A 72,089-nucleotide genomic window follows, 5' to 3' on the forward strand; every position below is an offset into this window, starting at 1 on the left:
TTCACCACATCGCCAGTACTGTCAAAGCCCAGAATGTCATTGCCGACGCTGCTTGTCCGCCCAGATTCCACCTCGTGCTTGTGCCGGAAAAGCTTCTGCCGTGCAAATCCCCGCCCGTTGTCGAGCTCGCCGTGCGTCAGGACGCCCAACAGTGTGCTCTTCCCAGCGTCCACATTCCCAACCACTGCTACCCTGGGGGGAGGAGGAGGAGGAGGAGAAATGAACTCTGATGACTGCAGGCCACAAGATTTAGCTTAGTTCATTATCACCACATGTACCAAGGTACAGTGAAAACCTTTTTTGTAGCGTGCTATTCAGTCAGTGAAAAGACTATTCAATGCGCAGGAAGGAACTGCAGATGTTGGTTTAAACCGAAGGTAGACACAAAAAGCTGGAGCAACTCAGCGGGACAGGCAGCATTTCTGGAGAGAAGCAATGGGTCTCGACCTGAAAAGTCGCCCATTCCTTCTCTCCAGAGATGCTGCCTGTCCAGCCGAGTTAACAAGACCCTTCTTCAGGCCGAGACCCTTCTACAGCCTGAAGAAGGGTCTCGACCCGAAACGTCACCCATTCCTTCTCTCCAGAGATGCTGCCTGTCCAGCCGAGTTACTCCAGCTTTTTGTGTGCATCTTCGGATAAAAACTATACAGGCCCACCATCGTTTTCCAGCACCCTTGGTTCCAGAGCCGTTCTGGATTATCCGTTTAGCTGGAGCAGATGTCATAGGTTCTGAGAGTCGTCGAACGGTACTGGACTGGTCCGCCCAGGCACCTAGACACCAGCCCGCAAAGTCGGCCTCGGATGTCGGCTATGGGAACGGATGTGCCGGCCAATATTTAACCTTCACCCAAAGCACCACAAGTACGGGATTGATCATTTTCCTAGAGATTGCTACATTTCCTACAAAGTTTCTAAACTACCTCACTGGCTATAAAATGCTTTGGGATGCACAAAATGCAATAGAAATGCGCAAGTATCTTTTTCTTATCGCATTCCAGTAGGAATCTCAGTTTTTTATCCCTCTAAAATCTGTTAATTCATTTTAACTTTCTGCAAATACTTGATTTTCACTTGCTGCATTGGGAGGCTTAACCTTGGTCAGGATTAGATTCTGGCAGCACAGTGGCACAGCGGTAGAGTTGCTGCTTCACAGCAACGGAGACCCAGGTTCGAGCCCGATGTCAGGTGCTGTCTATACGGAGTCTGTACGTTCACCCTATGACTGCATGAGTTTTCTCCGGGTGCTCAGTGGCCTCCCACATCCCAAAGACGTGCAGATTCTCCCGAGTGCGTAGGACAGAACTAATGTACGGGTGATTGTGGGTCAGCACGGACTCAGTGGGCCAAAGGTCCTTTTCCCCCCCACGCTGTTTCTCTAACCTAAACTATTCCGAGCCAATATCGAGCCAATTATAACAAGCCTGCAGAAGGCAGCAGTAAAAATGAACTGTTCCACACAAGTTTTCCAACATTTCCAGGAAAACAGGAGTGAGAAAGAAACACAGGCAGCAAATTATCCTTCATCCCAAACAATATTGATGATTTACTCCAATTTTCCACAGGTGCAATTTGACCCGAATATTTTTATAATGTCCAATATAAATGATAACTTTATTATGTATTAAAACTAAATTGTTTTGCTTTTCCTTACCTGACCTCCAGAAAGTCATTCTCCCCAACTCGTTTGCGAACCAAGTAGTCGGCCACCTTCCCGCCTGCCTCCTGCCGCTCACGGAGAAGGATCAGATCAGAGTAGATCTGCTCCGACAGACTCTTGACGGTCGCCACAGATGCCTCTATGTCATCATCGTTCAGTCCGTATTTCTTGCCATCTGGAACAAGAGCCCTGGAATTTATTGGGAGTTTTCAAGGTGGAGATTGATAGATTCTTGATTAGTAAAGGAGTCAACTGGATATGGGGAGAAGGCAGGAGAATGGGGTTAAGCGGGAAAGATAGATCAGCCATGAATGGATGGTGGAGTAGACTTGATGGCCAAATGAACTGATTCTGCTCCTCTGAATTATGGGGGTTCATGGTGGCGCAGTGGCAGAGTTGCTGCCTTACAGCGCTGGAGACCCGGGTTCGATCCCGACCATGTACGGAGTTTGTACATTCTCTCCATGATCGTGTGGTGTTTTTATCCAAGATCTTCGGTTTCCTCCCACATTCCAAAGATGTACAGGTATGTAGTTTAATCGGCTTGGTGCAAGTGTAAATTGTCCCTAGTGTGTGTAGGATCGTGTTAATGTGCGGGGATCGCTGATCAGCACGGACTCGGTGGGCTGAAGGGCCCGTTTCTGCACTGTATCTCTGAACTAAACTAACAAACGTATAAATGGAGCAGGCCTTACTGCACTGTTCATTCATTTTCCTTCTGGAAACAAAAACAATTTACAGGAACTTTAAAAATTGACCCAGTCACACTGCACACTGTGGTGTATTCCTAGCCAGGGGAATGTTAAATAGGAGGGGGAAAGAGAGAGCAGAACTTGGTCCACCCAGTTAGGCAATCCAACATAATTGAGAAACGGAAATCCTCTTGTACCATAAACCCATTTTATTACCTCTTTCTGCTATCTGCCGGCATATGTTTATCCATCTCTTGTTAACTGTTAGGTGGTTTACAATACTCCCTCAAACTTTCAACATCCTTTTTATTCCTAACCTGTTATGGCCTCCTCTAAGGAGACTTTTTAGATATCCTCCTTAAATATTGAAGTAATACATTCTTTGACCAACACTGATGGGGCAGGAGGTTCTTGACTAACAATTAATTTTACGCCCCCCCACCACCCCCACCCCTCCCCATCTCACTTGAAAATTCTGCACCTCGGAATACAGAGTTGTCAATTCTGCCTAGCTACAGTGGCACATCGGTAGAGTCGCTGCCTTACAGCGCCAGAGACCTGGGTTCAATCCCGACTACGGATGTTGTCTGTACAGAGCTTGCACATTCGCCCTTTGACAGCGTAGGTTTTTTCCGGGTGAGGTTTCCTCCCACATTCCAAAGACGTGCAGGTTTGCAGATTATTTGCCTTCTGTAGTTTGATGGTATAAATAAAATACATAGTAATCATACAAGTTATTAATCAGTAAAAGTATGTTTAAACTTTACCTGAGCCTTGGCCGATCACATAGATAGTTTCCCCACAACCCTCATCCATTCGCTCTCTCAGCTGCTTCAACAAGCAGTCGTACTGCTCTGAACTTGGGCTCACCAACGCAAACTAGAGGAAAACAAGGTTACAGCACAATTACCCAAATAAATTGATTAGTCAGTCGAAAGTGAAGCATTCTCACCTAATTTAAAGATATAGTGCTCCAGTATCCACCATGTCCTGAATAGTTAGAGCGGCATAGCAGCACAGCAGAGTAGCTGCCTTATAGCGCCAGAGCCATGGGTTCGATCCCGACTACAGGTGTTGTCTGTACAGAGTTTACACATTCTGTGTGACCGCATGAGTTTTCTCTGGGTGCTCAAGTTTCCTCCCACACTCCAAAGGTGTGCGGGTTTGTGGGTTAATGGACCTCTGTAAATTGCCCTTAGAGTGTAGGACAGAACAAGTGTACGGGGCGATTGTTGGTCAGTGCAGACTTGGAGAGCCGAAAGGCCCTTTCCTACACTGTATCTCTAAAACATTTTTTAAATTAAACTACCACGCTAACAGGTGTTTACAGCTTCTTCTAAAGTGAATCTAGCAACAGTTAATTATTCAAGGGAGACTTCACTTTGCTGCATGGAATGTTAAACGTATCTAAATATGAATGAAGTAAACAAAAGTACCGCAAATCTGCAATTACTAGAAATCAGAGCCAAAAGTGGAAAGTCCTAGAAACATACAAGTCAGTTGATCTTTCAAATAAAGGATTAAGTCTGACTTGTTAACCCGTCATTTAAAAAATAAAGAGATTAAACAATGTGGATATGCGACTCTTGTTTCATCAATAATAGGATATCAGGTTTGTATACACTACAATGACTGCATAAACCAATGCCCAGGGTGTGATACACCACAATGACAAGGCACAATGTTTTTAAAGCCAATATCTTTCCTCAAGCTTTGGTTAAACATTATCACTTTCAACTTCACTTTGCACAACCATCTGCACTTCCTTAATTATATCCAGTCTTAAATCATTGTCTTTTTGTTTCTCAAAACGTTGCCTATTTCCTTCGCTCCATAGATGCTGCCTCACCCGCTGAGTTTCTCCAGCATTTTTGTCTACCTGCCTTTGTTTCATCACTCTACATTTTGTTTGTGGTTATTGTATCTGCTGGTTTTCCTGTAATACCAGTTACTGTCATCATTTTTGTTTCTATCTTTTGCATACAATTAAAGAGTTGGAATTTTAATACTTTACCCTTAATCCAACAAATTCTATAGTTAAAGATAGACAACAAATGCTGGAGTAACTCAACGGGTCAGGCAGCATCTACGGAGAACATGATAGGTGACGTTTCGGATCGGGAACCTTCTTCAGACATCATCTATCCATGTTCCCCAGAGATGCTGCCCAACCCGCTGAGTTACTCCAGCGCTGTGTCCATCTTTGGTATAAACCAGCATCTGCAGTTCTTTTTATTAAACGCTACAGTTGCCTTACCAGAACTTTAGAGACCTTGCAGATTTCACTGGTTTACTGCAACAGTTTTGATCTCCTTCGCCAAAGGAAGAAAATATATGTAATTTCCACACTGCGAATTGTATATATTGTGATGGATGAATTAAGGAAAACTATTTGCATGACATGGGCGGAATTGGTTAAAACGAGTTTTCGATCAGGAACTTGAGAACTATTTGAAAGTTACTTTGGAAATTGACAAGCAGAAAAAAGCCATCTTCCAAATAAAAATCTGTTTAGGGGGAAATGTTATTTTGTGTAACCTCTCCAGAGTAATCAGACACCAGTGTCTCTTAAGAATACTGTCTGTTTCACCATATGGATAATGAAATTGACAAGCAATTGTTTCCATTGATATATTTGCAATGATGCTTCAGAATCATACAGTGTGGAAGCAGTCCCTTCAGACATGGATAGGTGACGTTTTCTGTCCGGACCCCTCAGGCACAGCTTTAAGGCCAGAGAGGCAAAGTTTAAAGATAATGTACGGGTCAGGTTTGCTTTTTTTTTTACACAGAGGGTGGTGAGTGCCTGGAACACTGCCGTGGGATGAAGTGGAGAGAAATGAGAGTGGGATTTAATAGACCTTTTGGATTTGCACATGGATGTGGAGAGAAAGGAGGGATATAGATGCTATGCAGGCAGAGATTAGTTTATCTTGGCATCATGTTCGACACAGAAGGGCCAGTTCCTGTGCTGCATATGTCCTACAACCCATTACTTTTCTGCACTGCATCCAAAACAAGTGCAGGCAGTTCTGTTATAATGCCATCAATATTTTTTTGAAATCTTGTGTTATAGAAAATTGAGTTAGAAAAACAATTGGAGAATTTCAGACTTGCAATAACAAACCTTTTTTCTCTCACAGGATTTTCAAAACTAGAGGTTCTTAATAGCTTTAAGTTTATTTTTGTTATTGCTACCCAAAGATTCTAAAGGCTCCATGATTCATTGCTTAATAGAGTTTGGGTCATCATATTATAGGAAAGATGCTGTCAAGCGAGAAAGGGATTTGAGGATGGTACCAGGACCGGGGATGCAGTTACTCCAGCACCGTGTCTTTTTTTGTAAACCAGCATCTGCAGTTCCTTGTTTCTATATTAAAGCTATGCCTTCTGGCTTTTGACATTTCCATCCCAGAAAAAAGGTTCTGACCGTCTACCCTATCTGTCCTTGAGACTCTTGAAAGGCGCCCATAAATAAAATGTATTATTATTATTATCTGTTGTCTTGTGAGAACAGACCAAGAGGATTGGGCCTATATTCACTGGAGTTAGAAGAATGAGGTGATCTGATTGAAACATAAGAGGCCAAGACGATTTGATACCAGGCTTGGTAGGATTGATAGGTTTGTTGATCTGAAAGCTGACTCTCCTGGCCACACAATCTCTTATGTCTGAAGGAAATATGAGCATAAAAACGGCAGCCACCTCACAATTGCAAGAGAGATCACCTGGGTTAACTGTGCAAAATCTTCCAGATCAAGTGAACCAACACCAACGTTCTTACCCAGTCACTGGGAAACACCCGGCACAGTGGTAGGCTTGCTGCCTGACAGCGCCACAGACCCGCGTTTCATCCAGACTACGGGTGTACGGAGTTTGTACGTTCTCCATGTGACCATGTGGGTTTTCTCTGGGTGCTCCGGTTTCCTCCCACACTCCAATGACATGCAGGTTTGATAGTTCATGGGCTTCAGTAAAATTGTAAATTGTCCCTAGTGTGTAGGATAGTGCTAGTGTATAGGGTGATCGCAGGTCTGCGCGGACTTGGTGGGCTGAAAGCCCCGCTTCCATACTGCATCTTTAAACAATTCAAAAGAGGCAACACAGCATTAGACCCAGTAGCTGCCACCTTGTAGTACCATCCTTCCAGGATCAATCTTGATATATACTTGTGTCTACACAGACTTTGCATATTCCCTCAATGAATGAGAGTTCTTTTTGCCCCCCCCCAATCAGGTGTGCAAGTTTCCTCCCAGATCCCAAGGTGTGCATGTTGATAGGATAATTAACCTGTGAACAGGTTAATTAACAGGGGAAATTCCCGAGTTGGCACTAGCAGAGGCCTTTTCAGCCCATTAAATCCGTGCCGTATAGATAATTAACGCAACTCACTCAGAACTTTCATTTACTATTAAAATTAATACATATCGATCCTAGAAGTAGACATGCCAAATTTCTGCCACACTTTCACATGTATAAGTAATTCTTAATTTGCACCTTAAAAACAAGCCATACCCTTCAAGAGACTATACCATAGTCCTAAACCCCATAACAAACAGAAATGACTTTACCCCGCTGACCACAGTACTCATTAATAGATCACCATTTTAACAATGTTCTGAATTCTCAGGATGAAAACAGTCTGCACAATATCATGACATGACAAAACTTTGACTAAAGCAAGAGTCTGAAGAACGCATCTCAACTCAAAATAGCATCTGACCATTTCCTCCCAAGGTGCTGTCCGACTTGCTGAGTTCCTCCAATACTTTGTGTCGTTCCAGCAACTCAATACTATAGTAACTTTATATGCTTAATCTTTTTCTCCACAGATGCTGCCTGATCCTGAGTTATTCCAGCTTTTAGTTTAGTTTAGCACATTGTCACACGTTCGGAGGTACAGTGAAAAGCTTTTTGTTGTGTGCCGACCACTCGCAGTTGTGTTTATCTTTGGAGAGAAGGAATGGGTGACGTTTCAGGTTGAAACCCTTCTGTAGACGCTGAAGGTCTGAAGATGGGTCTCGACCTGAAACGTCACCCAGTCCTTCCCTCCAGAGATGCTACCCATCTCATTGAGTTACTCCAGCTTTTTGTGTCAATCTTTCGTGTAAACCAGCATCTGCAGATACTTCCTACACATTGCATCTATCTTTAGTATAAACCCACATCAGCAGTTCCTTTTTATTACACTCAGTCTTTATCTGTCCCATCCACCACAAGTACTAACGCTATGCTAAGATATAGCACCCAGAACTTCTATACTCTACATCTAAGCGCTCCAGACTTGAGAACCATGCAACTCAACAAGTTGCAACTCCAAGGACGGAAAGATAAGGAGGAAGAAGCTGTGTCTAGGCAGATAAGTCATCGTGTGTAGGAAGGAACTGCAGAAGCTGGCTTACACCGAAGATAGACTCAAAATGCTGAAGTAACTCATCAGGACAGGCAGCATCACTGGAAGAAGGAATGGAGAAGGGGTCAGTCTGTCTGTCCCGCTGAGTTACTCCAGCATCTCGTAGCTGGCTTTGAGATCTGAAGGGCAACATAGCAGTGTGTGCTGCTGACAATGCCTGTGACATGTTTGGCGGCTCCGAATGAGTAGAGGGACCAGTGTGCAGCTGTGCGATTCAGAGTTTTGTGCAGGAAAGAACTGCAGATGCTGATTTACACCGAAGATAAGACGAAAAAAAAGCTGGAGAAACTCAGCGGATCAGACAGCATCATTGGAGAAAAGGAATAGGCGACTTTTCGTGTCGGGACCCTTCATCAGTCAGATGTTAATATGTGTTTATTGTTGTTTTTTTTATTGTATTGTATGTATGACTGCTTCAATTTCGTTCAGACTTCGGTCTGAATGACAATAAAGGCTATCTAATGTAATCTAATCTAATGATTGTTGAATAACACCAGCTTTTTTGGGCTCTATCTTAGGTGTTTGAGTTTACTGGCTGTGAGGCCTGCACGAAGAAGGGCATCGACCCATTTCCTTCTCTCCAGAGATGCTGCCTGTCCCGCTGAGTTGCTCCAGCATTTTGTGTGTATCTTATCTTCTACGTTGCACGAAGGTTTGGCCGTGGTGAGTGTAGTGTAGGAGCCCCTCTGGCCCAGTGACCAGCCCGTCCTCTCAGCTCTCCCCCTCCCTTACCTTGGACGCCAGGTCGGGCTCCAGCTCCCCGTTGACATCCTCGTCCAGCTCGCCGTCCTGCTCGGGTGCGAAGATGCTGGGCAGCTCCCCGGCGCCGGGCCGGGCCTCGGCAGCCGCAGCCGGCGCCGCCATTGATCCGAGGCCTCTCAGGAGGAGGAGGACGAGAGGCGGAGCCGGAGCCGCCAACTCTCCTTAAAGGTTTATTCCCTCCGCCGACACAAAACCCTGGCTGTTTCCAGGCGCCCCCCCCCCACCACTTCACTCAACCCCTCACTCTTCGGGCGCCCAGTCCTCGCGCAATTGTTTCAAGTCTTCCCCCCCCGATCGTTTCGAGACCCCCTCCACCCCCCCCGGCCGTTTCAAGGCTCCCCCGCGCCGCTTGGCGGGGCGGCGGTTTCCAGGCCCCCTCAGCACTGTTTGCAAACAACGGCCTTCCCGCCCCTCAGGTTTCAACCGCTGCCGCGCTCTGTTGCCGGCTCCAAACTCCGATCTCCTCCTCGTCATCCCACACGGCAGGGTGCTGAGGAAGCGAGCATCGCGGACGCTACTTATTAAACGCGCAGGTGAACGGGCGGGGCGTTTAAACGTATTTGGCGGCGGTTGGGGAGGTGGGCGGGTCCTGGGGAAACGGGGCGGGACTTACCCTGTCGGAAACGCCCACGGTGTGATTGACGCGAGCCCCGCCCTATAGGCGACGGCACTGTCTTTCCGGCCCCTGATGGACACGCACCTCACCCTATAGGCGACGACGTAGCCACGCCCATGAAGGTCAGATCTAATCACATGGGACATGCCTCCTGTCTGTCTTGCTTGCTCCCTGATGCAACTTTGGAGCAATCCAACCCAATACAATCTAACACAACAAATACCACAATAAACAATGCAATTATAGGACCTCCTACTGAGAATTATTACTTGCTGATGAAACACTGTTGAAATCTCTGGCCAGCAGCCACAACTAGTATTTATGCAGCAAGTGTAACCTGTAAAATAGGCACAAATTGCTGGAGGAACTCAGCGGGACAAGCAGCACCTCTGGAGATGCCACCCATTCCCTGTCCCGCTGAGGTACTCCAGCATTTTTGTGACTACCTTCTCGGTGTAAACCAGCATTTGTCAAATCACCTTTTCTTGCTTGTCCCTGATGCAACTTTGGAGCAATACAGTCCACCACAACAAAATACCACAATAAACAATGCAATTGTATGATCTCATTCTGGGAATTTTCATTATCTGATGCAACACTGTTGAAATCTATGGCAGCAACCACAACTAGTAATCACGCAACGTATAACCTTTAAGGTTACACCAAAGATAGACACAAAATGCTGGAGTAACTCAGCGGGACAGGCAGCATCTCTGGAGGGAAGGATTGGATGATGTTTTGGGTCAAAACTGAAAAAGAGTCTGGAGAAGAGTCTCGACCCGAAACGTCATCCATTCCTTCCCTCCAGAGATGTTCCATTCTTCTCATTCTTTAGGAAACGGGGGTTCCCCTCTTCCATTATAGATCAGTCTCTCACTAGGGTCTCCTCGATATCCCGCAGCTCTGCTCTTGCTCCCCCTCCCCCCATTCGTAACAAGGACAGAGTCCCCCTTGTCCTCACCTTCCATCCCATCAGCCTTCGCTTACAGCATATAATCCTCCAACATTTTCGCCATCTCCAACGGGATCCCACTACTGGCCAAAACTTCCCATCTCCAATCCTTTCTGCTTTCCGCAGAAACCGTTCCTTCCGAAACGCCCTGGTCAACTCTCCCCTTACCTCCCAAACCACCCCCTCCCCGGGTAATTTCCCCTGCAACCGCAGGAGATGCAACATCTGTCCCTTTACTTCCCCCCTCGACTCCATCCAAGGACCCAATACCCAATGAGGCAGAGGTTCACTTGCACCTCCTCCAACCTCATCTACTGTATCCGCTGTTCCCGGTGTCAACTTCTCTGCATCGGCGAGACCAAGCGCTGAACACCTCCGCTCAGTCCGTCTTAACTTAGCTGATCTCCCGGTGGCCCAGCACTTCAACTCCCCCTCCCATTCCCAATCTGATCTTTCTGTCCTGGGCCTCCTCCATTGTCAGAGTGAGGCCCAGCGCAAATTGGAGGAACAGCACCTCCTATTTCGCTTGGGTAGTTTACACCCCAGCGGTTTGAACATTGACCTCTCTAACTTCAGATAGCCCTTGCTTTCTCTCTCCATCCCCTCCCACTTCCCAGTTCTCCTACTAGTCGTACTGTCTCCGACTACATTCTATCTTTGTCCCGCCCCCTCCCCTGACATCAGTCTGAAGAAGGATCTCGACCCGAAACCTCACCCATTCCTTCTCTCCAGAGATGCTGCTTGACCCGCTGAGTTACTCCAACATTTTGCGTCTACCTTCGATTTAAACCAACATCTGCAGTTCTTTCCTACACATCTGCAGTTCCTTCCTACATGTAGGAGCCATTTATGTTTAGGATAGCTACCGTTGGCATGTAATATTATTTTGTCTAGATATATCTTGCAGTATTATTTTGGACACTTGGGGGCAGTTATTAGATGCACAGGGTGATGTATATATGAGGGCATAAGGCACAGGAAGGGGCAGGCACAGGGAGGGAGAGCATACAGTTCTCACCAGACCAGCGACAGAGCAGCCAGCTACAACTTGCATGCAGAATAAGGAAAGCCTGGCACGTTCATCTCTTTATTTGTACAGCTACTTCAATAAACAACTAATTAAACTGGAAATAACGACTGGAAGATCTGTTCTATTAGGTCTGCGCAAGATCACTCCTACTTACCTGTGTAGTAATGGCAAGCGGAAAAGAGGACACTGGAAAAGTCGGAAGTTTGCCATTACACTTAAGTGAGAACTAGCTCTATGAGTGAAGCTGGTGCTTGCGAGTCATTCAAACGGAACAGGAATTGTTTTTAGTTCACAAACCTGAAGCCGCCATTCCTAATCGACTAGGCATTGTCGCCACCTGCGCTAATCTGACTGACGGAGATTGGAAACCCCGAAAGCCAGCGCACAGGGAGAGTGAATACGTACAGCATTAGGTTTTATTGGAGAAGCTATATATGATAAGCTGCATTGGAAAATGGCCACTATAATGGAGAATTTCCTCTTCAGCCAGTGGCTCTGGCTGAAGAGGAATGACCCCATTTGGTCTCCCAAATAACCAACTAGACAGATGCAGAGGGGGGTGGTTCTGGGACGCCAGAATGCACCGCTGAGCCTACTGGAGACGCTGTGGGTTCAATCTCCGAAACGTCGATGAAAGTAGGTGCCCACTTGATAACCCCAATGACGTGTCTGCCTAGCCCTTCTCAACATCGGAGGAGCATAGGTGAGTGCAGAAGGCTCCCATCACCATCGGGAGTAATTTGATATTTGGCACCTTGGACTTTTAACATCTAGTCCTGTGTATTTGTAAACAATAAGAAGTGACCTTGAGAATTACAACGATATCAGTTGTTTAAAATATTGTGCTTCCACGCATACAGCTTCCACGTCAACAAATCTTAAAGGGACAGTGCACAAGTATGTATGGTCAGATCTGATGCTCAGTCACAAGATGGCGATGTTGAAAATGATTCTGAAAAGTAAAAAAGGGTTGCCAAAGTCTTGGAATTGTTCTTTGAAAAGTGTCAGAAGACAAGAAGCTCGATATGTAAACAAGCTAACAAGTTAATCGAAATGCTGAAAGAGCTCACAAAATCAAATGAAAATGCAAATGAAGTACAATCTAACCTGGTTCAATTAGTCAAGTTCTGTGATGAAGTCAGAGAAAACCACGAGTCATTGGTGAAGTTACCACTGCCTGAAAATGAGCTAGAAAGGCAAAAGCAGTGGGTTCAACAAAGAATGGAGGCTTTTAATGGTTTTATACAAGATGTAAAGGTGTGGTGATCTGAAGGTGGACAGCAAACTACACACTCCATAGCTGAAAGTGCCATACAACACAGTGTTGTAAACTCAGATGACATTGGACCTGATGACAGTGTTTCAAATGTCTCAAAGCTTAAATGAAGCTACAAATCTAGTTCTTCATCATGTGCATCTTCAACGTCCTCTGCTCGCATTAAAGCTCAGGCGGAAAGGGCTGCTTTCTTGGAACGGGTTGCCGCCCTGAACAAAAGGCATGAGCTTGAGGCACAAGAAGAACAATTGGAAAGAGAGTAAGAATAAGTGGAATAAAAGAAGTAACAGTTGAAAAGAGAGAAAGAACAGCTGAAACTAGAGACTGAACTGGCAGCAACCAATGCAAAGATCAATGTATTTGAGACCGGGATCAAGAAGCAGCTCTAGAGTATTTGATGGGATAGAAACATAGAAAATAGGTGCAGGAGTAGGCCATTCGGCCCTTCGAGCCTGCACCGCCATTCAATATGATAATGGCTGATCATCCAACTCAGTATCCTGTACCTGCCTTCTCTCCATACCCCCTGATCCCTTTAGCCACAAGGGCCACATCTAACTCCCTCGATCCCTTTAGCCACAAGGCCCACATCTAACTAACATGAGCGCTTATTTGAGAAGAGGAACTGCTCAAAAGGAAGACAGCTAAATTAGATCCACATGCAGATGACCACTTGCCTGATCAAGTGCAACAGAGACATAATGTGTTGAAACTTCTGAATGTGCTGAAACTGAATCTTCCTCCCAGAAACAGGTTATTAGACCAAAACAAACAACTCATGGACCATCTGTTGGAGCTCATGATATGACCCATCTAACTCAATACTCTCTTCAAAGGCAAAATGTACACTCGTATGCAAAAGGGTGTGCAGGGGCATGCTGTTCCCTCACCTCATATATGTGGGCATATTGGGGCCGGTGATGATGGAAGTTCATCTACCTTTTGCACAGAAAGCTTGTTGAGAAACTGAACATTACAGGACAAAAGACCAATATTCTCTTGTGTACCATGAACCAAGTGTAGCCTGTGATCAGTCATTATATCTCAGGTTTGGAAATAGGTCTAGCACTCAATGGGTCTTGCACTCAATGGCTTGAATCAGGATAAGATCCAGAGTGCTATGCTTCAGCGAGGGATAAGGTGGAACTTTTATCCCCCAGCAGGATCCCATCACAGCGGAGTTTGGGAACGATTGATCCGCATGGTTCGAAATGTGCTGCAAGTTCTGGGCGATGAAAGATTGCAAACTTTAATTTGTGAAGTTGAAGCAATTTTAAATGATCGACCCATTACCAAGCATTCTGATGATCCAATGGACCTGGAAGCACTCATACCAACATCTTCTGTTGAAAACCAAACCAATACTACCACCTGGACTCTTTGTAAAGGAAGACTTGTACATTAAACGCAGATGGGGTCAGGTGCAATATATGGCAGATCTCTTTTGGAAACGGTGGACACAAGAATACTGGCCTCTACTCCAAGAACGACAACGGTGGTCAAGGAGAAGCTTAGCTCCAGGTGACATTGTTGTGGTGGCTGATTCCACTGCACCACGAGCCTCCTGGCTAATGGGAAGAATATTGGAGACCATACCAGATGCACAAGGTCTTGTGCGCACAGTTTGACTTCAGACTAAGAGCAACATCTTGGAAAGACCGATAACAAAGATATGTCGGCTCCAAGAAGCTGAGACCTACGGACAGCAAAGACTGGTGGCCCTAAAGATAAAGATATGATAAACGTAGAGAAGAAGATTGAAGAATCGCTAAAGAAGATTAAATGCCAACATATACTATATACCTTTTTTTCGGAAATGTGTAAAGGATTAGGGGGTGGTGTAAGGTATATAACTCCTTTTTATGTTTATTGGTGATTATATCGTTATTTACTTAGGACAATTAGGGGCTGCTGTGTAGGAGCCATTTATGTTTAGGCGAGCTACTGTTGGCCTATTATATTATTTTGTCTCGATATTTCTTGCAGTATTATTTTGGACACTTGGGGGCGGTTATTAGATGCACAAGGTGGTGTATATTTGGGCATACGGCACAGGAAGGGGCAGGCACAGGGAGGGAGAGCATACAGTTCTCACCAGACCAGGGACAGAGCAGCCAGCTACAACTTGCATGCAGAATAAGAAAAGCCTGGTGTGTTCATCTCTTTATTTGTACAGCTACTTCAATAAACAACTAATTAAACTGGAAATAACGACTGGAAGATCTGTTCTATTAGGTCTGCATAAGACCACTCCTACTTATCTGTGTAGTAATGGCAAGAGGAAAAGAGGACACTGGAAAAGTCGGAGGTTTGCCATTACACTACACATAACCTGTAAGTGTCGTTATCAAATAAAATGGGACAACAAGTCCCAAATCAAATGTTTGGTCAAAGAGCTGAGTTGATATGAACATTTTAAAAGTGGAAAAAGAAGAAGAGAAGTTTGAGGGAACTTCCTGACTTTGAGTCCTTGCAACTGAAAGGCTCAGCCTCCACAATTAGAATGAGGAGTTTCTCTTGTCAAAGGTTGGTGAATCTGTGGAATTCACACCCACAGACAGCTGTGGAGGCCACTGGGCATTTTTCAGGGGGAGATTGACAGATTCTTGTTTACTAAGGGTGTCAAAGGTTATGGTGAGAAGACAAGAGAAAGGAATTGAGAGAGAAAAATGGCTCAGCAATGATTGAATGGCGGGGTACACTCGATGGGCCGAATGGCCTAATTCTGCTCCTACGACACAAAACTACGAGGAATATTTGGGATATTTAAGAGGCCAGAATTGGGAGAATGACCAACAAAGAAAAAAAACTATCTCAAAATACTCAAAACACCTTCAAAATACTTTAATTTGAAGAAATTATTTTCCTATATATTTGAAATAATTGCAAACTGTTGATAATATATATTGATATAATTGCACTAAAGTTGATGCTACATTTCAAAATCCATTGAATTCAGGGTGTAAATCACAAAAAATCATGAGAGTTTTAACAAGTTTTGAGTGAGACCATTGAAATATTATTCAAAGCTTCTATGCCATTCTCAGAGGCATGTAAAGATGAGTAAACTGATGAGAGATAAACAAGGACATGCAGTTGTACAAAGTCATTTCTGGCCTCGTATCATTCTAAAACTGAATTAGATTAGTTTTGTTTATTGTCACGTGTACCGAGTTACAGTGAAATGTTTTTGTTGCGTGCTATCCAATCAGTAGAAAAAGAATACATGATTACAATTGAGCTATTTACAGTGTATAGATTTTTTTTTGCTGTGGCCTGTTGGGGAGATGGCGCCCGTATAGCGGATAAAAACAGACTGGACAAACTAATCAGGAAGGCCGGCTCAGTGGTCGGGGCTGAGCAACGAACGGTCCAGCAGGTGGCAGAGGCCAGAACTCTAAATAAACTAGGTTCTATAATGACAAACCCCACTCACCCACTCCATGCCCTGAAGGTGATCAAGAGCAGCATCTTCAGTCAGAGGCTGATTGCACCAATGTGCAAAACGGAGAGATACAGGAAGTCCTGTTTACCAGCTGCTATAAGACTTTATAATGAGCATAAATAACTGCACTTTTTTTAAATTAATTGTATTTTAACTTGTATTTTAACGTATTTTAACTTGTTATGTATGGAAGCCTTTTGAGGAAATGTGTGGTGTTATGTTTGTCTTGAAGCTGTCGTGGCACTGTAATTTCCTGAAAAGGATTATTAAAGGAATAATCTAATCTAATCTAGATACATGATGAGGGAATTGCGTTTAGTGCAAGGTAAAGCCAACTGAGAGGAGTTTAAGAAGATCATAGTTAAAGTAAGAAATGTTGCTGTTAGACTAGAGATTGTGTGGAGCAATTGTAATATGTGATTGTAGAGCTGCTTCTGTGGCTAGCACGCAAATAGTCGGCTGGTTGGACGTCATCTTGGAAGCAGACATACACGTGAATTGTTGTCTTGGATATAAAGTAAAAAATGTGGCAGTCAATCGATACATAGTAAGAGTTCACAATAAGCAATACAATTATGGCCAGATAAACTATTTTTTTAGTGCTGTACTAACTCAGTGGGTTAGGTAGCATTTCTGGAGAACGTGGATAGCTGAGTTACTCCATCACTTTGTGAATTTGTTGTTTTTGTCATTGCCTCATTATTTTCTGTAGGTGCTTGCTGATGTGCACCAAATATGATTCCATGTTCTTAAATCCTTTGCAGCCTCCTCCAGCCCTATGACCCTCGACGACATTTAGGAGTCCACACCTAGATCAGCGGATACCGTAGATGAGGAGCAACTGTATCTGCTATTCTAGGTGTGGATTCCTATATATCGGTGAGACGAAACGCAGACGGGGCGATCGTTTCGCTGAACACCTTTGCTCAGTCCCCCTTGGCCTACACGATTTTAAACACTTTAATCCCCATTCCCATACTGACCTTTCTGTCCTGGGTTTCTCCACTGTCAAAATGAGGCCAAACGCAAATTGCTTGGGCAGCTGACAACTCAGTGATATGAATATTGATTTCTCTAACTTCAAATAACCCTTGCATTCCCTCTCTCTCCGTCCCTCCCCCACCCCAGTCGACCTACTAGTTTCAGTGTCGTTCTGCTTAGTTTCACTGTTTGTATCCACTTGTTATCAACTCCGCAGCCAACAATGGGCCATTGTGGGCTCCACCTTTCCTTGATACTAGTTGATGGCTTTGATTTGTCCTTTTGCATACCTTTCATCATTTGGCCTGTGTACTTTTCTTACCCCTGGTTTCTTCCCCTCTCCCCTGCTCTCATTCTGAAGAGAAGGGTCTCGACCCCTATCCATTTTCTCCAGTGAGGCTGCCTGACCCGCTGAGTTACTCCAGCATTTTGTGCCTGACCCGCTGAGTTACTCCAGACATATAGGTTCAGATGCTGCTGCAATACTCCAGCATTCTGTTGTGCTGCTGCAAGTACGAATGTCAATAGACAATAGACAATAGGTGCAGGAGTAGGCCATTCTGCCCTTCGAGCCAGCACCACCATTCAATGTGATCATGGCTGATCATCCCCAATCAGTACCCCGTTCCTGCCTTCTCCCCATATCCCCTGACTCCACTATCTTTAAGAGCCCTATCTAGCTCTCTCTTGAAAGCATACAGAGAACCTGCCTCCACCGCCCTCTGATGCAGAGAATTCTACAGAGTCCACATGACAACAATGTCATTGTTCTATCTGGGACATATGATAATGACAGTGTTTAAGAAGGAACTGCAGATAAAAGTGACTGTCAACCACCTTGTCTTCCCCTTCTTTTTTGACTCTTGGCCTCTTGAATGGGGCAGCAATCCCAAGGAGGGCCAGTAGGGGGGTGGCGGGATGCGATGACGCCAGCGCGCTGGGTGGTTTGGGGGTGGCTTGCGCGATGACTCCAGCGCGCTGGGTGGTTGGGGGGTGGTTTGCGCGATGATGCCAGCGCGTTGGGTGGTTTGGGGCAAAGATCTTAGAGCAGAAGGTACACAAAATTGCTGGAGAAACTCAGCGGGTGCAGCAGCATCTATGGAGCGAAGGAAATAGGCGACGTTCCGGGCCGAAACCCTTCTTCAGACTGATGGGGGGTGGGGGGGAGAAGGAAGGAAAAAGGGGGAGGAGGAGGAGCCCGAGGGCGGGCGGGTAGGAGGGTGGGAGGAGACAGCTAGAGGGTTAAGGAAGGGGAGGAGACAGCAAGGACTAGCAAAATTGGGAGAATTCAATGTTAATGCCATCCGGACGCAAGGTCCCCAGGCGGAATATGAGGTGCTGTTCCTCCAATTTCCGCTGGTGCTCACTCTGGCAATGGAGGAGACCCAGGACAGAGAGGTCGGATTGGGAATGGGAGGGGGAGTTGAAGTGCTGAGCCACCGGGAGTTCAGGTAGGTTATTGCGGACTGAGCGGAGGTGTTCGGCGAAACGATCGCCCAACCTCCGCTTAGTCTCCCTGATGTAAATCAGCTGGCATCTAGAGCAGCGGATGAAGTGGATGAGGTTGGAGGAGATACAGGTGAACCTTTGTCGCACCTGGAACTTGGGTCCTTGAATGGAGTCGAGGGGGGAGGTGAAGGGACAGGTGTTGCATTTCTTGCGGAGCAGAGCTCGAAGATCTTTGGTTTGGGGGGGTGGTCTGCGCGATGACGCCAGCGCGCTGGGTGGTTTGGGGGGGTGGTCTGCGCGATGACGCCAGCGCGCTGGGTGGTTTGGGGGGGTGGTCTGCGCGATGACGCCAGCGCGCTGGGTGGTGTGGGGCAAAGATCTTAGAGCAGAGCTCGAAGATCTTTGGTTTGGGGGGGTGGTCTGCGCGATGACGCCAGCGCGCTGGGTGGTTTGGGGGTGGTCTGCGCGATGACGCCAGCGCGCTGGGTGCCGCGATGCTTCCCACCCCGGGGTGACGTCACGGCGGCCGTGTGTAGGGGGTGACGTAGTGCACAGACGGCGGTGGCGCGGCGAGCGGAGCGGGTTGTCCGTGTGTGTGTGTGGTGTTCGATGCCCGGAGGACTCGGTCCTTTAACTTCTCCTGCGGAGGCTCCGTCCGACCGTCGGCCCGTACTCGACTGTTGGAGACGCGGAAGGGGGACTGGAGTTTGTTTGCTGCCGATAGAACTGGAGAGGGAGACGACGCACAGCAGGGTCCCAGCTCGCAGCCGACCCCGGGACGCTGGTGGATCTTAAAGCTCAAGAGGAGTGGGGGGCAATCCTTGGCAATAGCCGCCATCGCAGTGTGTTGCCCCAAACTAGAGAAAAAGCTCCCCAGTGTTGTTGGTCATGGAGCAGAGGAGGATCCCATTGTAGTTCCCAGGGCAGTGGGGACCCACAGTTAATCTGAGGGGGTACAGGAGGTCCCAGAGTGAAAGCAGGGGAGAGGGGGGTCCCCAGGCGTGATAACAGAGGCGGGGGGGGGGTCTCCAGATTTTTACCCAAGCCAGAGAGGGGTCCCCAGAGTGATAGCAGAGGAGGTAGGGGTCTCCAGAGTTTGTATCCAAGTCAGAGAGCGGTCCCCAGAGTGATACCAAGGGTGAGAGGGGGTGGGGGGTGGTCCTCAAACTGATCGTTGGGGAGAGGAGGGAACCAGAGTAATTCTGAGGGGAGAAGGGGTTCTTCAGAGTGATTGCCAGGAGAGAGCTGGGTCCCAGAGTGATTTGTTTAGGGGAGAGGAGGGAACCCCAGTCAGCTTCAGGGGAGAAGGGGGTCCCCGGAGTGATTTTCAAGGGGGAAGGGGGTCCCCAAAGCAATTTTCAGGGGAGGGGGTCCCCAGAGTGATTCACAAGGTGGAAGGATAATCCTTGGAGTCATTACTAGAGCAAGGAGTGTACAGTCAGCACAGTTCCCAGGATATAGAGGCTGTGTGGGGGGCAGGAACAGTGATTCTTAAAGTGCAGGAGGGGAAATCGCAGGGGTGCTGAGGCTACCAGGAGCATCCTGTTGAAATTGCAGGACATGTCTGGAACAAGCACGAATGCACAGGAGAGAGAGATCTGTGGGATGATCTGAAGATCTAAGAAGAATGCAACCAGAAAGACCGATCCCTCTAGAACCAAGAATGTTCTTGCGGCAAAAGTTGAGGCTTATCGAGAGATTATAAATATCACATTGGAATGGCTGGAACAAAACACTGACGTTTGTCTTCAAAGTGTTCTATTTGTAGGAAGAAAGTGTCCTTAAACGATTCTCCCATTTTCCTGACCTTTCTTCATTGGAATCGTACAGTATATTTTCAAGAACCAGGAAGTAACCATTGCAAATCATTTGAATGTCACAGCTTTTGTTTGAATTTGATTGTTACGGAGTTGCGAAGATACCTGACGCTCAGAAGTCTTGACATGACTATAAGGGACCTGGCATGTGAACTGAGCTCAGGGTGTACTTTTTCTTGAGGCTTGACCACGTTTAAGACAGTTCGTTTTGCTGAACTGAAAAATGAGCTGTGTCCCTTGGAAAGGAGATAAGTTGAAACTGGACTCTGATGTGCAGCCGCCCGCTTTGATTTACCACGAGAAGCAGAGAAGAGAGTTGTGTGCACTTCATGCTCTCAACAATGTCTTCCAGGACGGGAGAGCATTCACCAGAGACACACTGCAGGAGATTTTCCAGAGGTACTTGAAACAGGCGGAAAATATGTCACTCTGTCCTAGTGTACTGTGGATTAAACCGTGGAGTTGTTGGGCAATACTTATGTTCGGGTTAATATGACCCTGGTTTGGTGGGAGGTTGAGGTAGAAGATAGACACAAAAATCCTGGAGTAACACGCAGCATCTCTGGGGAGAAGGAATGGGTGACGTTTCGAGTCGAGACCCTTCTTCAGACTTCTCAACCCGAAACGTCACCCATTCCTTCTCTCCAGAGATGTCCCGCTGAGTTCAGCATTTTGTGTCTACCTTTGATATAAACCAGCATCTGCAGTTCATTCCTACACATTTTGAGGTACAAGATGGTAGGTTTGAATTCCATCCTGGGGCGAGCTAATGATGTAGGTTTAGTGTGGTAGTTTAGGAGGATTGAGCTGAAAGGGCTGTCTTTTTTTTTTGCTGGATAAGATTTTGAGCTGATATTCTTTCTATCTGCTATGTAGGGTGGGTGTTATAGAACACATAGCTAGTAATCAAAGACAAAGATCCCGATGTTTATTGGGTTAACGTATGTGGAGTGTTTTTTGGCACAGGGCCTGTAATCACTGGAGTTTAGAAGGATGAGGGGGACCTCATTGAAACCTCCTGAATAATGAAAGGCCTAGATAGAGTGGAAGTGGACAGGATGTCTCCACTAGTGGGAGAGTCAAGGACCAGAGGCCACAACATCAGAATAAAAGGACGTACCTCTAGAATGGAGATGAGGAGGAATTTATTTACTTGTCGGAAGGAACTGCAGATGCTGGTTTAAACCTCAGCGGGACAGGCAGCATCTCTGGAGAGAAGGAACGAGTGACGTTTCGGGTCGAGGCCCTTCTTCTGACTGAGAGATTTGATTTAATGTCATATTAGTGTAAATGGGTGGTTCACAATCTGCACGTATTTTAGTTCAGACTGAAGAAGGGTCTCGACCCGAAACGTCACCCATTCCTTTTCTCCAGAGATGCTGCCTGTCCCGCTGAGTTACTCCAGCATTTTTTGTCGCTGAGGAGTTTCTTTGGCCAGAGGAAGTTAAATCTGTGGAATTCATTGCCGCAGATGACGGTGGAGGCAAAGCCATTGGGTATTTTTAAAGTGGAGATTGATAGGTTCTTGATCAGTACAGGTGTCAAAGGCTATGGGGAGAAGTCAGGAGAATGGAGTTGAGAGGGAAAGATAGATCAGCCGTGATAGAATGGTGGAGCAGGCTTAATGGGCCGAATGGCCTGAATGTTCGCCTATGGCTTGTGGCCTAAACAAGCACACAGTTCCTTATGGACTAAATGTTAGCAGTCGTCGTTTGGTTTAAGGTTTTTCTGATTGTCTCGGAAGGGTTTGATACAGGTTGTAGAGAAGGAAAACTGTTTTTCTTTATCAGAGTCATACAGCACAGAAACAGGCCTTTCGGCCAAACTTGTCCATTCCGACTATGATGCCCCATCGAAGTTTGTCCGATATGTCTGCGTTCGGATTATATCCATCCAAAAGTGTTATCCATGTACCTGTCCAAGTGTGTTTTTAAATGCTATTATAGTACCTACCTATCTCCTCTGGCAGCTCGTTCCATATACCGACCACCCGCGAAAAGCTGCTCCTCGGGGTCAAATTAAATCTTGCCCCTCTCACCTCAAAGCTATGGCTTCTGGTTTTTGATTCTCCCGGTGTGGGTAAAAGACTCTGCGCAGTTACCCTATCTATTCCCATGTTTAAGAAGGAACTGCAGATGCTGGAAAAACGAAGGTAGACAAAAATGGTGGAGAAACTCAGCGGGTGAGGCAGCATCGATGGAGCGAAGGAAATAGGCGACGTTTCGGGTCGAGACCCTCCTTCAGACTGATGTGGGGGTGGGGGGGGGGGGGAAGAAAGGAAGAGGCGGAGACAGTGGGCTGTGGGAGAGCTGGGAAGGGGAGGAGAAAACAGGGACTACTTAAAATTAGAGGTCAATGTTTATACCATTGGGGTGTAAACTGCCCAAGCAAAATATGAGGTGCTGCTCCTCCAATTTACGGTGGGCCTCACTCTGGCCATGTTTGTCTGCGTGTTAGTATCTTGTACCTTCCGAAGAGTCCACCAGGGACTATCCAAGTGTTGACCCGAAACGTTGCCTATTTCCTTCGCTCCATAGATGCTGCCTCACCCGCTGAGTTTCTCCACCATTTTAGTCTACTATCTATTCCCATTATGATTTTATGCACCTCTATAAGATCACACTTCAGTCCTCGTCCAATGTTTCCCAATAGCTCAGGCCTTCAAGTCCTGGCAACATCCTCATTTAAAAAAACTTTATTTTCAGATTACCAACATAAAAAGGTTCTTGTTTTTCCTACTACTGTCCATTTCGTTCTGCTTGTGATTGTGTTTAGTCAGTACCTTCTTTTTTAGCAAATTATGAATGACAAAGCACATATTGTGCCTGTGACAGAGAGCAATGACCCCAAGGCATCTTGGAGCACTCCTTCGAAAACAGAATTCCTCAAAGAAAGAGATATTATCTTTTTGCTCTCCTTCCCTGAATTTTTCCATCCCCATACACTCTCCTTCCTTCTCTTTTATTATTCTATCCTTATTCCCGCATGTTCTAACCCTCCCTCTCGGCCACCTCCCTCTCCCCTCCACCCCCTCCCCTTAAAGATAGTCAATGGGTCTCCAATGAGGCTTAGGGCCTCTCTCTAGTTGGTGATAGGATGATTCAGTTGCCTGATAACGGCTGAGAAGAAACTGTCCCTGAATCTGGAGGTGTGCGTCTTCATACTACTGAACCTCTTGCCTGATGGGAGAGGGGAGAAGGGAGAGGGTGGAGTGCCACCTTAAACCCTGCAGTTCATGTTAGTGAAGGTGCTCCCGAAACACTATTGCAGAATAAGGGCCAGATTTTAGATCCAGCAAGAGCAAGGAAATGGTGCAAACTTTCCAAGTCGGTAATGATGTAGGACATGAAGGAGAATTTGTCGGTATGGTAATTTTGATGCCCTTTGTCCTTCTAAATTTCGTATACTGAGGAAACAACACCACAGAAGCACCTCATCTGGCCCAGCCAGAGTAGACCTCCATCTTGTACATGAGCTGTAGACCTAGTTGTGCCATACGAAGTTTGCCGCAGTTCACCAGCACATCATTCTATCTCCATCCCAACCTCCACCCATCTGTTGTTGAAACTTGCGTTCCAAATTCAATTATTTTGATGCAATCTTTCCGACTGCCAGCCTCTGTAAATAAACTCAGCTAAAAAGACAACCCATGCGTTCTGGGTGCTGAGCATTCATCATGCTATTCTTTGAATGAGCACTACTTCCCCGCATCCAGACTATGTTTACATACCTCTTGTGCTGCTGCACGTAAAAATGTCATGGTTCCGTTTTGGGACATATGACATTAAAACACTCTTGACTTTTGACACCAGAGATTTAGCATTCTTGCTTTTTCAGGCCTCCGCCACCCCTGTAATTCACTTCCTCAGTTTAGTTTTAGTTTTTAGAGTTACAGCGTGGAAGCAGGCCACAGTTTAAGAATAAGGGGTAAGCCATTTAGAACGGAGATGAGGAAACACTTTTTCTCACAGAGAGTTGTGAGTTTATGGAATTCTCTGCCTCAGAGGGCGGTGGAGGCCAGTTCTCTGGATGCTTTCAAGAGAGAGCTAGATGGGGCTCATAAAGATAGGGGATATGAGGAGAAGGTAGGAACGGGGTACTGATTGGGGATGATCAGCCTTGATCACGTTGAATGGCGGTGCTGGCTCGAAGGGCCGAATGGCCTACTTCTGCACCTATTGTCTATTGTCTCTGCCGACCAGCGATCACATGTACACACTAGTTCTATCCTACACACTAGGGACTGTTTACAGAAGCCAATTAACCTATATTGTCTATACACCTGCACGTCTTTGGGATGTAGGTGGAAACCGGAGCAACCGGAGAAAACCCACACCATCACACGGAGAGCGTGCAAACTCCGTACAGATAGCACCTGTTGTCAGGATTGAACCCGGGTCTCTGGCGCTGTAAGGCAGCAACGTTACCGCTGTGCCACTGTGCCTGTACCTTCTGTAGAACTCGTCAACGTTCCTCCAAATTGGATTCCTATGTACTCGCTACTCCTTTCACCCATGCAATGGCAGCTTGCCTAATTGGGCAAGACCCTAATCTTGACTATGCTCCACTTTCTTGTGTAAGATCCCAAAGCCCGGCTGCTTTAACCAAGCATTTATTAACTAATGGTATTGCCTTCCTGGATGGTGTCATTTTGAATACAATTTTATTTTGATTAATCCTCTCTGAAGGCCTTTGTTTTTCTCTCTTCCGGGCTGCATTATATTATTGTGCTCACGTAATTCTTGCAGATATAGTACTGTTTCTTTGGATACTTATCTCTAAAAAGTAAACCAAGTATTGACGCAGTCTCTGATTTGATATCTGAGGCTGTGGTGACTACTAGCACAGTCAACCATTTCAACATCGTTCCCATTTGCATCTTGCCCTCACTCCCAGTGCGCACGCATTTCTCTCATTATTTCCCACCGCCCCCAGTCGCCTTGCCGCATTACAAATGTAATTCAGCGGGCCAGTGGCACTCTATCGGAATGAATCACAATCATGATTTGGGAATAGCTCCATCCAGGACCGCAAGAAATTGCAGAGAATTGTGGACGCAGCCCAGACCATCACACAAACCAAGTCAAGTTTATCAAGTCAATTCTATTCGTCACATAAGCATACGAGACGTGCAGTGAAATGAAAAGTGGCAATGCTTGCCGATTGTGCAAACAAAACTACAAAACAGAATGGAACAGAATCAGTAATTACATATTTGTGGGAGAAAAAAAAAGAAGAAACAGCAATTTTAAAAAGACACCTCACAACAGTAAATTGGTACAGTGAGTTAGTCCCTGGTGAGATAGGGACTATCAGAAGCATTGCCAGTAGTAATGGCCTCTGGGAAGAAACTCCTTCTCACCCTCTCCGTTTTCACAGCATGGCAACGGAGGCGTTTACTTGACTGTAGCAGCTGGAACAGTCTGTTGCTGGGGTGGAAGGGGTCCCCCATGATCTTGTTGGCTCTGGATTTGCACCTTCTGATGTATAGTTCCTGCAGGGGGGCGAGTGTAGTTCCCATAGTGCGTTCGGCCGAACACACTACTCTCGGCAGAGCCTTCGTCCTGGGCAGAGCAGTTCCCAAACCCACCTCCCTTCCATTGACTCCATCTATACCTCACGCTACCAAGGCAAGGTCACAAATATAATCAAGGACCAGTCTCAACCCGGTCACTCCCTCTTCTCCCCTCTCCCATCAAGCAAGATGTACAGAAGTGTGAAAACGCATCCCACCAGATTTGGGAACAGTTTCTTCCCGGCTGTTATCAAGCAACTGAACCACCCTCTCAACAACTAGAGAGTGGTCCAAAGCTACCATTGGCCTCATTGGAGACCATTGGACTATTTTTATTCTGACTTTACTGGACTTCATCTTGCACTAAACGTAATTCTCTTTATCCTGTATCTGTACACTGTGGACAGCTCAATTGTAATCAGTTCGAGTCTTTCCGCTGACTGGATAGCACGCAAGACAAAGCTTTTCACAGTACCTCAGTACACGTTTCAGGTTGGGACCCTTCATCCTGTGTTTAAAAAGCGTTGGACAGAACTGGGCAGCTGTGACTCAACTGTAGAGTTGCTGCCATATAGCGCCAGAGATTCGGGTTGGATCCTGACCGTGGGTGCTGTCTGTATGGAGTTTATATGTTCTCCATGTGACCACGTGGGTTTTCTCTGGGTATTCCGGTTTCCTCCCACACTGCAGAGACGTACAGATTTGTTGGTTTTTTAAAAAAAATTATTTGTTTTATTTTTATTAGAAGTAAGTACAATAATATGGTACCGTAGGTATAAATTGACATGTTACAGTTCATGTACAGCTTCTTATTTTTTTATTTTAACAATAAAAAGGAGACAGAAAGAGAATAGAAAAGAAATAGAGAAGTGTGTGATATCAGAAAATGAGAAAAAGAAAAGGAGAGAAGAAAGAAAATAGAAAGAATAGAAGAAGAGGTAGAAAGCAGTAGAATAAAGGGGAGAGCTATTTATTATTCTTGACCACCATTCACCCAATCCTGAAACGGATCATTTCTACGTTTGTGTTGCACCATATGCTTGTAAGAAGTCGACAAATGGAGACCAAATCCTTAGGATTTGTAGGTTAATTGGCTTCGGTAAAATTGGAAATCGCCCCGAATGTCCATAGTGCCGGAGTACAGGGTGATTGCTGGTCCTAGCGGACTCTGTGGGCCGAAGGGCCTGTTTCCGCGCTATATCTCTAAAGCAAAGTAAAACTGGACTGAGAGAGGATGAGAAGGTCTGAGTTCCATTTACAGTGCTGGTAAACAAGAACTGTACCAGACAGGATTGGGAAGTTGCAGAGACATTGAGGTTATAATATTGTCCCAATAACAAAGCAGAAGCTAAAAAAAACACAAACTCTATAGTATTCCTGGATACAAGTTGTTCGACAAAAATGGGGAAGGGAAGGAAGAAGGAGGCGTGGCGGGATTGCACGAGAAAAATCGCTGGAGAGAGGATGTCCTGGAATGATCAAGGATAGAACGTGCGTATTTGGAATTGAGAAACAATAGAGGTGCAACTGCACTGAGACTATTCTGTTCTATATTTGTGGCGACGCAAATCTTGGAGGCATAGTGAATTACAAAGAGAATAGTAATCGTATGAAAGGAAAGCACACGGCATTGGGGGTTCAGTATTGATGTGGATAGAGAACTGGCTGGCAAACAGGAAGCAAAGAGTAGGAGTAAACGGGTCCTTTTCACAATGGCGGGCAGTGACTAGTGGGGTACCGCAAGGCTCAGTGCTGGGACCCCAGCTATTTACAATATATATTAATGATCTGGATGAGGGAATTGAAGGCAATATCTCAAAGTTTGCGGATGACACTAAGCTGGGGGGCAGTGTTAGCTGTGAGGAGGATGCCAGGAGACTGCAAGGTGACTTGGATAGGCTGGGTGAGTGGGCAAATGTTTGGCAGATGCAGTATAATGTGGATAAATGTGAGGTTATCCATTTTGGTGGCAAAAACAGGAAAGCAGACTATTATCTAAATGGTGGCCGACTAGGAAAAGGGGAGATGCAGCGAGACCTGGGTGTCATGGTACACCAGTCATTGAAAGTAGGCATGCAGGTGCAGCAGGCAGTGAAGAAAGCAAATGGTATGTTAGCTTTCATAGCAAAAGGATTTGAGTATAGGAGCAGGGAGGTTCTACTGCAGTTGTACAGGGTCTTGGTGAGACCACACCTGGAGTATTGCGTACAGTTTTGGTCTCCAAATCAGAGGAAGGACATTATTGCCATAGAGGGAGTGCAGAGAAGGTTCACCAGACTGATTCCTGTGATGTCAGGATTGTCTTATGAAGAAAGATTGGATAGACTTGGTTTATACTCTCTAGAATTTAGGAGATTGAGAGGGGACCTTATAGAAACGTATAAAATTCTTAAGGGGTTGGACAGGCTAGATGCAGGAAGATTGCTCCCGATGTTGGGGAAGTCCAGGACAAGGGGTCACAGCTTAAGGATAAGGGGGAAATCCTTTAAAACCGAGATGAGAAGAACTTTTTTCACACAGAGAGTGGTGAATCTCTGGAACTCTCTGCCACAGAGGGTAGTCGAGGCCAGTTCATTGGCTATATTTAAGAGGGAGTTAGATGTGGCCCTTGTGGCTAAGGGGATCAGAGGGTATGGAGAGAAGGCAGGTACGGGATACTGAGTTGGATGATCAGCCATGATCATATTGAATGGCGGTGCAGGCTCGAAGGGCCGAATGGCCTACTCCTGCACCTAATTTCTATGTTTCTATGTTTCTATGAAAGAGGCTGGTGAAAGCCCCAACAAGTGGGAATGATGTTGCAGGAAACTTGCAAAGACGTGCAAAAGTCCAAGTAGTTACAAATGTTTCCAGCATAGACCATGACAACGCAAGGGGGAAAGTGGGATAGTGTTGCTGAAGTGTTTTCAAAGGAACTTTCTTGATGGGGATTTTTTTGTGTGGTTCAATAAGATTTTAGGGATATAGCGTGGAAATAGGCCCTTCGCCCCACCATGCCTGTGTATACAAAGACTGTTGATTCTACCGAGCATTACTGTAAATCTATTGCCTATTTAAAGATAGCGGGGTCAGGGGATATGAGGAGAAGGCAGGAACGGGGTACTGATTGGGGATGATCAGCCATGATCACATTGAATGGTGGTGCTGGCTCGAAGGGCCGAATGGCCTACTCCTGCATCTATTGTCTATTGTCTATTGACCAGCGATCACCCTGGCCACTAGCACTACCCTACACACTAGGGACAATTTTACAACTTTACTGAACCAACAAACCTGTATGTCTTTGGAGAGTGGGAAGAACCCGGAGAAAACCCACGTGGTCACAGGGAGAATGTACTAACTCCGTACAGACAACACCTAGTCACGATCGAACCCAGGTCTCTGGCGCTGTAAGGCAGCAACTCAACTGCTGCGCCACTATGCCGCCCCTGTTCTGGGAAATGAAGAGGGCCAAATTGATCAGTGTGGAGGCATCTAAGAAACGGTGATTATGATATCATAAGCTTTAGAATAATTATAGATAACAATATGGTCCCCTCAAAGGTAAAACTAGTCGATTAGAAAAGGGTTCATTTTGATGGACTTTGGTCTATGCAAATTGGAGTTAAACTTCGGCTGGGGAAACCAAATTGAACAATGAGAGGCTTTTAAAGGTGGGGATGTTTTAGCTACAGTTTAGATACAGTCCCACATTAGCTGGTTCAAGAACAGCTTCTTCCCAACAACCATCAGGCTCTTCAACACTAACTAAAACTATAAACTACAAACTGAGGACTTTGGGCTTTTTGCAATGATTGTTCTTTTCAACTTGTTGAATTTGTTTTGTATATTATGTTAACTATATTAGTCTGAAAACCGTGACCACCAGGTTGAAGAATAGCTTCTTCCCTTCACCATCAGGCTCTTGAACACTATACAACACTAACCTATGAACTGCCTTTGGTAGAAATAAGAGCTTCTGACTTTTTTTGCCCTGGTTTTGCATTTAATAATTTATTTAAATTTATTATTATTGCTCTAGTTTTGGGGTTATTTTAATTCCAATTTTTGTTTATAATATGTTATCTACGGGTGTTGGTGTACAGTGTAGTTTATTGCCACGTGTAGTGAGGTACAATGAAAAGCTTGTTGTTGCATGCTTTCCAGTCAGCGGAAATGATATTCATGATTACAATAGAACTGTCCACAGTGTACAGATACAGGATAAAGATAATAACATTTAGTTCAAGATAAAGTCCAGTAAGGTCCGATTAAAGATATTCCGAGGGTCTCCAATGGGGTAGATGATGGATCAGGACTGCTCGGTGATAGGATGGTTCAGTTGACTGATAACAAGCAGCCTGATAATAGGCCGCTGCAAGTATTAATTAAATTGTTCTGTTTTTGGTACAGATGACAATTAAACACTCTTGATTCCCTCTTAACTCATGAAAAGTAAAACCAGATCAAAGTGCAACAGAAGTCAATAGACAATAGTCAATAGACAATAGGTGCAGGAGTAGGCCATTCGGCCCTTTGAGCCAGCACCGCCATTGAGTGTGATCATGGCTGATCATCCTCAATCAGTACCCCGTTCCTGCCTTCTCCCCTGACTCCGCTATCTTTAAGAGCCCTATCTAGCTCTCTCTTGAAAGCATTCAGAGAAACGGCCTCCACCTGAGGCAGAGAATTTCACTCGCTGTGAAAAAAAGTGTTTCCTCGTCTCCGTTCTAAATGGCTTACCCCTTATTCTTAAACTGTCCTGGTTTTGGACTCCCCCAACATCGGGAACATGTTTCCTGCCTCTAGTGTGTCCAAACCCTTAACAATCTTATATGTTTCTATGAGATTCCCTCTCATCCTAAACTCCAGAGTGTACAAGCCTAGCCGCTCCATTCTCTCAGCATATGACGGCACGGTGGTACAGCAGTAGAGTTGCTGCCTCAGCGTCAGAGACGACCTGGGGAGCTGTCTGTACGGAGTTCGGACGTTGCTCCGGTTTCCTCCCACACTCCAAATATGTACTGGTTTGTAGGTTAATTGGCTTCGGTAAAAATTACAAATTGTCCCAAGTGTGCAGAATAGTGCGCGTGTATGGGGATCGCTGGCTCGACCCTTTTGTGGGTCGAACGGCCTGTAGCTCTAAACTAAACTAAACCAAAAAGGGAAGGTACTGCAGATACCAGCTTGTGTGAACCAGGCTTATTACAGAGCACTCAGAGGGAAGGCTTAAAAAAAGAAATGTGAAGCTGAAAGCAGGAAAAAAGGACTGGTGGCAAACATAAATAAATATTAAAACTATTCTATCATCATGTGAATGAGTGTTGTAAGAGGAGAGGTGGGGCAGATCAGAAACCAGAAAATAAATTACTCACTGAGGCAGATTGTATGGCTGAGATACCGAATAAATAATTTACGTCAGTATTTATTAGGAAAAATATTGTGCAAGGCTTAACAAAGGAAGATTGTAACAGATTTTTACTTGTCTAAAAATTGATAACAGTGAAGTACTATAAAGATTTGAACTCTTCAACTCCTGCAATTCTTATTTCTTCCATCCAACATAGTAGTCAATTCTGTTGTGCTGAAGCAAGGCAAGAATTTCATTGTCCTATCAGGGACACATGACAATAAACTCTCTTGAATCTTGAATCAACACTAGACAGCTACATTGATAGGACAGGTTTGAAGGGATATGGCCCAAACGCGGGCAGGTGGGACTAGTGTAACTGGGACATGTTGGCCGGTGGGGGCAAATTTGGCCGAAGGGCCTGTCTTCACTGTTTCAATCTATGAGACTTCTCATAGGATCTTTCACTCACTTCAAGTCTGACACTCTTTCTAAAACTCAAAATTAGATTTTTTCCACTATATTTTGCATTGTTCATAAGTTAAAAAATCAGAGGAACAGAATTGGGCCGTCGGGCACATTTAGTCTACTCCACCATTCAATCATGGCTGATCTTTCTTTCCCTCTCAACCCCATTCTCCTGCCTTCCCTCTTTGATACCCTTACTAGGGGATACTCAGAACAAGGGGCCACAATTTAAGAATGAGGAGTAAGCCATTTAGAACGGAGACGAGGAAACACTTTTTCTCACAGAGAGTTGTGAGTGTGGAATTCTCTGTCTCAGAGGGCGGTGGAGGCAGGTTCTCTGGATGCTTTCAAGAGAGCTAGATAGGGCTCTTAAAAATAGCGGTCATGGGATATGGGGAGAAGGCAGGAATGGGGTATTGATTGGGGATGATCAGCCATGATCACATTGAATAACGGTGCTGGCTCGAAGGGCCGAATGGCCTACTCCTGAACCTATTGTCTATTGTCTATAATCAAGAATCTGCCAATCTCCGCCTTAAAGCTACCCAATGACTTGGCCTACACAGCCGTCTGTGGCAATGATGTTCTATATTGTTTACTTAAAAATTGCCGAGCTTTTCCTACTAAGCATTAATCTATTGAGCCTTTATTTCCTGGATTAGCTTAGTCTACCGCTCTACCTCTTTCCCAGCCCTCGATGTCTGAATACAATTTCAGAGAATACTCTTGAGTCTAATCCTGCTGCCTCGGCATCAGCTGGGGCGAGCTTTGCTCCTTGTCTCTCACATTCAAATGTCGAGAATGTTTAATCGTCAAATGTTCTGACAAAAGAACAATGAAATTCTTACTTGTAGCAACGTTACAGGTCCATAACACAATACACATTGATAATATATAATAAACATTTCTTCATTAAATTAATAACCCCAATACTGAGTGAAAAAAGCCCATAGTATATACACCGCATCTGCACCCAGGATGAGGTGTTCCAAACCAGGGCATCGGAGATGTCCTCATTCTTCAGGGAACGGGGGTTCCCCTCTTTGACTATAGATGAGGGTCTCACCAGGGTCTCTTCTATATCCCGTAACTCTGCTCTCACTCCCCATCCCCCCCCACTCGTAACAAGGGCAGAGTCCCCCTTGTCCTCGCCTTCCACCCTACCAGCCGTCACATACAACAAATAATCCTCCGACATTTTCGCCACCTCCAATGGGATCACATCACTAGCCGCATCTTCCCATCTCCTCCCCTTTCGGCTTTCCGCAGAGACCGCTCCCTCCGTAACTCCCTGGTCAATTCGTCCCTTCCCACCCAAACCACACCCTCGCCTGGCACTTTCCCTTGCAACCGCAGGAAATGCTACACTTGTCGCTTTACCTCCCCCCTTGACTCCATTCAAGGACCCAAGCAGTCTTTCCAGGTGCGGCAGAGGTTCACCCGCACCTCCTCCAACCTCATCTATTGCATCGGCTGCTCTAGGTGTCAGCTGCTCCGCATCGGTGAGACCAAGCGTAGGCTTGGCGATCGCCTCGCCCAACACCTCCGCTCGGTTCGCAATAATCTACCTGATCTCCCGGTGGCTCAGCACTTCACCTCCCACTCCCATTCCGAATCCGACCTTTCTGTCCTGGGCCTCCTCCATGGTCAGAGTGAGGCCCACCGTAAATTGGAGGAGCAGCACCTCATATTTCGCTTGGGTAGTTTACACCCCAGCGGTATGAACATTGACCTCCAATTTTAGGTAGTCCCTGCTTTCTCCTTCTTTCCACTCCTCTTCCCAGCTCTCCTACAGCCCACTGTCTCCGCCTCTTCCTTTCTTCTTCCCTTCCCCCCCCCCCCCCCTCCCCCCCCCCCCCCCCCCCCCACATCAGTCTGAAGAAGGGTCTCAACCCGAAACGTCGCCTATTTCCTTCGCTCCATAGATGCTGCCGCACCCGCTGAGTTTCTCCAGCATTTTTGTCTACCTTCGATTTTCCAGCATCTGCAGTTCCTTCTTAAACAAAGTATATACTTGATTGGTTAGGCAGGCTCCTGGAGCACAGGAGTAATCTTATAAAGGTGAAGCCAATCATGAGGGGAATAGATAGGATGAAGACACATAGTCCTTTCCCCAGAGCAGGGGAATCAAAAACCAGAGGATAAAGGTTTAAGCTGTGAGGGGAAAGATTTAGTAGGAAACTGAAGGTTTCCTTTGTGATAGACATAAGATGCTAGAGTAACTCAGTGGGACAGGCAGCATCTCAGGAGAGAAGGAATGGGTGGCGTTTTGGGTCGAGACCCTTCAGACTAGTCAGGGTAAAGGGAGACGAGAGACAGGGACGAGATATGTTTCCCTTTCCCCTGACTGGTCTATATCTCTCGTTTCCCTTTCCCTGACTAGTCTGAAGAAGGGTCTCGACCCAAAACGTCGCCCATTCCTTCTCCCCAGAGATTCTGCCTGCCCCGCTGAGTTACTCCAGCGTTTTGTATCTATCTTCAGTTTAAACCAGCATCTGCAGTCCCTTCCTATACGGTTCCCTATATGAGCTGCCAGAGGAGGTATTTAAGACGGGTACTATAACAACATTTAATTGATATTTGGGCATGTGCGTGCATAGGAAATGTTTAAAGGGACGTGGGCCTAACGCAGGCAGGTAGGACGAGTGTAGATTGAGGAAGATAGACACAAAATCCTGGAGTAACTCAGCGGGACAGGCAGCATCCAGATTGGGGAATGTTGGTGGGCAGGTGTAAGATGGGACGAAGGGCCTGTGTAACTGCTGTATGACTATCACTCTGGCGTTGTGTTCAAGCTATTGTTGAACATGGTGGTCACGGTTTACAGACTCCTGTACCACCTTGCCGACGGTGGGAATGAAATGAGAGCGTGGCCAGGGTGGCGTGGGTCTTTGATGATGCCGGCTGCCTTTATTTTTTGTTTTTTTTTGCCTGCTTTTTGTCCATTTGCGGAGATTCATTGTTGCAGGCACAAAGCGGCAGGGTGTTTCATCGTGTAAGAACCCTGGTCAGGTTGAACACAACAATGCACTGCTTCGTAGGAAAACTAAAGCAAACAATTGTACTGATTTTTGAGAGAGAAAAAGGGCAATAACCCTGTTGCTATGGTAACAATAGTACAATGCAGCGTAAAGCACAAGGCGCTTATCAGTGTTTATATAATTCAATTGCAGGATCTGAAAAATATCCCAGTGCTCAATCCTGGCGACTATCAAAGGAATCGTTCAGACTGCAGTTGATGGCTATTTCTAAATAGAACGTAGCCTTTGGTTGCAACGTGCTATTGTACACTCAGTGTGCAGAGTGCAGTAGGCCTCGGATCTGCTGTGGGACGTGAAGGTTTATTTGCAAGGGTGTAAACAACATGAGCTTACAGTTTAGTTCAGAGATACAGCGTGGAAACAAGACCTTCGAACCACCGAGTCCGCGCCGACCACCGATCACCGCACACTAACACTATCCTACACGCACTAGGGACAATTCACAATTTTACCAAGCCAATTAACCTACAAACCTGTACGTCTTTAGAGTGTGGGAGGACAGAGAAGCTCTCGGGGAAAATCCACGCAGGTCACGGGGAGAACGAACACATCCGTACAGACAAGTACCCGTGGTCTGGTTCGAACCTGGCACAGTAAAGGGCCTGTCCCACTTACGTGTCCTTGGCACGCAAATTACGCGACCTCGTGGTCGCGCTGAGACGTACGGGCATCGCGTGGCCACGCGGGGCCGGTCCCACTGTGAAGCGCGGAGGGGTATGTAGTTGTCCGCGACATCGCGCGGGGCTCCGAAATTTTTGTAGTGAACTAAATCTTTGCGCGCCAACAGCCTGTCGCGGAACTGACGGCCAAGTGGGACAGGCCCAAGACCCTGGCGCAAAGCAGCGTCTCACCATCAACAGCAGCAGAAGCAGGCAAACGATCGCCGAACTCGGCCTGGGGCTCACGGCCGTTGCGGTCCAGATCCGCCCCCACTTCTACTCCCAGAGCGGGGCCAAGAAAATTGAAGATAGACACAAAATGCTTGAGTAACTCAGCGGAACCGGCAGCATCTCTGGAGAGAAGCAATGGGTGACATTTCGGGTCAAGACCCTTCTTTCAGACTCGAAACATCGCCCATTGCTTTCCTCCAGAGATGCTGCCGGTCCCGCTGTGTTTCTCCAGCTTTGCGTCCATCTTCAAATGACGTCACGCGCTCCAGAAGGCTGTGCGTACGCATGTAATCGCGCCCGTCCTTCGCCGCACCATCGCGGCTCAACGCGACCACGAGGTCGCGGAATTTGCGTGCCAAGGACACGTAAGTGGGACAGGCCCTTTAGGCAGCATCTCTACCCCTGTACCGTCCTGTTTGCCTTGTAGTAATGTGGACTTTGAGGGAGGCTTCATCCATTATTTGTATCTGTGGATAAAGTAAAGCTTTAAATGCAGGCCAAATGTGCGTCAGACCCATGATAATGCTTGCCCTTGTGTTCGTAAAATTACTCAATCCCTAATAATTATCAAAAAGGCCAAGTGTACACAGCTCATCTTTCACTGGTTGCTGGTGTGTTGATCACGCTTGTAGAATCACATGAGGGAACTTCCTCAGCCAGAGGGTGGTGAATCTGTGGAATTCATGACCACAGACGGCTGAGGAGGCCAAGTCAGTGGGTGCTTTTAATGTGGAGATCGCTAGGTTCTTGATTAGTGAGGGCATCAAAGGTTACGGGGTGAAGGCTGGAGAATGGGCGGTCACGGTGGGGCAGCGGTAGAGTTGCTGCTGTACAGCGAATGCAGCGCCAGAGACCCGGGTTCGATCCCGATTACTGGCGCTGTCTGTATGGAGTTTGTACGTTCTCCCCGTGACCTGCGTGGGTTTTCTCCGAGATCTTCGGTTTCCTCCCACACTCCAAAGACGTGCAGGTTTGTAGGTTAATTGGCTTGGTAAATGTAAAAAATGTCCCTCGTGGGTGTAGGATAGTGTTAGTGCGCGGGGATCGCTGGTCAGCGCAGACACGGTGGGCCGAAGGGCCTGTTACCATGCTGGATCTCTAAGTCTAAAGCCTAAATCTTGAGACCATTTCCAGAGAATGATTGGGGCAGAAAGTCTCATTATGTAAAAGGGACTTGCGCCCAAGAGCAACTTTTCTTTCAGATGCCATGGCTACAGCAGCCTTTTTCCACATCGTAAACTTCTCTGGCTGTTTTTCCACAGAAATGTAGGCTAAATAGTTCTGTTTCATTATACAATCTAGTTACATCTCAGAATTCCTTAAGAACTTTGCATGTTTAGTTTAGAGATGTAGCGCGGGAACAGGCCCTTCGGCCCACCGGGTACCCGCCTACCAGCGATCCCCGCACACTAACACTGCCCTGCACACCAGGGACAATTTACATTTGATACCAAGCCAATTAACCTACAAACCTGTACGCCTTTGGAGTGTGGGAGGACGGGGCACCTGGTGAAAACCCACGTGGTCACGGGCAGAACGTGCAAACTCCATACAGACAGCCCCCCCTAGTCAGAATCGAACCCGGGTCTCTGGCGCAGTGAGGCAGCAACTCCACTGCTGCGTTGCCGTGCCGCCCACATGATGAATTAATGGATTACGACGGTTCACTCTGGCTGTGTTGTTGGTGGAGATTGTGCTTGCTAGTGGCAGATTGGAGAGACACAAGCTTGTTCCTCGCTGGGGTGACCGCAGGTCAGCACGGACTCTGGGCCGAAGGACCTGTTTCCACGCTCTATCTCTGCCCATAGCCCGGACTACAAGACTGCTAAACAGCTTCCTGCCACAGGCTGTGAGGCTGCTAAACAGTCACTCTGTACTCACAGTCACCTGATTCTGAGGCTTGGCACGGACACTTTAATAACTGGCACTGGCCACTCAAATCAGCTGCCCCGGACATTTTTATGATTGGTTTACTGTATTTTAACGTTGTTGTTTTACCTGCTTTTAACTATTTATACTGTTCCATCAGGGACTGGATTGTTTTTAGTGTTATTATGTGTGAAATGTTTTAAATTTCATGTGCGATGCTCCGGTATTCCCTGGGAAACGTCTTTTCATTTTGCACTGTACAACTGTTGCTTGCAAGATGACAATAAAGGTTGATTGATTGATTGATTGATTGAAGTCTATGGTAAAGGAGGCAGGGTTGAGGAGGTTAAGAGAGGATGTGACTGAGGAGGCCTCAAGAGGGGGAATGATTGAGGTTTATAAAGTTACAAGGGGTATCTCAATATGGCAGGCTGCAAGAAACCTTTCCCCGTGCTAGAAGTAGACAGAACTAGAGGACATGGGTTTAGAACAAGAGGGAAAAGATTCAGAGGGGATATGAGGGGTCCTATGATACTTCAATGGGGTCCTATGATACTTTATTGTCATATGTACCAAGGTGCAGCCAAATTCCATTTTTGCATTTCACATTTTCCGCATTTCAGTAAAAGTATTACCATACATAAGCACGATCTTTGTTAAGTACAAGTGTACAGGAATAGTACACTGCGACAGTATGCAAGTCGCCATGTTCACATGTTCATGGAGCAGAATTAGGCCATTCGGCACATCTAGCCTACTCCGCCATTCAATCATGGCTGATCTTTCTTTCCCTCTCAACCCCATTCTCCTGCCTTCTCCTCATAACCCTTGATACCTGTGATGGTCGACAATCTGTCAAGCTTCACCTTTAAAATATTCAGCTAACAAGAGGATTGCGCTGTTCAGTCAGAACATAAGATAACAGGACCAGGAGTGGGCCATTCAGCCCTTCAATCTGTTCTGACATTCAATGTCATCGTGGCTGATCCAGTTTCAGCCTCAACAACAAGTCATCTGTAAAGTTTATCAGACTTTATTCATAAATTCATAAGTGATAGCAGCAGAATTAGGCCATTCAGCCCAACAAGTCTACTTCACCATTCGATCATGGCTGATCTATCTTTCCCTCTCAACCCCATTCTCCTGCCTTCTGCCCATAGCCCCTGACAACTTTTTGTGCCACTCTTCAAGTTTCAAGTCCAAATTGTCATAGTCACAGAGTCATACAGCTGAGAAACAGGCCCTTCGGCCCAACTTTCCCACACTGATCAACATGTCACATCTACACTAGTGCCACCTGCCTGCGTCTGCCCCATATCCCTCTAAACCTGTCCTATCCATGTATCAGTCTAAATGTTTCTTAAGCGCTGCGATAGTACCAGCCTCAACTGCCTCCTCCGGCAGCTCGTTTCATACACCCACCACCCTTTGTGTGAAAAATGTTAATCCTTAGACTCCTATTAAATCTTTCCCCCCTCACCTTAAACCTATGTTTTCTGGTTCTCAAATTATTATACCTATAGAGTTTTAACTTGATCGTAAAGACAAGTTTTGCTGCAGAGTTGTAATTGTTCTGTCTTAGAAGTGATTTTAAAATCAATCCTGCTTTTTGTTTGGATGCATTTGTGGTTTGGATGCATTTGTGAAACATGTCTGTCACAATCACGTGGCATTAAATGTAAATAACTCACAACCGAGTCACCGTGAAGTGAGATGGATCTTGTGACAACTGACCTGGGTGTTGGTTTCACTTCTCTGGGTACATAGTTAACTTGTAAAAAAAGAAACTTGTGCTTTAAAAACAAATGAAAGATGGCAATATTTCTCAATTCATCAGTCTGAAGAAGGGTCTCGACCAGAAACGTCACCCATCCCTTCTCTCCAGAGATGCTGCCTGTCCCGCTGAGTTACTCCAGCATTTTGTGTCTTTCGTCGATTTAAACCAGCATCTGCAGTTCTTTCCCACACAAAGATTTTCCAACGTGCACAGTGCATTAACAACAGATCAGATCAACAATAAAATTGCGGGGTTGGCCTGGCCAAGAAGGCGGCTGGCGTCCTCCACTGCTGCTACACCGCTCTGTGCGCTTGGCCTCTTGGAGCAGCTCCCGATCCAGTCGAGCCCCAGGCTGTGGCAGGGCCTCCAGCTAGAGAGTGGTTTAGTACCTGGAATGCACTGCACGAGTGTGTTTGAAGATCGGGCGATGGCAGCATTTAAGAAGTGTTTAGATGCCATGGAGTGAGTACAGAGAAGGTTCACCAGACTGATTCCTGGGATGGCAGGACTTTCATATGAAGAAAGACTGGATAGACTCGGCTTGTACTCGCTAGAATTTAGAAGATTGAGGGGGGTTCTTATAGAAACTTACAAAATTCGTAAGGGGTTGGACAGGCTAGATGCAGGAAGATTGTTCCCGATGTTGGGGAAGTCCAGAACAAGGGGTCACAGTTTACGGATAAGGGGGAAGTCTTTAGGACCGCGATGAGAATTTCTTTTTTCACACAGAGAGTGGTGAATCTGTTGAATTCTCTGCCACAGAAGGTAGTTGAGGCCAGTTCATTGGCTATATTTAAGAGGGAGTTAGATGTGGCTAAAGGGATCATGGGGTATGGAGAGAAGGCAGGTACAGGATACTGAGTTGGATGATCAGCCATGATCATATTGAATGGCGGTGCAGGCTCGAAGGGCCGAATGGCCTACTCCTGCACCTATTTTCTATGTTTCTATGATCACTTGAAGTACCTCGGTATAGAAGGCGACAAACCAAGTGATGGGATTATTGCGAATGGGTGCCAACTGGTCAGTGTATGAGTTGAGCCGAATGGCCTAAGATTCAACGAGGATGAGGTAGGTTAGAGGGAATGTGGAGAGGATGTTTCCACTAGTGGGAGAGTCTAGGACCAGAGGCCACACCTCAGAAGAAAAGGTTGTTCCTTTAGAAAGGAGATGGGGTACAATTAATTTTGTCAGAGGGTGGTGAATCTGTGGAATTCATGCCACAGACGGCTGTGGAGGCCAAATCAACGGATATTTTTAAGGTGGAGATTGACAGATTTTTGATTAATAAGGGTGTCAGAGGTTGTAGGGCGAATCTCTGGAATTCTCTGCCACAGAAGGTAGTTGAGGCCAGTTCATTGGCTATATTTAAGAGGGAGTTAGATGTGGCCCTTGTGGCTAAGGGGATCAGGGGGTATGGAGAGAAGGCAGGTACGGGATACTGAGTTGGATGATCAGCCATGATCATATTGAATGGCGGTGCAGGCTCGAATGGCCTACTCCTGCACCTATTTTCTATGTTTCTATGAAGGCAGGAGAATGGGTTTGAGAGGGATAGATCAGCCGTGATTGAAAGGCAGAGTAGACTTGATGGGCCGAATGGCCTTATTCTGCTCCAAGAACTATGAAGGTGAGGTTCTCCCTCAGCCTAATATGTTCAAAGCCACAAAAACTCTGGAAAAGCTTCATGCTGGTAGATGGTCTGTTGTTAATACACTGTGTATGTCGGGGAAAAAAAGTGCATTCTTCTGTTTTAAAATGCTAAGTTTATTTTTTACAAGTTAACTATGTTCCCGGGGACGTGAAACCCACGCCCAGGTCAGTTGTCACAAGATCCACGTCACTTCACCGTGACCCGGTCGCGAGTTGTTTACATTTAATGCCACGTGATTGTGACAGACACGTCTCACAAACGCATCCAAACCACACGGGCTGTCAGAAATTATTTCAAAACCACTTCTACGACAGAACAATTACAAGCTGGACTTGTCCCAAATGTACATGGTTGGGCGGTTGCATAGATGTGGTGAATCCTTTTAATGTCGGGGGAAAATGGCGGTTTTGTTCCCTGCAGAACTGTGGCAAGGTTTGTTGGCTGCATTCTGATGGTCACTTTCCCCTCAATCTACACGTGGATTCTGGAATTTAAGAACCACATTCAAAACGTTTTTTTTTTTTGTATGCCAACTCAGAGCTGTGTTCAATTTATACCGTGTGGCAAACAACCGCAGATGCTGGTTTAAACCGAAGAGAGACTTATACCTCTGATTGCAGCCAGATGCTGTAAATATCCCAGTGCCATACAAAAACAGGCCACTCGGCCCACTATGCCTATGCTAGCACTCTCGGGCGACCTTCCACGTTTTCCGTAGCCCCTGTAATTTTATAGGGCCACAAGACAGGAGTAGGATTAGGCCATTTGGCCCCTCGAGTCTGCTCCGCCATTCGATCATGGCTAATCTAAATTTCCCTCTCAACCCCATTCTCCTGCCTTCTCACCGTAACCATTGACGCCCGTACCAATCAAGTTCTGCTTTAAAAATACCCAATGACTTGGCCTCCACAGCCGTCTGTGGCAACGAAATCCACAGATTCACCACCCTCTAGCTAAAGACATTCCTACTTGTCTCCATTCTAAAGATACATCCTTTTTCTTCGAAGGCTGTGCCCTCTGGTCCTGGACTCTTCCACCACTGCAAACATCCTCTCCACATCCAGGCCTTTCATTATTTGTGGGGTTTTTTTGTTTTCCTTCTTCAAATTCATTTGATTTGCATTCAAGATATGTCTAGTTGAATTAGGTCAATGAATTTTCGTTCCCTGCTACTTGCTCTGTTTAAGAAACACACTCTTCTCCTCTCTCCTTTAGTTATTTTGCCAATTATTTTAAATTGCGTCTCTATTGATTCTCCTCTTTTGGAAACAGTTCCTCCCGATTTAATCTGCTAGAATTACCATTTTGCATTACTGGTGCAATTTGTATCTCAGAAACTAATTTTCAGCAAGCAATAACTATAATTTTTGGTGGACTGGAATGATATACAGGTGAGCATTATAATTTCCGGGGGGGAAAAACCCAAACATGTGGCACAACACCAACCTGATCTCCCGGCGGCTCAGCACTTCAACCCCCCCCCCCCCCGTCCCATTCCGAATTCGACCTTTCTGTCCCGGGCCTCCTCCATGGCCAGAGTGAGGCCCACTGTAAATAGGAGGAGCACCACCTCATATTTCGCTTGGGTAGTTTACAAACCAGCGGTATGAACATTGACTTCTCCAATTTCAGGTAGTCCCTGCTTTCCCCTACTTTCCCCTCCACTTCCCAGCTCTCCCACAGCCCACTGTCTCCGCCTCTTCCTTTCTTCTTCCCGACCCTCCCACACCCACATCAGTCTGAAGAAGGGTCTCAACCCGAAATGTCACCTATTTCCTTCGCTCCATAGATGCTGCCTCACCTCCAGCATTTTTGTCTACCTTCGATTTTCCAGCATCTGCAGTTCCTTCTTAAACGTATCGTTTATATGGTGCCTTACATTTGCTCAGCAGATCTCAACTAACTTTAGGTATTCATGAAGGACTGGAAAGGCTAATCTTTACTGTGTAGGAAGGAACTGCCTATGCTGGTTTAAATCTAAAGTCTATCTAAGTGGATGCATTGACTGATGCGATCAATGCATAATCCTGGATTGATGCAAAAAACAAAACAAAAAAAAATCCCGCAAGCCCTCTTTAAAAGAGCATAGAATAGTACAGCATAGGACAGGCCCTTTGGTCCAAGATGGCTGTGTTGAACATGATAATAACTTGTTAAAACTAAGCTCCTCTGCTAAGAAAAGCATCTTGACCAAGTGTTCTCTCGATCTGAAACATTCCCCATAATTCTCTCCACTTCAGCCTGTCCCGCTGAGTTACTCCAGCATTACTGAAATGGATGAAAAAAAGGCCCACGTTCCGCTCCGTTGCGTACTACACATCAGCCCATTGCATTTAGGAGGAGTGGTCTATCCTGCTCTGCTATAGGATCTTTGCTTGAGATCCCACCTTCCCTGGCCATCAATGGGCCAACCAGGGCACCACCCTGCCTGAGGTCACTTGTTGCCGGTGTTTATTAATCCTGGTCTTTTCTCACCTCCAGCTTTTCACCCCCTTCCCCACCCCCATACCTTCAGTCTGAAGAAGGGTCCTGACCCGAAACGTCACCTATCCTTTTTCGCCAGAGACGCTGCCTGACCCACTGAGTTACTCCAGCGCTTTGTGTCTATCTTTGGTATAGTCCAGCATCCGCTGTTCTTTATATCTACCTTTTCCAAAGTATCGAACCCAGCTCTCTGGCATGTCCTGGAACATAACAATAATGCTATAGAGATCCCTTTGATAATTGTGAACCAGGCATAGCTGATGCAATGTTGTCATTCGATAAAAAACAAGTACCGACAAGTTAACTTTTAATGTTACTGCCACTTGAATTGCCCACAGAAAAATAGAACGTAAAAATAGAATGGTGTTTTCGTACAACTGAGATGATGTTCTGGAAGATATCTATCTTCAGGGCTTGAAGTCCATTATTCTCTGAAGTGTCGTTTTAAAATGTGCTTGGATATTGGCTTGTGTCTACAGGGGGCGTTTTGATTTGGACAAGGCTTAAAGTGAAATACTTAGATGTTTATTTGCCAGTGCGGGTGATCATTCACTTGGAGCGGATTGCAGGTGAAAGCTGGTGAATTCACTGACTCCATGAGCATTGCTAAAAAATCAAAGTGGGCTCTGTAGCAGTAGAGTTGCTGCCTTACAGCGCCGGAGACCCAGGTTTGATCCTGACTACGGGCGCATGTCCACAGTGGCCCTGGTGTTCTCAGCCGCCGAGTACTGCGCCCCGGTCTGGTGCCGTAGCCCTCACGTCAAGAAGCTGGATGCTGCCCTCAACCGCGCCCTGCGGACTGTCTCCGGATGCCTACGAGCCACCCCAGTAAACCGACTGCCCGTCCTCGCTGGCATCGCCCCAGCCACCATCAGACGAGAAGCAGCCACGCTGGCCCTCTCTCGAAAGGCACAGACCAGTGAATCCCACCTCCTCCATCAGATCGTCACAGAGACACCACGACGAGCGCGCCTCAAGTCACGGCACCCCTTTGCCACGCAAGCCCAAGAGCTGCTCTGCACAACACCGGCTGACGCTTCTAAGGCCGCCTGGGTCAAGATGAGATGGAGAGACCAGTGGAAGTCAGTGGAACCATCTAGGCTACACCATTACATCAATGACCCCATGGACGTCCCTGGCCAGGACCTGCCCCGAAAGCAGTGGACAACCGCTTGAGGACGGGCATCGGACGCTATGGAGTAGCGATGAAGAGGTGGGGCCTCGTGGACAGCGCCTCCTGGGGACCCAACACAGTGGAGCACATTGTCACCAGTTGCCCCAAACACCGGCCACCGAATGGTGAACGAGGTCTGATTGACCTGGACGATGACACGGTGTCCTGGCTCGCCTCAACGGAGCTGCAGGTCTAAAAGACATACGACAGAAGAAGGTGCTGTCTGTACGAAGTGTGTACATTCTTCCTGTGACTGTGTGGGCTTCCTCCGGGTGCTCCGGTTTCCTCCCGCAATCCAAAGACGTACAGGTTTGTAGGTTAATTGGCTTTGGTAAAGATTGGAAATTGTCCCTAGTGTGTTGGATAGTGTTAGTGTATAGAAATCACTGGTCAGCATGGACTCGGTGGGCCGAAGAGCCTGTCCAGCATTGTAACTCTAAACTAAACTATTTAAATTGGCTCTGTTTTCTGTCAGTCCTCCTCTGGTTCCAACTCACTGGATAAAGCAATGAAGTTGAAAAAGAGCCAGCTCTTGAGAGAGCATGACATTTCAGGCTAATGCTTCAAGTCAAGAGCGTTTTATTGTCATATGTCCCAAACAGAACGATGAAATTCAGTCTGGAGAAGGGTCTAGACCCGAAACGTCACCCATTCCTTCTCTCCAGAGATGCTGCCTGTTCCGCTGAGTTACTCCAGCATTTTGTGCCTATCTTCGGTTTATACCAGCACCTGCAGTTCTTTCCTACACAATGAAGTTCTGACTTGCAGCCTCAGTGCAGTACAGCTGGACCACTGCACCATTGGAGGTACCACCTTTCAGCAGAGACATTAAACTGAACTCCTACCTGCTCTTTCAGGTGGAAATAATAATAAGAATTTGCTAAAATGTGGAAACAAAGAACTGCAAGTGTTGGTTTATACCAAAGGTAGATACAAAGTGCTGGAGTAACTCAGCGGGTCAGGCAGCGTCGCTGGAGAAAAAGGATGAATGACGTTTCAGGCCGGTAGAAAGGTCCCAGCCCGGAATGTCACCCATCCTTTTTTCTCCAGAGATGAGAGTGGGCCATACAGCTCACCCCCTCCATGACACGTACTAGTCAACCTGAGGAGCACCTTCAGCAACAGGCTGGTTCCACCAAGATGCAGTACAGAACACCACAGGAGATCCTTCTTCCCTGTGGCTATCAAACTGTACAACCCCCCCCCCCCCTCCCCCTTCTGTTGATGCAGAGTCCTTATCTATCTATATTTAAATCTCTGTGTGTGTGTGTGTGTGTGGCTGTGTGTGTTTCTGACTTGTGGCTGCCAGCCTTTGATTCGTTGCTACGCCAACACCCGACCCACAAACGCCCTGATTTTTTCCATTTCGGTAGAGATTTCACTTTTCATTCCAAGTATCCACGCCTCATTAAATTTCGTTGTATGTACATATTTTTGATAAAATCCTTCTGCCCCCCCCCCCCCAACTCACTCATTTTGTCGCCTCCTGCTGGCCAGCGACCATAACGGCTGCTGGCGCCCGCATCTCGCCTCAAAGACGCCATTTAAAAACAGCCGCACTGCTGATTCCTGAGCCGTTTGAGTTGGAGGACCACGTCTCCCGTGGGGGCTACGGGTAGGGAACGGCTGCGTTGGGGGAGCAGACCCAACGGGTCTGCACTTGGTCTAGTATCATAATAAATACTTTAATTAGAATACATACAGAGACCATCGAAATGAGTACTGCAGGCACCGAGTCGTAAACTGACTCCTCTTCCCCCCCCCCCCCCCCCCACTCACCAAAACTTTGCACAGTTTAATTTCATGTCTTGTGTTTTATGACAGTTGGCAGATCAATTTCCTTCCTGGAATAAATAAAGTTGTATCGTATCGTAGATGCTGCCTGATCTGCTGAGTTGCTCCAGAACTTTGCATCTATCATTGGATGGTGTGTGTTATTGTTTCACAATGGAATCCACGCTGCCCCTGTGAGGCCAACATTTATCCCCCTTGCAACGTTACTTAACCCAGACTTGCCTAGATATTAAGACATTGGAATTTCGAAAACCTTGCTGTGTGCAAATTGGATGGATTGTTAAAGGGCCTGTCCCACTGTACGAGGTAATTCAAGAGCTCTTCCGAGTTTAAAACTCGTGGTAAGCACGTAGAATGTACGTCGGAGCTCAGGACGTCTCTAAGCGGCTCGTAACGCTAACGGCAGGTACTCGGAAAACGCGGTAAGCTCGTGAAGACTCGTGAAGATTTTTCAACATGCTGAAAAATGTCCACGAGAGCCGAGGGTACCTAGGAGTGGCTATTAACGTAATTCTTCGAGTTAGAATCGGGGGAAACTCGGGAGAACTCTTGAATTAGCTTGTTCAGTGGGACAGGCCCTTAAGTCAAGAGTGTTTTATTGGCATATGTCCCAGAGAGAACAAAGCAGCAGCACAACAGAATACATAGTATACTGTGAGCAATATAATAAACAAGAGAGAGAAAAAAATGTTTTGTGTGTGTACTTTTATAGGTGTAAACATATACTCACAAATACACACATATATAGATCATACACACGCGCGCACACACATACACACACACGTGCACACGCACGCACTTACATGCACACCTACACACAAAAAACAACCAATAGTACAACAAACACTAATAGTGCATGATACAGCGGTGACCACATTTTAAAAGTACTTAATCGTCTGGAAAAAAAACCTCTTTGGGGACCTTTTAAGAAGTGAATGAAATGCTTGTCTTATCACTTACCGCCTCTTCAATGATGAACTCTGCTTTTGTCTGGCAGGTTGTCCCCAAACACCTTGGTGACGCCGCACAAGAAGAGCATGCTGGGAACCGGGAACTACGATGTCAACGTGATCATGGCCGCTCTTCAGACGAAAGGTTACGAAGCTGTTTGGTGGGACAAACGAAGGTAGGGACAATGGGAAGATCTTTTCTCCACATATCACTCTGCAGTTTGAGCATGCAATCGTGGCTCTCTGCGAAACTCAGTCAGATAAACCAGTCTTTGTTAAACCAGTGATAGACACAAAGTGCTGGAGCAGATCAAGCAGCACCTCTGGAGAAAGAGGATGGGTGACGTTTCGGGTCAGGACCCTACTTCAGACTGTCAGTAGTGGGTGGAGTGCGAGTAAAGGCAAAGTCATTGGGTATTTTTAAGGGGGTGGGTGGGGGGTGGGGGGGGGGGGGGGGGGGGGGGGGGGGGAGGTTGACACATTCTTGATTTGTAATAGCCCTGTCCCACGGTAAGAGTTCATTCCAAGAGCTCTCCCGAGTTTTAAAAAAATCAAACTCGTGGTAAGCACGGAGAATGAACATAGCGGGTACGTCGGAGCACGGGGACGTCTCTTAGCGGCTAACGGCAGGTACTCGGGAAGACTCGCTAACGGCAGGTAAGCACGGGAAGACTCGTGAAGATTTTTCAACATGTTGAAAAATGTCCACGAGAGCCCCGAGTACCGACGAGTGGCCATTACCGTAAATCTACGAGTTCGAATCAGGGCAAACTCGGGAGAGAGAGCTCTTGGAATGAACTCGTACCGTGGGACAGGGCTTTAAGGGTGTCAGGTGTTATGGGGAGAAGGCAGCAGAATGGGGTTGAGAGTGAATGATAGATCACCCATGATTGATGGAGTAGACTTGATGGGCTGAATGTCCTAATTCTGCTCCTAGAACTTATGAAGAGCTCGAGGCAAAATGTTCTTGCACACAAAGGAAATTGAAGGGATTTAGACAAGGAAACGAAGATAAACAGGAACATTAGTTGTGATCATAGTCATATAGCGTGGAAAAAGGCCTTTCGACCCAACTTGCCAACATCGACCAACATGTCCCATCTATACTGTGCTTGGACCATATCTCTCTAAACTGTACAACTCACCCCCTTCTATCGTGGGGTAGACTGTGACTGACTCCTGACTCCTCTCCCCCACCCCAATCTTTGCACATCCCCAATCCTTTCCACTGGCCACTTTAATTCCATGTTTCATGTATTTTGTGTTTTATGACTGTTGGCAGATCAATTTCCCTCCTGGGGTAATTAAATGTTGTATCGTAAACCTGTCCTGTCCATGTGCCTGTCTAAATGTTTCTTAAACATTGCGATAGTCCCTGCCTCAACGACCTCCTCCGGCAGCTCATTCCATGCACCCATCACCAAGTTTATGTGAAGAACTTACCCGTCATGTTCCTATTAAATTTCTCCCCCCTCCCCCTCACCTTAAACCTATATCCTCTGGTTCTCGATTCTCCAACTCTGGGCAAGAGATTCCCTGCATTTACCCAGTCTATTCCACCCATGATTTTGTACACCTCTATAAGATCACCCCTCGTCCTCCTGCGCTGCAAAGAATAGTCCTAGCTTGCTCAACCTCTCCCTATAACGTCGCTGGGAACAGATGGCACAATGGGCTAAGTGTTCGGCTGGCAACCGGAAGGTAGCCGGTTCGAATCCCGCTTGGAGTGCATACTGTCGTTGTGTCCTTGGGCAAGACACTTCACCCACCTTTGCCTGTGTGTGAATGTGTGTGACTGTGTGTGAGTGATTGGTGGTGGTCGGAGGGGCCGTAGGCGCAGATTGGCAGCCACGCTTCCGTCAGTCTGCCCCAGGGCAGCTGTGGCTACAGAAGTAGCTTACCACCACCGAGTGTGACTGAGGAGTGAATGAATAATGCGATGTAAAGCGCCTTGAGTATTAGAAAGGCGCTATATAAATCCCATCCATTATTATTATTATTATAACAACAACCTCGTAAATCTTCTCTACACTCTTTCCAGCATTGCAACATATTTCTCATAACATGATGCCCAGAACTGAACACAATACTCTAAATGTGACCTCACCAACATCTTATAGAATTGCAACATGGCCTCCCAACTCTTATACTGATCTATACTGGTCTTATTCAATGCAGCAGCCTAACGATAGTGTTCTATAACCATCTGATGTGTTCGACTCCCGCTGAAGTCAATAGGATTGCTTTTAAAGACAAAAACACTAAATGCAGAAGTAACTCAGGAGGTCAGGCAGCATCTCTAGAGAAATGGATAGGGTGAGGTTTCGGGTCAGGACCCTTCTTTAAACTCGGTGTGACGTCTTGAGTCGTTTGGGTCGTGGCCCTGAAGAAGGGTCGCGACCCAAAATGTCACCTGTCCATGTTCTCCAGAGATGCTGCCTGAGCCAGTGATTTACTCCTCCTGCACTTTGTTTTTTGTTGTTGTAGTTCCTTGTTTCTACAGTAAGATTGCTTATCTGGCCACCTCTCTCATTGCTTTATGCATCACTTGGCTGTGTGCAAAGCAGGTGCTTCATTTCACTACATTACAACAATGGATCATTTTCATAAATACTTCAATGGTTTTCTGGATGTCTTTTCGCAAAGATGTGAAAACTATCATGCACATAATTCCATTCACAGGTCACAGTTTAAGGATAAGGGGGAAATCTTTTAGGACCGAGATGAGGAAAAAAAATTTCACACAGAGAGTGGTGAATCTCTGGAATTCTCTGCCACAGAAGGTAGTTGAGGCTAGTTCATTGGCTATATTTAAGAGTGAGTTAGATGTGGCCCTTGTGGCTAAAGGGGTCAGGGGGTATGGAGAGAAGGCAGGTACAGGATACTGAGTTGGATGATCAGCCATGATCATATTGAATGGCGGTGCAGGCTCGAAGGGCCGAATGGCCTACTCCTGCACCTATTTTCTATGTTTCTATTCCTACTTAAAACTGGAAGCAATTCTGGTGTCGTTCCTCATTATTGAAGTACCTTTTTCTATTATAGAAGAAAGGCGTTTGATTCTTTTGAGAATCATTTTTGAGATTCTTTTGAGAATCATTTTTGAACAGAGCTGGACATTGCCTCCGCTGTTTCATCCAGTGAGTTGGAACCAGAGAGACCTGACAGAAAACAGAATCTAGTTAAATAATTCAGGGCAGCACAGTGGGGTTTGCTGCCTTGCAACGCCAGAGACTCTGGTTCGATCCTGACTGCGGATGCTGTCTGTACGGAGTTTGTACGTTCTCCCTGTGATTGTGTGGGTTTTCGATGGGTGCTCTGGTTTCCTTTCACGTTCCTATGTCGTGCGGGTTTGGAGGTTAATTTGCTTCTGTAAATTGTCCCTAGTGAGTAGGATAGAACTTGGTGGGCTGAAGGTCCTGTTTCCACCCTGTATCTCGAAACTAAACTCAACTAGTGTTCATGAAAGATGGAAGACTGAACAAAGCTATAATAAAATCTTGGAACGAGGAACTGCAGATGCTTCTTCTTCTTCTTGCGTATGGCGTGCACAGCCTAAAGTTGTAGGACAACTTGTTCTAATGGACAATTTGATCTTATTTGATTGTGCACGCCAGGTTGATTGCATTTGTCGAAACAGTGAAGGTTGCAATCTCCCACCCCACTACAGATGCTGGTCCACAAAAACAGAGAGTGCTGAAGTAACTCAGCTGGTCAGACAGCATCTCAGGAACACATAAATAGGTGACGTTTTGGGTCAGAGACCTTCTTCAGACTGATGGTAGACAAAAATGCTGGAGAAACTCAGCGGGTGAGGCAGCATCTGTGGAGAGAAGGAATAGGCGCCATTTTGGGTCAAGGCCCTTCTTCAGGTCTCGACCCGAAACGTCACCTATTCCTTCTCTCCAGAGATGCTGCCCCACCTGTTGAGTTTCTCCAGCATTTTTGTCTACCTTCGATTTTTCCCGCATCTGCAGTTCTTTCTTAAACAATTCTTCAGACTGATTGTCGTATAGTTTTAGTTCAGAGAGAGATACAGCGTGGAAACAGACCTTTCGGCAACCGAGTCCACGACAACCAGCGGTTACTCGTACACTCAAGGGCCTGTCCCACTTGGCCATCATTCACGCGCCATTCACGTGATCTGCTAGCGTGTGGGTAGCGCGTGGGCAGTGCGGGCTGGGCGCATGGAGTGGCATGGAGAGTGGCACAAAATCTTTGCGCGCCAACGGCCTGTCGCATAACTGACGGCCAAAGTGGGACAGGCCCAAGACCCTGGCGCGACGCAACGTCTCACCTCCAACAGCAGCAGAAGCAGGCAAATGATCGTCAAACTCAGCCTGGGGCTCACGGCCGTTGCGGTCCGGATCCACCCCCCACTCCTACTCCCAGAGCGGGGCCAAGACGATTGAGATAGACACTAAATGCTGGAGTAACTCAGCGGGACCGGCAGCATCTCTGGAGAGAAGCAATGGGTGACGTTTCGGGTCAAGACCCTTCTTCAGATTGAAGAAGAGTCTCGACCCGAAACATCATCTATTCCTTATCTCCAGAGATGCTACCGGTCCCGCTGAGTTACTCCAGCATTTTGTGTCCATCTTCAAATGACGTCACGCGCTCCAGACGGCTGTGCGGACGCATGATGACGCGCGCGACCTTCGCGCATCAATCACTACCGGCCTGTCGCGTAAATGATGGCCAAGTGGAACAGGCCCTTGACACGCATATAGTCCCTGGTGGACTCTTTGGAAGGTACAAGATACTAACACTATCCTGCACACCAAGAATAATTTACCAGTTTACTGAAGCTAATTAACTTGCAAACCTGTTCGTCTTTGGTTAGTGGGCAGCTGAGCACCATGAGAAAATCCACACGGTCGCGGGGAGAACGTATAAAATCCGTACAGGCAGCACGGTTAGTGGTCAGGATCAAACCCGGGTTTCTGGCGCTGTACTCCAGAACAGCAACTATATCACTGTGCCACCTTTTTGTAGGCGGGGAGAAAGCTGGAAGAGAGGTGGATTTAAGGGAAGGTTATTCAAGCAAATGAGGAGCAAGGAAATAAAAAGGTCACACTAACAGATTTAGACAAGGAAAAAAACAGGAGGAGATTAGAATGAAGCAGAAAAACCAGTTTGGTGGAATGGTTGAATTCTCGGCCATTATCTGTGGTTGACTAATAAAAGAGCTAATGATAATGGCAGGTCAGAAGGTTGAACGGAATAGAATAGGCAAATAATTAAAAGATTAATAAGGAAGATTTATTAACAGTGAAAAAAACTAGCCAGAAATGGGGAAAAATGAGGTATTAAAAGCTGCCTCACAGCATCAGAGACCCGGTTTCGATCCTGACATAGAAACATAGACATAGAAAATAGGTGCAGGAGGAGGCCATTCGGCCCTTCGAGCCAGCACCGCCATTCATAGCGATCATGGCTGATCGTCCCCAATCAATAACCTGTGCCTGCCTTCTCCCCATGTCCCTTGATTCCACTAGCCCCTAGAGCTCTATCTAACTCTCTCTTAAATCCATCCAGTGATTTGGCCTCCACTGCCCTCTGTGGCAGGGAATTCCACAAATTCACAACTCTCTGGGTGAAAAAGTTTTTTCTCACCCCAGTCTTAAATGGCCTCCCCTTTATTCTAAGACTGTGGCCCCTGGTTCTGGACTCGCCCAACATTAGGAACATTTTTCCTGCTTCTAGCTTGTCCAGTCCTTTTATAGGGTGCTGCCTGAGTGGAGTTTGCACGTTCACACAGCGCCCGTGTGGGCTTCGTCCATGTGCTCTGATCTGCACCCACGTCCCAAAGACGTGTGGGTTTGTAGATTAATTGGGCTCAGTACACTGCCCACTAGTGAGTCGGTCGGGGTGGATAGAAAAATGGGATGAACCAGTGTGAACAGGTGATTGCAGGTCAGCATGGACTCGATGGGCCAAAGGGCCTGTTTCCTTGCTGTATCCAAAACGAAATGAATGCTTTTATAAATATTTTTTAAATAAAAATAGTTAACTAACTGGGCATTAGTCTTCTAGAAATAACAATGAAACCGATGATGTCTGATGAATTTGAGGCCGTTTACATCAATCTTTGCAATATGTGATATAAAATGACAGAAATAGATATAAGCTGAGAATTGGAAAGGAGAAAGAAACTCAGAAAAGATGCAATCATCAGGGAAGTGGTTCTGAGCAAATTTGTCGAACTACAGGCTTCATGTCCCAGCTTCTGAAGTGGATAATGAGATCATGTGTTGATTTTCAAAAGTCCCCGAGATTTGAGGAACATTCAGAAAAATTTGATTAGTATGGGTGTCGGGGATTATGGGGGGAAAAGCAGAAAAATGGGGTTAAGAGGGAAAGATGGATCAGCTATGATTGAATGGGACAGTAGAGTTGATGGGCCAAACGGCCTAATTCTACTCCCATCACAAATGAACATTGTGAACATATGAAGAACGAAAGCTCTCTGCCTCAGAGGGCGGTGGAGGCAGGTTCTCTGGATGTTTTCAAGAGAGAGGTAGATAGGGCTCTTAAAAATAGCGGAGTCAGGGGATATGGGGAGAAGGCAGGAACGGGGTACTGATTGGGGATGATCAGCCATGATCACATTGAATGGCGGTGCTGGCTCGAAGGACCGAATGGCCTACTCCTGCACCTATTGTTTATTGTCTATTGAAAAATAACAAAAAGAAGCCTTTACTCTAGCTGGTGTAGGTAGTCTTACAGTAATGTGTAGTCAAAATGCAGGAAGACACAAGGAACTGCAGATACTGGTTTACAGTAAAAAGACACAAAGTGCTGGAGTTACTCAGCGGGTCATGCAGCATCTCTGGAGTACAGAGACATAAACGTTGCAGGTCAGGACCCTTCTTCAGATTGATTGTGGTTGGGGGGGGGGGGGGGTGAGGAAAGCTGGAAGAGAGGAAGGACAGGACAAATCGTGGGCAGGTTATAGGTAAATACAGGTGGGGGGGGGGGGGGCAGCCGAATGTTTGGACAAAGGCCAGAGATGAGAAGAAAACATAATGTGTGGGACAAAAGGGATTGATGAGTTGCGACTGTGAAGCTGGAGGAAGGAATGGAGGTCGACAGAAAATATAGTTTAGTTTAGGGATACAGCACGGAAAAATACCCTTTCGGCCCACCCTGTCCGCACCGACCAACGATCCCCGCATATTGACACTATCCTACACACACTAGGGGCAATTCGCAATTATACCAAGCCAATTAGCCCACGCAGGTCATGGGGAGAGCGTACAAACTCCGTACAGGCAAGCACCTGTGGTCAGGATCGAACCTGGGTCTCTGGCGCTGTAAGGCAGCAACTCTACCGCTGCGCCACCGTTGATCCCCATTTGATGATGCTGGCGATGTTATATTGAAACGAATAAAACAATCACTTGTCATTGAACTAAACTGGCTGATTTCTCGAATTTAGCTCTAATATTGATAATGTGACTCTGGAATGTAAAAATTTCCCGACCCAAATAAACAGGACTGCGTTTGTTTGCAAAAACAGTGAGTCATTGTGTGTTGAAGTGCACAGTGGAAATGCTGCAAGGTTGGATGGTCGTTTGTGTGCTCATGAAAACACGAGCAATCTCTTCTGCTTCTCTGCTCTTTATTTTCCTCTGCAGAATGGTTTTATGCCTGGAAGAAAAAAAGTCTAAATGTTTGAGTTCTGGCAATGATAGCTGACGTGATTTGTTTTACTTCGGGCTACTGGTGCGCTCTCATTAAGATAACAGTCAGCTGCAGCATCTCAGTGGGGCTCATCTGGAAACGATGCAAGCGTATGTAATGTGCTCGGCACGTTAGCTCTGCGTCAGAGGCCTGCGAACCTACATGTGAGCTTTGAAAGTTGCTTTACGCTGATCTAACGATGATTCACAAGGACAAGTCGCCTTCAGCTTCCAAGTGGCCGATGTTGTCCTTAGTTGGAGGCTCAAGTCGCGAACCGATTTTCTTATCTATCCTTCTGCAGCCATTAAGTGACCGCTAGAATGTCTTCCCTGTGGCTGTTCAATAAAGCAGGAAAGAAAATAGGGAAAGAAACAGGCCTGAAACACGCTCAGCCAATTCTGTAGATAGACTGAAAAAGACTCAGCGGGTCAGGCAGCATCCCTGGAGAAAAGGAATAGGTGACGTTTCGTGTCGAGACCCTTCTTTGCTCCGCTGCCAATTCTCTAGTTTAGTTTAGTTCTTTAGTTTAGAGATATACGGCATCCTTTGCTGGAGAAACAGGCCCTTCGGCCCACCTTGTCCGCACCGTCCTGCACACTAATACTATCCTACACACAGGCGGGGCAATTTACAATTTTACCATGCCACTCTTGCCTGAAGAGGACCAATGTGCTGAAAGGCACCATGACCACCATGTTTACTTGTGAATGGTTGACTCCATGGACAAGGTGCTTGGCGTTTGTCGAGCACCTCCTGACATTTCTGCATTTTTATAAACATTTTTGCTTCCCCCAGAGATGTTGACACCATCGCCCTCTCTAACGTGATGGGCTTCATCATGAACATCCCCTCCAGCCTGTGCTGGGGGCCGGTGAAACTTCCGCTCAAACGGCAGCATTGGATCGGTGTGCGAGAGGTGGCGGGGATCTACTACAACCTCGACTCCAAGCTGAAGTTGCCGGATCAGATCGGCAACGAGGACGAGCTCCGGTGAGTGATCTGGCACGGGCGGTTCATGAGAGAGTTTATTGTCATGTGTCCCAGATAGGACAATGAAATTCTTGCTTTGCTTCAGCACAACAGGACATAGTGGGCATGAATACAGAACAGATCAGTGTGTCCATATACCATTGTATAAATATATATACACACATGAATAAATAAACTGATAAAGTGCAAATAAACAGATTATGGGCTTTAATGTTCAGAGTTCGTCCGAGCCGAGTTTAATAGCCCAATGGCTGTGGGGGAGTAGCTATTCCTGAACCTGGTCGTTCCAGTCTTCAGGCTCCTGTACTTTCTACCTGAAAGTAGCGGGGAGATGAGTGTGTGGCCAGGATGGTGTGGGTCCTTGATGATGCTGCCAGCCTTTTTGAGGCAGCGACTGTGATAGATCCCCTCGATGGACGGGGGAGGTCAGAGCCGGTGATGCGTCGGAAGGGGAGTGGAAATGGTTGGTAACCAGGAGATCCCGTAGGCCTCGGCGGACCGAGTGCGAGTGTTCACAAGTTCAAATCCCACCACGGCAGCTGGGGAATGAAATTCAGTTCAATAAATAAATCTGGAATTCAGTCACTTCAATCTGGCATGCTTGTGAAAGACTATATGAAAAAGGCTTTGCCAGTGATAGCCACACAAATACAAAGTTTCTCACAATTTTTTCTAAATCGCCAACACGGTTAGAATGGGCTGACTGGCTGCCTCCAGGTGGTTCAATTTCCTCCCACATCCCGAAGATGTGCGGGTTCGTAGGGTGATTGACCCCTGTAAACAGTCCCCAGTGTGTCGGGAGTTAATGAGAAAGTGGGATAGCATAGAACTAGAGCGAAGAGTGATCAATGATCGCCATGGCATTTCAAGTTCAAGTTCAAGTGAGTTTATTGTCATGTGTCCCTGTATAGGACAATGAAATTATTGCTTTGCTTCAGCACACAGCATAGTAGGCATTGACTACAAAACAGATCAATGTGTCCATATACCATAATATAAATATATACAGCTGGACTGGAAGTGTCATATGGAGGCGGTGTACAGGAAGGGACAAAGCCGACTGTATTTTTTAAGGAGGCTGAGGTCATTTAACATCTGCCAACCCCTACTGTGCAGTGTCTACCATTCAGTGGTGGCCAGTGCTCTGTTTTTTGCTGTGGCCTGTTGGGGAGATGGCGCCCGCATAGCGGACAAAAACAGACTGGACAAGCTGATCAGGAAGGCCGGCTCAGTGGTCGGGGCTGAGCAACGAACGGTCCAACAGGTGGCAGAGGCCAGAGCTCTGAACAAACTGGGTTCAATAATGACCAACCCCACTCACCCACTCCATGCCCTGAAGGTGATCAAGAGCAGCATCTTCAGTCAGAGACTGATTGCACCAATGTACAAAACTGAGAGACATAGGAAGTCCTGTTTACCAGCTGCTATAAGGTTATATAATGCGCATAATAACTGCACTTTTTTAAATTAATTGTATTTTAACTTGTATTTTAACTTGTATTTTAACTTGTTAAGTATGGAAGCTATTTGAGGAAATGTGTGGTGTTATGTCTGTCTTGAAGCTGTCGTGGCACTGTAATTTCCTGTAAAGGATTATTAAAGGTATAATCAATCAATCAATCAATCTATACACACATGAATAAACTGATAAAGTGCAAATAACAGAAAATGGGTTATTAAATAATCAGAGTTTTGTCCGAGCCAGGTTTAATAGCCTGATGGCTGTGGGGAAGTAGCTATTCCTGAACCTGGTTGTTGCAGTCTTCAGGCTCCTGTACCTTCTACCTGAAGGTAGCAGGGAGATGAGTGTGTGGCCAGGATGGTGTGGGTCTTTGATGATTTTTCTTTTTGTTACCACAAATGCCCAATTCTCCACCTTTATTCCTTCCGCAGAAAGTTCCTGAAGCACCAGCTGAGGGGGAAGAACTGCGAGCTCCTCTTGGTTGTAAGCGAGGAGGTGGAGATTCATCAGAGCTGGAGAATGGACGGCTGACACGTGACGTCGCGATCAAACCGAACCTTTGTAGCCGCTACACCTCCGCCTTGCGTGGACAGAACCAGAACTTCAACCCAGAACAGTGAACGCAGAAGACTTTATCAGAGGAACTGCTCATTGTATTTCAGGTCTGCATATCTTAACACGAACATGGAGGCCTAAGTATCCCACACAAGAGTCGGTGCTTTTTTTTAAAACAAAAATATATATATATAATATCTCTACATATATATATATATTTATATATAAACTACTCGAAGTGTGGAAAACTTGATGAGGGACAATGTGTTTTGTTTTTGGCTTGTTGCTTTAGTAAAGAAAGTGTAAAATATATAAATATAAAAATAAGAAAAAAGATTCAGAAGGGGCCGGGTGATCCTTGATCTCTGGGGCCAAGGATAAAATTAAAGGAAAATGTTTATTGCTGAACAGCATGCTCCTCTCCACTCAGTGTCTCACTACTATCCCACTAAATCTTTTATTTTTTTTGCTCACGCATACTTTTTCAAGAAACACAGAAGACATTGCAAACACTCTGCTGTTTTGGACAGCATCTCCAGAAAGACAGCGAGAGAGAGAGAGAGAGAGAGAGAGACAGCTCACGTGATAATTCGTCTTTTAAAATCGATGCATGACTTCATATTTCCTGTCCTAGCTCAAGACACATCAATAAAGCTGACTTGCGTTTTTCTAATTGAAAGTTGAGAAAAGATTAGATTTCTAAACATTAGGGAACCAAAACGGAAAGCGATTGCTGCCAATTGTGTTGTGAATGTATCAATATCTGGGAGAGCGCTTGCGATGGCCGAAATGATTTATTCTTGTCCATTCAGACTTTGCACACAGACGTAACGTGACAAATCAAGTTTTAAAATTGTTCCTTGGCTCTTGGAAGTGGACACTAAACTCAGTGACTGCATTGACAATCGGGTCAAGAGTAGATGGAATGATTGGGGTCCTGATGGGATTGGGTTTCTATTTGTTTTGTGGCTTGTTTTAAAAAGTATCGTACCACTGCCTATGATTTTTCCTGCACAATTCAGTAGCCCCTTTACTTGTCGTACTTGCCACCGATCACATGCAGATAGGTGCTCCTGGGCTTGGTACATCGCCTGCCCTACACCCACTAGGATGCATGTAGAGGATAAATGTGTAGGAAGGAACTGCAGATGCTGGTTTACACCGAAGATAGACACAAAAAGCTGGAGTAACACGGCGGGTCAGGCAGCATCTCTGGGGAAAAAGGAATAGGTAACGTTTCGGGTCGAGACCCTTCTTCAGACTGAGAGTCAGGGGAAAGGGAAACGTGGGATATAGAAGGTGGTATAGAGAGATATAGAACAAGTGAATGGAAGATATGGAAAAAGTAAGGATGGTCAGGGAAAGGTGGAGCCCACAATGGTCCATTGTTGGCTGTGGGCTAGGTGATAATGAGTTGTGGAGGCAGAGAAACTCAACATTACGTAGGGTTTGAAGTAAGTTAATCCTCTCTGTTTTCTGATGGAGGGTTAGATTAGAAGATCCACACTTCCAAACTAGAGGACAGTCGATGAAACTCAAATCCAAACTTAGCCAAACCAAGGACAGCAACCAAAGTAGTGTGGGCGGATGAGGTAATGTCTCGCACCAAACAATTCAGCACGGTGGCGCAGCGGTAGAGTTGCTGCCTCACAGCGCAAGAGACCCGGGTTCGATCCCGACTACGGGTGCTGTCTGTACGGAGTTTGTACGTCCTTCCCTGTGACCACGGGGGTTTTCTCCGGGAGCTCCGGTTTCCTCCCACACTCCAAAGATGTACAGGTTTGTAGGTTTAAGAAAGAACTGCAGATGCTGGTTAAATCGAAGGTAGACACAAAAAGCTGGAGAAACTCAGCGGGTGAGGCAGCATCTACGGAGAGAAGGAATTGGCGATGCTTCGGGTTCAGACTGATGTCAGGGGAGGGGGCGGGACCAAATTCCTTCTCTCCATAGATGCTGCCTCACCCGCTGAGTTACTCCAGCATTTTGTGTCTAACTCAGGTTTGTAGGTTAATTGGCTTTGTAAAATTGTAAATTGTCCCCTGTGTGTGTGGGATAGTGTGTGTGTGCGGGGATCGCTGGTCGGCACGGTGGGCCGAAGGGCCTGTTTCCGCGCTGTATCTCTAAAAACTAAACTAAACCACTTTTGGCACTCTTTTGGCACCTTAACAATTGTTTTGACATTCCATTTAAAGACCTAGATTCACAGAGGTTAAGGATTTTATCTGTATTAGGTGAGATTTATATCCAACTCATCTTGGAGCTTGCAACTGGGCTACTGTGGCTGCAGATGCTAATGCAAGAACTGCAGAATGAATGGACTTGTTCTGGAGGTTTGGGGTTGACTCTGATGTGCTCTTGTGTGTCTGTCCTCCACCACATTCTGTCTCTTAATGCACGGGGTCACGTTCAATTGAAAGATCATACATTGAGGAAAGGAATTGTCGTTGCCGCGCCTTAGCCTTTGTCTTATGGACACTGGGAATTGAGGTCATGGCGAGTTTACTTTCAACGTTATTCTTAAATGGCACAATTAAAGACTTGCGCATTTCCGGAAATGATGGCTCTCCGAGAGTCTCGACGCCATAAACCTGGGAGCAGATCTCCTCAGATGTTCATCAGCTACAGCTGAGTAAGAGAGTTACAGCTACCGTGATCGGAGAAATCAGGACGTATTGAGAAACTGAGGTCACACTAGGGCGGAACAGTGGCCGTGGCGCAGCGGTAGAGTTGCTGCCTCACAGCGCCAGAGACCCGGCATCCATCCTGACTACGGGCGCTGTCTACACGGAGATGCACCTTCTCCCCGTGACCTGCGTGGGTTTTCTCCGGGTGCTCCGGTTTCCTCCCACACTCCAAAGACGAACAGGTTTGTAGGTTAATTGGCTTGGTTAAATTGTGAAAATTGTTCCAAAGTGTGTGTGTGTGTGTGTATAGGATAGCGTTAGTGTGTGGGGCATCTCTGGTCGGCACGGACCCGGTGGGCCGAAGGGCCTGTTTCCGTGCTGTGTCTCTAGACTAAACTAACCTTGCGCTTCACAGAGGTCGGCGTAGACGGCTAAATAAAAATCCTCACAAATATGCAAGCAGGGGTCAGAATCTTGTGGATTCCAAGAAAGACCAAGAGACCATGAAAGGGATGTTGCCTCGATCTCCGATCTTTCATCCAGATCTGACCCCATGGACAAGATGTGATAAGAGCTGAGCGCTAAGTGGACGGATACGCACATGGAGGGGACATTCTGACCACCATACGCTTCAAAGATGACTACTTATTTAGTTAATTACAATCATAAGTTCGAGGAGCTGAATGAGGCCATTTGGCACATCAAGTCCACTCCGCCAATCAACCATGGCTGACCTAACCCTCTCAACTCTATTCTCCTGCCTTCTCCCGATAACCCCTGACACCCGTACTGATCAAGAATCTGTCAATCTCCGCCTTAAAAACATCCACTGACTTGGCCTCCACTGTGGCAATGAATTTAACCGATTCACCACCCTCTGGCCCTCCAAAGATCCTCTCCTCTCAATGTCCACGTTGCAGGCAGGCAAGATGGATATTTTTGGTATCTCCTTTCATAACATCAGGGTTTCCTAAAATGTTGCACAGTCAACTGGATTGTTATGAAAGAATGAGAATCAAGGAACCTCATGGATTCTACTGCCTACACCTTGTGAACTTGCCTCTGATATTGCAAGCTAACGAGAGTTTAAGTCGAAACGAGGAAGTGCAGATGCCAGTTTACCAAAATAAAGGACATGCGGTACTGGAGTAACTGAGCGGGGTCAGGCAGCATCTCTGGAGAACATGGGGAGGTGACTTTTCGGGTCGGGACCCTTCTTCAGACTGATGAAGGGTCTCGGCCCGAAACATCACCCATTCCTTCTCTCCAGAGATGCTGCCTGTCCCACTGAGGTACTCCAGCACTTTGTGTCATCCCTTGACCCAAGTCTCTGCCCCAGCCTCTGAACGAAAAAGTCCAGCTCCTTCTTCTTGCGTATGGTGTGCACAACTTGTTCTATTTGATTTTATTTGATTGTGCACGCCGGGTTGATTGCATTGGTCGAAACAGGGCGGACCACATGAAGGTTGCAATCTTCCACCCCAAGTTCGGCAATGATTGAGAGGTTTTTGCAAGAGAAACTAGGTAAAAAGCAATAGCTGTCAGCCACTGCTCCACTAGGCAGGTTGTTACTTGAGCGTGGGATTGCAGCTTCGGTTCCAAGCATTCGCCTGCCGCTAAGACATGACTACACAACGTTCTCCAAGTTTCTGTGTCGCCCTTCAATAGTGTAACTGATCCTTGGTCCATAGAGACGTTGTCATGATGTTTCTTTTGTAAAGATTTGAGCATTGTCCCTTGAGGTTGAGGAACATAGAGAGCAGCCAGCCATGGGAAGGTCCTTTATTGAAACATGTTTGGGAAGCAGTGATCCAGGGCAAACAGGTTCTGGGTGACATGGTGACTCAAGCGGTGGTGTTGCAGCCTAATGCCCCTGTCCCACTTAGGAAACCTGAACGGAAACCTCTGGAGATTTTGCGCCCCACCCAAGGTTTCCGTGCGGTTCCCGGAGGTTGCAGGTGGTTGCTGGAGGTTGCAGGTAGTGGAAGCAGGTAGGGAGACTGACGAAAACCTCCGGGAACTGCATGGAAACCTTGGGTGGGGCGCAAAGTCTCCAGAGGTTTCCGTTCAGGTTTCCTAAGTGGGACAGGGGCATTACAGAGCTTGCAGCGCCAGAGACCCAAGTGCGATCCTAACCACGGGTGCTTGTCTGTACGTTCTCCCCGTGACTTGCGTGGGTTTTCTCCGAGAGCTTCGGTTTCCTCCCACGCTCCAAGGACGTACAGGTTTGTAAGTTAATTGGCTTGGTATAAATGTGCCAATTGCTCCTAGTGTAAGAGAGCGTTAGTGTGCGGGGATCGCTGGTCGGCACGGACTCAGTGGCCGAAGGGCCTGTTTCCGTGCTGTATGGCTAAACTAAACTAAAGGATCAACGTGCCATCGACACTTCAACAAAGAGAAGTAAATGAAACCAAATCTCAAAATCTCTCGTGACTCTGAGCCAAAGGGGAAGTCGGTGTTAGATTCCATTGCTGGCAAAAAGCACGTTTTATTTAGAGGGAAAAAACTCATTGGCAGGTAGACGCCATTACCACCTTGACTCTTTCCCCCCCTTTAACGGAGTTGATGTTGACGAATCTAACATAGAAACTCGGTGTAGCTGGATGCCATTCGGCCCTTCGAGACAGCATTGCCATTCAATATGGTCATGGCTGATCGTCCAAAATCAGTTCCCAGTTTCTGCTTTCTCCCCCCCCCCCTCATATCCCTTGCTTCCGTTAACCCTAAGAGCCTAACCCTAACCCATGGCTTGCTTCAAAAACTGAAGCCTTCTGTATGTCAAATAGACAATAGGTGCAGGAGCAGGCCATTCAGCCCCTCGAGCCAGCACCGCCATTCAATATGATCATGGCTGATCATCCCCACAATCAGTACCCCGTTCCTGCCTTCTCCCCATATCCCCTGACTCCACTATCTTTAAGAGCCCTATCCAACTCTCTCTTGAAAGTATCCAGAGAACCGGCCTCCACCGCCCTCTGAGGCAGAGAATTCCACAGACTCACCACTCTCTGTGTGATCTTGTTATACTTGAGGAGGACTCCTTACTCAGTCTTTAAATCAACTCGTGCTACTGAGAGGTGTTTTTGTTCGAACTGACCAAAGATGAATAGAGAAAAGGGAAGTGTAACTGGATATTCTATTCAATTGCAATGCAGTCGTTACTGTCAAGCAAATGGGAAGGTTCCTTCTGCTGATGCCAGACGAACGCTGTCCGTCTTGGAACGATACCCGGTGAAGTTCTCCTTTTCGACGAGTCAGGGTGTGTAAGCAGTTCCTAAAATAGACACAAAAAACTTGAGTAACAGTGGGACAGGCAGCATCTCTGGAGAGAAGGAATGGGTGACGTTTCAGGTCGAGCCCCCTCTTCAGACTGGCTAGGGATAAGAGAAACCAGAGATATAGACGATGATGTGGAGAGATAAAGAACAGTGAATGAAAGATACGCCAAAAAAAAAGTAACAATGACAAAGGAAATATTTGATAAAGATAACGTCACCCATTCCTTCTCTCCAGAGATGCTGCCTGTCCCGCTGAGTTACTCCAGCATTTTGTGTCTATCTTTGGTTTAAACCAGCATCTGCAGTTCTTTCCCACACAAGCAGTTCCTAAAGTTGGGGATCCAGATATGGTCTAGATAAACGGAGTTTTGAGACGGGGATCGGAGTGTGTAAACAGTTCCTAATGTCGGGGATCCAAAGGTGGGATCGTCCTGATAAACGAGGCAGCATTTCGAGACAGCCTTTACAGGTTGCATACTGTGCGGGGAGCGGGTAGGAATGGAAGCAGGGGGTCGTGAGATGGTCTCCTGGAATCGCAGAGATTCAGATTCAGATCCAACTTTCAACAGATGGTGTTTGTGGACCGCGTTCGGAAGATACCCGGATATGGGAAATAGGATGGTTGGTCTTGTGGATTGTGTTGGGGGTTAGAAATGTCTGTGGACCGTGTACGATTTTATGAGGGTCTGTCTTATGAGGGAATTTGTTGCAGGTAGATTGCGGTGGGACTAAAGCAGTGTCTTCATCTTACATGCCTGAAGCGCAGTGCCTGTAAATCCCTGCAGAGCTCTGTTGCAGAAACCCATGCACCCACTGCTGCTGCATTTGTGGATGCGATCGAAATAGATACGGGCTCAGCCCACGACACTCTTGGAATCTACACAGGCTTTGCAGCCTCTCATTATGCCGGGGTTAGTTTTGATTCCCTCGTTTTGAGTGCGGGGCGTGGTTGAGGTAGCATGTTCCAAAGGTGCACAAAGACAGGTGTCTCTGCAGTTCACAAGGCCATCTATGCTGCTCCCTCCCCGTTTAACTGGAGTCAAGAGAAAAAAACACAGTCTCTGAGCATCACCCATCCTTTAGCCTTTGTCCAGCAGGGGCTTGACATACACATATCTCTGCTGCCTCGGCCCTTCAGCAATCAAAATAACATTGATGCACAACTAACACAGAACTTGGCATGATTACAAGCCGGGAGACAGTGGATATGTATTTCCGTTTTATTACCTCCCTATCTTTTATCCCTTGTATTTGAGAGAGGGCAACAATTTGCTCAGCTATGTAATAAACACTATATGTTTTTTCGGGGGGGGGGGGGGGGATAATTGTGAGGACTGTTTCTGCTGTAAAATCCTCAGGCCGCAGAAATAAATGCTAAGTTTCCGACTGGATAGATTATGGTTATCTACTTTGTGTTGTGGTACTCGACAATTCGTACCGTGTTCGGAGCTTGGACCAGGACCTCCCTTACCCCCGCTCCCAAGATTCAACAACATTTTCCATCAGTTTGTTTGAATACGATACTGACAGTGTTTTTGTTGTTGTTGTGGCCTTCATGTGTAAGATGAAAATGTTTTGAGAAAAGTTGCTATTAAACTTGGCAATTGACATCTGTTTGAATGATGTTCTTCCTAGACTTTTTTTTTAATCTGTGGAGAATCTTTAGTTCTGAGTTTGGAGGTACACCGTGGAAACAGGCCCTTCGGCCCACCGAGTCCGCGCTGACCAGCGATCACCCGCACACCAGCACTATCCTACACACACGCACACACGCACACACACACACACACACACACACACACACACACACACACACCAATTTACAGAAACCAATTAACCCACAAACTGGTTTAAAGGAGTCTTTGGCGTGTGGGAGGAAACCGGAGCATCCGGAGATAAAACCCAGGGGGCAATGGGAACGTACAAACTCCGTACAGACAGCATCCGTAGCAAGGATAATAATAATAATATATTTTATTGTCATTGCATATATGTGCAACGAGATTTGGTTTGCAGCTTCCATCTGATAGTCATAACTAATAATCAACTATTAAAATTTAGATATCCCGAGAAAATGATTTATATTTTTTTATAAGAACAGTAAAACAGTCTAAAGTGCAAATATGTCTGTGCCGGGTCGATGTGCGTGAATACGGGGGTGGGGGGGGCACTCAGCAGGGCCGGTTCAGAGCAACTATAGCTCTGGGGATGAAGCTGCTCCTGAGTCTGGAGGTGCGGGCGTAGAAGGCCTTGTAACGTCTGCCTGGAAGGTAGGAGTTCGAACAGACTATCACAAGGATTGAACCCGGGTCTCTAGTGCTACAAGGCAACAAATCTACCACCTCGCCACTGTGCCGTCCCTATTCTCACAGTATTCAATTATATTTTAGATACAAGTAAGAGTTTGAGGGAGGTTTGTAATTATGATTGCTGATGACAGAGATTTGTTTTTATAACTTACCACTAATATAAATGAAACTGTCTCATAAATAAGTTAGTGCCTTGGACATATAACTGTTCTGTAAGTCTGTGAAGCAGGAAAGCAAAGAAAGACTAGGAATGACGGTGGCAAAATGCTGTGGGTGAGGTCCAAGACAAATATTTCTCACTTCTAGTCCAGAGGGATAAAGATATTGTTGTTACCAATTTCAGGGAAGGAACTTGGATATTCTATGTTTAAATAGTAGAATGTATCAGATATAATAATAATAATAATGGATGGGATTTATATAGCGCCTTTCTAATACGCAAGGCGCTTTACATCGCATTATTCATTCACTCCTCAGTCACACTCGGTGGTGGTAAGCTACTTCTGTAGCCGCAGCTGCCCTGGGGCAGACTGATGGAAGCGTGGCTGCCAATCTGCGCCTACGGCCCCTCCGACCACCACCAATCACTCACACACATTCACACACATTCACACACAGGCAAAGGTGGGTGAAGTGTCTTGCCCAAGGACACAACGACAGTATGCACTCCAAGCGGGATTCGAACCGGCTACCTTCCGGTTGCCAGCCGAACACTTAGCCCATTGTGCCATCTGTCGTCCCAATATAACATACAATGAATGCTTGATGGCGCGGGGCCTGTACTCGCTAGAGTTTAGAAGAATGAGGTGGGACTTCATTGAAACGTACCGAATAGTGAAAGGTTTGGAGAGAGTGGATGTGGAGAGGATGTTTCCACTAGTGGGAGAGTCTAGGACTAGAGGTCACAGCCTCAGAATTAAAGGACGTTCGTTTAGGAAGGAGATGAGGAATTTCTTTGGTAGACAAAAGTGCTGGAGAAACTCAGCGGGTGCAGCAGCATCTATGGAGCAAAGGAAATAGGCAACGTTTCTGGCCGAAACCCTTCTTCAGAAAGGAAATTTGAGGAATTTCTTTAGTCAGAGGGTGGTGAATCTGTGGAATTCTTTGCCACGGAAGGCTGTGGAGGCCAAGTCAGTGGATATATTTAAGGCAGAGATAGATAGATTCTTCATTAGTACGGGTGTCAGAGGTAATGGGGAGAAGGCAGGAGAATGGGGTTTGGAGGGAGAGATAGTTCGGCCATGATTGAATGGCGGAGTAGACTTGATGGGCCGAATGGCCTAATTCTCCTCCTATCACATGGTCGTATGATCTTAACCTTGGCAGGCATAAAGTGGGATAAATCGCCAGGGTCTGGTGTGGTGTTTCCAAGACTGTTGTGGGATGTGAGGGACTATGATATGGGGCAGGAGCAAAGCTTTGTAAACCTTTTTTTCTTTTCTTTTTTTTTAATTTATTTTTTTTAGAAGTACAATAAGTTACAGTAATACACACCACATATATCTTATTACACTTGTTGTACCCCTTCATTTTTTGAGCTTTAAGAAAGATAGAAATAAAAGAAGTAAGGAAAGTGAGAAAGAGTCGTGAGTGCAGGAAAGTGTTGGGAAAAGAAAGCCCATTGGAGAGAGAGTTAACATAGAAACATAGAAATTAGGTGCAGGAGTAGGCCATTCGGCCCTTCGAGCCTGCACCGCCATTCAATATGATCATGGCTGATCATCCAACTCAGTATCCCGTACCTGCCTTCTCTCCATACCCTCTGATCCCCTTAGCCACAAGGGCCACATCTAACTCCCTCTTAAATATAGCCAATGAACTGGCCTCGACTACCCTCTGTGGCAGAGAGTTCCAGAGATTCACCACTCTCTGTGTGAAAAAAGTTCTTCTCATCTCGGTTTTAAAGGATTTCCCCCTTATCCTTAAGCTGTGACCCCTTGTCGTGGACTTCCCCAACATCGGGAGCAATCTTCCTGCACCTAGCCTGTCCAACCCCTTAAGAGTTAGAGAAGAAAGTTAAGAAATAGACCCTAGAAAAGAAAGAAAGGAAGAGAAACAATCGCTCTATTATAAAAAACTACACAAAAAGGGATATACCAAACATATTTTTCACCCCGCGTTACCAGATCCTGGCACCATTTATCTTATAAATTACTGTTGCACCTTGTACTTGTAGTAAGGCTTTGCCGACCACAGGCGAGGTGTCAAATGACTAGGCCACACCAATGTGGTACTGCAATCCGCATGGATAATAAGCCAGGCCATTATCGAATAGTGAAAGGCCTGGATCGAGTAGGTGCGGAGAGGATACTTCCACTAGTGGGAGAGTCTGGAACCAGGGGCCGTAGCTCAGAATAAAAGGACACACCTGTAGAAAGGAGATGAGGAGGAATTTCTTTAGCCAGAGGGTGGTGAAGCCACAGAATATATTACCACAAACGGCTGTGCAGGCCAAGTCATTGGGTATTTTTTAGAAAGGATTAGTACGGGTGTCAAGGGTTATGGGGAGAGGGCAGGAGAATGGGGTTGAGAGGGATAGATCGATCGGCCATGATCGAATGGCAGAGTAGAATTGATGGGCTGAATGGCCTAATTCTGCTCCTAGAACCTAAGAACTTACAATTACAGGGTCTAATGTCAGAGGGGGGCAGCGGTAGAGTTGCTGCCTCAGCGCCAGAGACCCGTGTTCGATCCTAATTACGGGCGCTGTCTGTACGCAGCTTGTACCTTCTACCTGTGACCTCGTTGGTTTTCTCCGGGTGCTCCGGTTTCATCACACATTCCAAAGACGTGTAGGTTTGTAGGTTAATTGGCTTCGGTAAATTGTCCCTAATGTGTGTGTGTGTGTAGGATTGAACTGGTGCACGGATGCTCGCTGGTTGGCATGGACGCGATGGGCCGAAGGGCCTGTTTCCACCCTGTATCTCTAAAGTCTAAATCTCAATACGGAACGGGTTTCAAAAGGCAATGGACAATAGGTGCAGGAGTAGGCCATTCGGCCCTTCGACCCAGCACTGCCATTCAATGTGATCATGGCTGATCATCCACAATCAGTACCCCGTTCCTGCCTTCTCCCCATATCCCCTGACTCCGCTATCTTTAAGAGCCCTATCTAGCTCTCTCTTGAAAGCATCCAGAGAACCGGCCTCCACTGCCCTCTGAGGCACAGAATTCCACAGACTCATCACTCTCTGTGAGAAAAAATGTTTCCTCGTCTCCTCGTCTTTTTTTTCACACAGAGAGTGGTGAATCTGTGGAATTCTCTGCCACAGAAGGTAGTTGAGGCCAGTTCATTGGCTATATTTAAGAGGGAGTTAGATGTGGCCCTTGTGGCTAAAGGGATCAGGGGGTATGGAGAGAAGGCAGGTACAGGATACTGAGTTGGATGATCAGCCATGATCATATTGAATGGCGGTGCAGGTTCGAAGGGCCGAATGGCCTACTCCTGCACCTATTTTCTATGTTTCTATGTTTCTCCGTTCTAAATGGCTTATCCCTTATTCTTAAACTGTGGCCCCTGGTTCTGGACTCCCCCAACATCGGGAACATGTTTCAATGAGATCCACTCTCACCCTTCTAAACTCCAGAGTGTACAAGCCCAGCTGCTCCATTCTCTCAGCATATGACAGTCCCGCCATCCCGGGAATTAACCTTGTAAAAGAGCCAGCACGAGCCTGATAAACTGAATGGCCTCCGCCCAGTGCTGTCGAGCTTCGAAGGCCCACAAGTTAGCCAGGTATGACCTCGGTCAGGGTTCAGCCGAAGTTCACAACCAGCTCGAGTGGTGATTTACAGCAATGTCACATGAAGTCCTCGCTAAGCTCTTTACAAAGCCGCATTGTGCTGTCCTTGCTCTCGAAATACCTCACACTGCGATTTGCATATCTCCATGGAGCTACCATGGAATGCCATGACACCTCTTTGCTACGTCATTGTCTAGTTTAGAGATACAACACGGAAACAGGCCCTTCGGCCCACTGAATCCCTGCACACTAATGGGCCTGTCCCACTGTACGAGCTAATTCAAGAGCTCTCCCGAGTTTCCCCTGATTCGAACTCGGAGAATTACGGTAATGGCCGCTCGTAGGTACTCGGGGCTCTCGTGGACATTTTTCAACATGTTGAAAAATCTTCACGAGTCTTCACGAGCTTACCGCGTTTCCCGAGTACCTGCCGTTAGCGTTACGAGCCGCTAAGAGACGTCCCCGAGCTCCGACGTACCCGCTACGTACATTCTACGTGCTTACCACGAGTTTGATTTTTGTTTTAAACTCGGGAGGGCTCTTGAATTAGCTCGTACAGTGGGACAGGCCCTTAACACTAACCTACACACACTGGGGACAATTTACACTTACACCAAGCCAATTAACCTGTTTAAGAAGGAACAGCAGATGCTGGAAAATCGAAGGTAGACAAAAATGCTGGAGAAACTCAGCGGGTGCAGCAGCATCTATGGAGCGAAGGAGATTTCCTTCCCTCCATAGATGCTGCTGCACCCGCTGAGTTTCTCCAGCATTTTTGTGTAACCTACAAACCTGTACTGTACATCTTTGGAGTTTGGGAGGAAAACGAAGATCTCGGAGAAAACCCACGCAGGTCACGGGGAGAACGTACAGAGTCCGTACAGGCAGCACCCGCAGTCGGGATCGAACCCGGGTCTCTGGCGCTGTGAGGCGGCATCTCTACCGTGCCGCCCACGGTACCAATCGGTATGAGGTACCTTGGCACTCACCGCAGGCAGCAGAGGCAAAGCCAAGCTCGTACCCCGTCAGTCGACACAAAAAGCTGGAGTAACTCAGCGGGTCAGACAGCACCTCTGGAGAAGAGGAATAGGTGACGTTTCGGGTCCGGCCCCTTCTGCAGATCCTGTCATTTTAAAAGCATTATTTGTTCAGTTTGGTTTATGGTCACAGGTACAGTGAAAAGCTCGGCCCATCAGGAATAATAACACTGGAATAATAAATAAGACCATTGAATGCACTTGACCCTAAACGTCAACGATTAATGTTCCCCAGAGATTTTAACATTTTAAAGAGATAGATAGATTTTTGATTAGTACGGGTGTCAGAGGTAATGGGGAGAAGGCAGGAGAATGGGGTTAGGAGAGATAAATCAGCCATGATTGAATGGTGGAGTAGACTTGATGGGCCGAATGGCCTAATTCTACTGGTATTCCTGATAACATGACATTATGATGTTATAGTCCTACCCCCCACCCCTACCCCAAATGAGTTCCACTTATCCTTCATAGACACAAGTGTGAGGTCTCTGGCACGGTGAGGCCCTCCAGAGGCTCCTTTGTTAACTGCAGCACCTTATCCATGGCAGTTCAGTACTCGCCCTACTGACTGCACTACCCCTATTCTGGGGCTGCCAGCCTGTGTTTCCCCTGCCCGACTCCCTTCAGGGACGTCCTACCAAATGATTTTCAAACCCTGCTTGAAATCTGACACAGCAAAGATAGATTGGTGGGAGGAGTGGGATAGAAATAGTCAGCATGTGCAAAATGCTCAAGCCAGACACAATCTGCTGGAGTAACTCAGCGGGACAGGCAGCATCTCTGGAGAGAAGGAATGGGTGACGCTTCGGGTCGAGACCCTTCCTCAGACTGAGAGGAGAGTCAGACACAGAGATATGGAAGGGTGGGGTGTGAAAACGACAGATCAAAGCAGACATAGAGTCAAAGAGTCATACAGCGTGAAAACAGGCCCTTCAGCCCACACCAACCAACATGCCCCATCTACACTAGTCCCGTCTGCCTGCATTTGGCCCATATCCCTCTAATAATAATAATAATGCATTTTATTTGCTGGCGCCTTTCTGGACACCCAAGGACACCTTACAGGACAAAAAAATCACAATACATTTATCAATATTAAAATCAAGTTGATTAAAAAAAAATATTAAAAAAAAAAAAAAAATACACAAAACATTTTAAGTCATTAAAATCAGGGTGAACATGGTGGAAGTTATGTCGGGTATGCTAATCTAAACAGGTGTGTTTTGAGTTGTGATTTGAATTGATCGATAGTGTCCAGGTGACGGATGGGAGGTGGGAGAGTGTTCCAGAGACGTGGGGCAGAGCAGTTGAAGGCTCTGGCACCCATGGTGCTGAGTCTAAATGTGGGGACAGTTAAAATTGCAGCTGAG

General features: G+C 46.5%; 2 protein-coding genes across 3 annotated transcripts in view; one reads left to right on the top strand and one right to left on the bottom strand.

Annotated features, from left to right (window-relative positions):
- gtpbp1 (GTP binding protein 1) overlaps positions 1-8,804 on the bottom strand; it is a 27,564-nt gene extending 18,760 nt beyond the window's left edge. The window contains exons 1-4 of one of the 2 annotated variants that reach the window (XM_033013499.1): positions 8,495-8,804; positions 3,117-3,228; positions 1,652-1,832; positions 1-192 (exon numbers count right to left, since the gene is read on the bottom strand). The exon at positions 1-192 is cut by the window's left edge and continues 157 nt beyond it. In XM_033013499.1, coding sequence (XP_032869390.1) covers positions 1-192; positions 1,652-1,832; positions 3,117-3,228; positions 8,495-8,626 — 617 coding nt within the window. In that variant the 5' untranslated portion in view covers positions 8,627-8,804. The remainder of the gene's footprint in view (positions 193-1,651; positions 1,833-3,116; positions 3,229-8,494) is intronic. The other variant, XM_033013500.1, reaches the window with a different exon arrangement.
- Positions 8,805-18,803: 9,999 nt separating this feature from the next.
- Positions 18,804-58,141, top strand: josd1 (Josephin domain containing 1). Its single transcript, XM_033013508.1, has 4 exons — positions 18,804-20,489; positions 47,083-47,211; positions 55,517-55,711; positions 57,605-58,141. Exons 1-4 carry the CDS (start codon positions 20,314-20,316, stop codon positions 57,702-57,704), a joined length of 600 nt encoding a protein of 199 aa, XP_032869399.1. The 5' UTR covers positions 18,804-20,313; the 3' UTR covers positions 57,705-58,141.
- Positions 58,142-72,089: the final 13,948 nt, after the last annotated feature.

Source organism: Amblyraja radiata, chromosome 38 (genome assembly GCF_010909765.2).
Source record: "Amblyraja radiata isolate CabotCenter1 chromosome 38, sAmbRad1.1.pri, whole genome shotgun sequence".
NCBI classification, from domain to species: domain Eukaryota; kingdom Metazoa; phylum Chordata; class Chondrichthyes; order Rajiformes; family Rajidae; genus Amblyraja; species Amblyraja radiata.

Coding starts and splice junctions, on each gene's coding strand:
- josd1 (XM_033013508.1), top strand. CDS start 20,314: ATGAGCTGTGTCCCTTGGAAAGGAGATAAGTTGAAACTGGACTCTGAT. Junction 47,212..55,516: donor GTTTGGTGGGACAAACGAAG/GTAGGGACAATG, acceptor TGCTTCCCCCAG/AGATGTTGACACCATCGCCC. Junction 55,712..57,604: donor GGCAACGAGGACGAGCTCCG/GTGAGTGATCTG, acceptor TTCCTTCCGCAG/AAAGTTCCTGAAGCACCAGC.